The 72089-nt window shown below is 32.7% G+C and overlaps 2 protein-coding genes and 1 long non-coding RNA gene across 6 annotated transcripts in view; 2 read left to right on the top strand and 1 right to left on the bottom strand.

Moving 5' to 3' along the window:
• Positions 1-8473: 8473 nt before the first annotated feature.
• LOC127876967 (uncharacterized) lies at positions 8474-26231 on the top strand. 3 transcript variants are annotated; one of them, XR_008048175.1, is made up of 26 exons: positions 8474-8585; positions 8833-8892; positions 13365-13462; positions 13900-13995; positions 16689-16790; positions 16960-17053; positions 17346-17542; positions 18030-18162; positions 18303-18476; positions 18972-19220; positions 19370-19478; positions 19635-19858; positions 19963-20080; positions 20204-20389; positions 20744-20780; positions 20998-21270; positions 21636-21686; positions 21902-22059; positions 22243-22420; positions 22742-22861; positions 23159-23313; positions 23598-23717; positions 24310-24425; positions 24641-24737; positions 25175-25268; positions 25404-26231. XR_008048175.1 is itself a non-coding variant. In XM_052422522.1 (26 exons), exons 3-25 carry the CDS (start codon positions 12477-12479, stop codon positions 25260-25262), a joined length of 3096 nt encoding a protein of 1031 aa, XP_052278482.1. In that variant the 5' UTR covers positions 8570-8585; positions 8833-8892; positions 12352-12476; the 3' UTR covers positions 25263-25268; positions 25404-26231. The 3 variants fall into 3 exon arrangements, 2 of the variants coding, with proteins under 2 accessions (XP_052278481.1, XP_052278482.1); XM_052422522.1 differs by lacking the exon at positions 24641-24737 and adding an exon at positions 12352-12496 and having other exon boundaries at positions 8570-8585; XM_052422521.1 differs by lacking the exon at positions 24641-24737 and having other exon boundaries at positions 8476-8585.
• Positions 26232-38699: 12468 nt separating this feature from the next.
• Positions 38700-41428, top strand: LOC127877835 (uncharacterized). Of its 2 annotated transcripts, XR_008048629.1 has the most exons (4): positions 38721-38814; positions 39093-39287; positions 39564-39657; positions 40029-41428. It is a non-coding gene; the product is annotated as an uncharacterized LOC127877835 (long non-coding RNA). The 2 variants fall into 2 exon arrangements; XR_008048628.1 differs by having other exon boundaries at positions 38700-39287.
• Positions 41429-68980: 27552 nt separating this feature from the next.
• The window catches only part of LOC127878081 (neuronal acetylcholine receptor subunit alpha-10-like), a 14336-nt gene continuing 11227 nt past the window's right edge, over positions 68981-72089 (bottom strand). Inside the window, exons 4-8 of the mRNA XM_052424497.1 lie at positions 71688-71732; positions 71281-71390; positions 70868-71048; positions 70252-70606; positions 68981-69990 (exon numbers count right to left, since the gene is read on the bottom strand). Coding sequence (XP_052280457.1) covers positions 69371-69990; positions 70252-70606; positions 70868-71048; positions 71281-71390; positions 71688-71732 — 1311 coding nt within the window. The 3' untranslated portion in view covers positions 68981-69370. The remainder of the gene's footprint in view (positions 69991-70251; positions 70607-70867; positions 71049-71280; positions 71391-71687; positions 71733-72089) is intronic.

Below are 72089 nucleotides of genomic sequence, written 5' to 3'. Positions count from 1 at the left end.
TAAATTATCCAACAATTTCAATACATACCAAATTAGAGTTGTTTGATCAGCTTGTTTTATCAATTTTAAATTATGGGTCAGAAATATAGGGCTTAAATGAGTCAATGGCAATTGAAAGAGTTCATTTGTATTTTTGCAAAAACATACTTGGCGTGAAAATTCTAACACAGAATAATTTTGTACATTGAGGAACTTGGAAGAACATCCATAACTAAAAGAGCCATTAATGTAATACGGTATTGGTTGAAAATTATTCAGTTAGATCATAAGTATGTAAAGTGTATTTATAGGCACATATGTAAGAATTTAAAAAATAAACCAAATAACCATTCTTGGACAAAACCTGTGTGTTATCTATTGCAGACCTTGGGCTTTCAATATGCATGGCTAAATCAAGGTGTAGGTGATGAAAAGTGTTTTTATCCTTGGTAAAGTCTAGATTAAATTATACATTTATGCAACATTGTATGTTAGAACTAAATGATTCTTCAAGAGTAATAAGTTACAAATAGTTTTGTAAATTTGAATTGCAACCTTACTTAAAAAAATGTTAGTATAAATAAGTTTAGATCTGCTCTTTGTAGATTAAGGGTTTCACCCCATAGACAAGAAATCGAATCAGGCAGATGGTAAAAACCTGAAGCCATACCTTTTCAACATAGAAAATGTCAACATTGAAAATATTCTTTAGGATAAATATCATTTTTATTAGAATGTTCCTTATATGATGATATTAGGAAATTGTATATGAATAAATATAACTGGAAAAGACCAAACATGATTCAATTTATTGAATTATTGCAATCGAATAATACAAGTACCAACAGAAACTTAGCTATGTATGTACATACAGCATTTAGTCATAGAAACCTATATAAATATTATTATGATTAATTGTTTATTTAATTCATTACTCAAACTTGACTTATTGCTCTCTTGTAGATTCGTCTTTGTTGTTTTTGACGTTATAGTTATATCATTTATTGTTACATAGATTCTAAATGTTGTAATAGAAAAAAAATTCTTGTCCTAGACCTTTTCATGTTTTGATACTTTATGTTACAACTTATGAAATTTAATACTGATCATATGTCATGCATTTATATATGTTACTATGTTTTAAACATGTATACTCATGAACTGTATGTCTATTGTATATATTGAATAAACCATAAAATAAACCATATTTCAATCAAGTAAGACAATTGCGCTAGCGCGTTCCTCTTTGGATAATGCAAAAAAGGTCATAAATAATGTCATTAAATGGAAAACACAACGGTTTGCAAATAAAGCACAGCGTTTTATAAGATTTGAATGCGCACATATATGGAGCGGTATTCATGTCAAAATTGTAATGCGCATTATTACAAACGTGTTATGCTTGTTTATTATCTTTTATGAACAATGTTATTCAAACACGGTTGAAATGTGTGTAAATGTACTTTTCTTTCGGTAATTTACATTCCGCTTTTCAAGTGTTTTGTTATGATATTGTCTATTTTAGATCGGCAATTTGAAATATTGCAACCGCTAATCGCCTAATGCTTAACTGTAAACCGCAATACGCTAAACCGCAATACGCAAAACTGAATTCGATAACGAAACTAAACTTGATGTCAGCTCTACTTAATGACGTAATCAAACGATGAATTTACATTCAGAAAGCATTTTAATGTTTCACACAGTTTCTTAAAAAAGGGTTGCGGGTGTTAATGTTCGTATATAGATCAATGCTTAATAGAAATGAAATTATTCGAATACATAGATTCCCCAAACAGGGCCCGTATTCACCAACCGATTCTTAGACTTAAGAATAAAGAATAGACTTAGAACCAAGAAATATTTGTTCAGTGTTTGAATATATACAGGACTCCACTGGTGATTATGTCATTAACAAAATTTTTATGTGAAGAACAATATAGAAAGAGATGTTTACAGCAGAGTTTGACTCACAATTAAAGAAATTCTTGAATATTCTAATTTAAAGAATTTTCTTTTTTCTTAGACTTAAGTCTAAGAATTGTTTGGTGAATACGGGCCCAGGTGCCCTATCACAGTCGCTTTTATGGCTTTATCTACGAAACTGAAAGCGAAAAAAAAACAAACGCCTACATGAAACAATGACTCATCACGAACACGTTTTCGTAGGCAGAGAAATCAACCACCGTGAGTCACAAAGGATTCGACAAATGTCGATCCGAGCCCATATTCACGAATGTTTTAAGTCTAAAATATGAACTCAGATTTAAGAAAGGAATCAAGATATCGTTTTACCAAATATTCTTATATCAAAACAATCAAATTCAGTTTAAAAAGAACTACCCAAAGATCACTTTTCATTTATCTAATAATCTACCACGGCACGTGACTTGTTTTCTATATACAAACAAGGAAAAGTATCGTTGGTTATTCTGCAACAAAACAAGGACGGAGACAAATGTTTTGAAAATAGTTCTGGAAATTCCAAGAATTATTTCAGTAAAATGCACGGATGCTTACGCGAGATTTTGAAAAAGAAATAAATTTCCGCGTTCTGCAGTTCACTTCAACTTTAATAGTACTAAAAAGTCATGCTTCGTTCATTTAATGCATTTTTGTTATGGATATTTTCCTTTTATTTTGATTTGTTTATTTTTACAAATAAGTATGACGTCACTCTGATAGTCCGCGCACTGTTTATGAATAAAGTCGACGTCATTTGATTTTTATTGTTGTGGTGACGTCACGTTTTCAAGAAAAAGTGGAGCAAGTTAGGTCAATATAATTCTCATTTATAACAGTTAAATCGCGGATAACTTATTAATAAAATCGTGTTACAATCGAAATAATCGACGTGTAAGCGTTGGTTATTGCGGTAATAACCAACGGTTTGTCGTTCCGGTGCTTGTTATCAAACCACTCGGGCTACATCCTCGTGGTTTAATTACTTCGCAACAGAAAAAACTTCAAGCATCATAGCCACTTTCTAACCACCATTGTTGACATTTTAAACTAGAGACACTCGGTGGTCAAAATGTTGTGCACACCCACTTTAAACAGGTCATAAAATACATGCTTGTCATGCCAAAAAGATATTTATATGCATACAGCAAAAAATAAGACAACGGAAGGCAAATAAACTGTTTTCAGACTAGAAATGTGTCTATAGGGCACCGACACCGATGCCTCCCTGATTGGATCTTGACATAACTTCTGACGGACAGGCGGGCATGGGCAACTCTTAAAACCCTTTCACTAGTCTTCGAATGTAGGAGCTTAAAAACCAGATTCTCAAAGTGACGACTCGGATGGCGGAAATAACTTATCACTGTTTCCTATGGATTTTGCGTTTTCTATCGATTCTTTACCTATCATATTAATGCAAGCTTTATATTAACGCGTTACCTTATGTCTGCTAGTGTAAATGAAAGTAACCACAAATCAACAAAATGTGTTTCTCTTACAAAATGTTGAAAACAACAGGCAATGTTCAAAAATTGCCAGTAACATTTACTATTTTCAACAAAAAAATTTCAACTTGGTCATTTACAAAAATGAGAATAATCCCAATTATTATTTAATTTAAGTATGTTAAAATATTTATATAGCTAGAAATGTCTCCATAGGACACGGGTGCCCTGCTGATTTCTGCTCATCAGAAATTTAGAGGACAGGTGCACAGATGGACGAGGGTAACTATGGAATACCGTTAGAGCCATTGTGGTTACACATTAAAATCCAAAGGGCGACAATGCCATTGTCGCAATCGTACTATCGCATTGTCGCCATCGTACTATCGCATTGTCGCCATCGTTATATCGCACTATCGCATTGTCGCCCTCTGGAGTTTAATGTGTAACAACGATGGCCCTAACGGTATTCCGTAGGTAACTCTTAGTGCCTATTCAACTGGCAGAGCATAAAAATTATTGAAAGTCACCAGATCACATGCTTATTTAAAATAAAAAATTATTATGAGCAAAATTACTGAATTTTGTGGTTAATTGTTATAAAATGGAATTATATACATTTTTACTACATTTGGGAAAAAAGATGTTTTGCCATTGGGAATATGACCGAATAATGGCTACAAAATCAGCTGAAAAAAGCCTAGCAGGATGTCTGGCTAGCGCAGTGGTTGTCACACTGGCTTCTCCAGATGGATTCCTGCATACGAGTTTGGTTGGTGGTCAGAACAGGTGTGGTTTTCCCCAGGTACTCCAGTCTTTACCCACAGCACACGACCCCATCAAAATGAAAAAATGTATATAAATAGCTGGAACTGCAGCTATTATTCAAAATTTATCGCGCCTTTCATTAGTCTTATGCTTATTAACAGTGCTGGGACACACTCCGGATCCTCACATAATGCAGCCTCATGCGCGGAGTGACCTCATAAACTTTTTAATTGACATATAAACGGCGTGAAAAAGCACTACCACCAGTATACACATGCTACTAAGTCAATTAATTTGCTCGTGTATTTTTTATAATTACATGTTCGCTTTGAAAGCACGAGTTCATGAATGTATCCTTCGGTACGTCTACCTTAACATGATTAGCTTACGAGATTTACGGCAAACAACCATGCTTATCATAAAATCGAGTGGTCTATGAAATGAATCATTTAAAACCTTTAATTAATGTCATCATTTAACCGCTCGTCAACACGAGGCAAGTAACTCCATGCTACAACTGACAAACTTGAAGGGCGACAAATTACAATCAAACTATCAATAAAATGCTCAATCACATTACTACGAGTACACTTTTAGCACATGCTTATCTGTTTACTAAGTTTGTTGTAAAAGATCTCCACTTTTTACTTATAAGTTTATATCTACCCTTTGTCATAATGCTCTCTCATATTGAAACGTTTTTGTTTTCTCTTTTTGCACTATCCCCACCTATATGTGTATTATCATATACTTTGTGTGCGCTGTCTTGCGATTTATTGCTTGCAAATATGTTGTCCTCATGGGTCTTTTGACCTTTTGGAATTTTATGAAATAATGTTGAACAATGTAGGTCGATACCATTTCAGTTACAGCTAGCCATGACAAGTATTAGTTTATATTCGTATTCGAATTGCAGTCAAGCGTATTGCGGTTTATCGTTCAGCATTAAGCATTAGCGGTTTACAACATTGCCCAAAAAACTAAACGGACAGTATACTATTAAGAAACAAGTTTTAATATTAAGTTAAGTTTCGTATTCGCATTGCAGTCAAGCGTTAGACGTATTGCGGTTTGTTGTTTAGCATTAAGCATTAGGCACTTTACAACATTGCGCATTACAATTTTGACATGAATACCGCTCCATAGTTGCCCGGCTTACGAAATGAGCATTACAGGGACTGTTGTATAACGTATCCTCTGTTGTATTTCGAAAATGAGTGGTTCTATTATATACTCGATTGCTTTATATTATAAGGCATGCATGTATACTTTAAGTGTGGTTGCTCCTAAAAAAATGTATCAATCCTTTTCTTGCAGTTGAGAAAGTTCATTTATAAGCAAGTAGGGTCCTTTAATGTTCACAACCAATCGATCGCAAGAATGACGCAATCAAATTAAATAGTTATAGGACACGCTTTCAACAAAGCAAATATTGACGTAGACACACATCGTATTCTTTAACGACGTTTAACCTCCGCTTTCAGATTGGAAATAATAAGAACGAAGGGTTCCGTGAAAATATAAACATCTTTAAGCCGAGGAACTGTTGAAACAGTGAATTTCTTTACAAAGCCTGGCTTTTATTTGAAAAGTGTTTTGCGAAGGACACCAAATTTGTCATATTCGATGCGCGTGTCACGTTTGACCCTCATATTTTCATTTTTCTTTCTGCATATGTACATTGGATTAGAATCGTTTTTGAAGCGCGTGTGGTTTGAGATTAATTCTGGTATAAATGTGAGGTTTAGTGTGCTCTCAAACAAATTAACAACCAATACTTTGATTGACCGTTACAAGGTGTTGATTCCAGTTTAAATACCTTAATGTGTATAGTTGGTGAACAATTATATACATTATGGAAAAAAGTCTCTTTAATAGCTTCAAATGTAAAACACATAGCAGATTATTAGTTTCTGGTCGTTCTTATCATCAGTCAAATAGTTAAGTAAGTGCTATTCTGTAAACCAAAAAGGCTGCTTCTATTCAGCAGACAGTTCTGAAAGGTTCGCTATCAGTTCTCTTACAACTTATATTGAGAGTTTATACCTGTTTTGTCTGCAACCAAATACTATATTATTATTATAGATTATTTTAACCAAAAAGTAATGATACCTTGTTGCATACTAGTCACCAGATAACATACTTAAATTAACTATTTTAAATGTATAAACATATGTAAGCAAACATCCATATTTTCCTTTTTTATACATAGTGTTTCGTCTGAACATCAATCAACTAATCTCTTTCCGACCAGCTACATGTAGATACAACTTAACATATAATCATTTAAAGAATATGATTTGAATTGAAGTTAATGAAAAGGGTTTTATTTTGCATAATGGTTTGCAGATCTACTGGTATCGTACTAACAAGATTTTATGTATATTTCAATTCTGATCAAATGACTAAAATACTTTTGACATTTGTCGGCATAAAATCCTTCTCCTTTACTTGACTGATGACGAGAAAAGCCATTACAATTATGTTTAACTTGGTCATATATATCTACCAAATACGGTGATACAGTTTTAATTGTAGTAAAATGTGTGTATACTAGTTTTCCTTATTTGTCAAGTTAAAGATGATTATATTAAAAAACGTTAATAATTAAATTCCTTTATAATTTTTAATGAGTTGTATAAACGATTGCGCAATAACATATAGAAAGTCTATGTTTCGATAAACATCAGAGACGTTAATTTCGATATTATTGGTATTTTAACGTATTAATGTAACATAAATACTCAAAATCAACGAATATTTCGCAAAATATGTCGTAAAATAAAGTAAATCAGTGTTCTTAATTGCAATAGCCGACATTTCAACGCTAGGTGTGGTATGGTAACATAGATTTAACGAGATACGAAATGCTCGTGTTTTTATTGCTATATGAAAGATTGATATTTTAGATTTTAACTTAATTGTTCGAAATATTGTACGAATTATTCGTTGATTTTTAGTGTGTATGAGCTATTAAATGATGCTTATCTGACATCCGAGTTCCTCTTCATGATAATGGAAATTTATAATTTGTTTTTGTCTTTAACAGCTTTAAAATAAGCGTATGCTCAAAATAATTTGAATAATTTAAGTGGAAAATAAAGTAAAACTTAAACTGGAATTAAAAAACAAAATGAGCCTCGCTCTTGGAAAAAAGGAAGAAATATGCGTGTAAAATGACGTCCTAAATCAGCCTGTGCAATACGAACAGGCTTATCAGCACAGAAGTACTTGTTGAGTAATACATGTAAGTACATTGAAAAAAGTGTATGGATGCCATTAATTTTGTTTGAATAAAATTCAACATTACCTCTTTGCTGTGCCCTTATATATGTCATTCAAGACACGTAACCATGGTTTCGTTTCATAGAATAATTGAATAAATACAATTAATAAAGTTTTTGTTTAATATTTACAACTTCTTTATAACATTTACATCCATCTTTTAAAGTGGTTGATTTTTCATGTGGGGTTTCAAAACAAAACAATGTGCATCAATGAAGAATTATTTTCGGTTTGTGATCCAAAAACTATTGGGCGGCCCGGATTTGAAATTGGCAATTCATGTTCAAATTAGTTGTGGATTGTAAGAAGGATAACACATAAAACAAAACTCACTTTCAAATTGATCTCGTGAGTTTGTTTCACATTTTTAAATCATGCAAACCATCATTAAGCTGTCTTTTGACTTCATGTGTCTAGTCCGTGTGGTTCATTGCAACACCTGCGAAACTTTTTACAGTGATAATCCCGTCGTCCCTGTGTTCACCTCAGGTCCCGAAGGTCCTTCAGCTCTAAAGGTTCTTCTGGTGATTTATAACACTGAAACGACAATTTCCCAAAGTGTCGCATATATACGTCTTATAATTCGTATTGTACCATTTTCCGCTAAATGACGTTTTAAAACATATAAACTGCTTTGCTATACCCTGACCTACATTATAAACATCATATTTATTAAATACATAAAAGAACACAAGATAAGAGTTTGCCCTATATTTAAAAAAGCGTATATTTGTATTTTGTTGACGTAGTACACTTATCTATTTAAGTGCCTTACTATTCATTTATCAAAAGTAAATAGCCAGCATAAACACAACGTTGACGTTTGAAATCACACATGTGTTTGCTTAATGGTAGTTAGAGGGGAAATGTTAAGCACACACTCTGTTTGCTCATGATAAGATGACATTGTTGTGAAAAAAACACCCAAAAACGGAGCGTACCTAAACCGACAATCGCTCCTTGAATATCCCAGATAAACAAACTAGGTTATCACCGAACAGGAAGTTTTAAAATAGGTATGATATAAATACTTATCGTTTGGATTCATTTTCTCCAATACCCGTTGGCAGCAATGAAAGGGGAATTAGTGTTTGCATTTTTTCTTCTAAGTACCTGGATACCAGGGACATATGGTCTTACAGGGTATGTCTGGTGCATTCGTAGCATGCATGTTTGACAAATCTATAACTTTAAAATCAATATAATGGAAATTAACGAGAGAAAAAAATGAAAAAATTATAATGAATTAAAAAATATTTGCAATCATTAAGTGCATTATTGTTCTCTTTTAGAGAACATTATCGAACCATTAACAATGAAAACTAAAGGTTAAATGGCGCAATAAATTGAGGTGGAATGAATATATTTAACAATACCTATTTTCTTCCAGACATGTTTGTACCGTCATCCAATACTACCAGTACTGGACAACTACAAGAACAGGTCTATGGTAAGTCAGGAAGCCTATTTGTTTGTTTACAATAAAAAATGTTAATGGGGTATGATAAACAGTTATGTATTATGCAAATGCTATAAATATATGAAAGCCAAGCATACTATACATAATATACACATTCTGAACTGGTTGATGACACAGCCCACAAACTTTTAAAACAATATTCAACAACGACACAAGACGTGTCTGATCGGGTCGGAAATTGTTAGTTATGTCGGTTATTGTCGGGTTGGGTCGGGTATTTTTATAAAAAGTAAGCATACGATCACTTTGATTATTATAACTAAACCGGACAATATGCCAAACTGAACGAGTGAAGATGAACAACTTATATCTATAAATCAAAAGCGCTGAAGGCACTGCAGTTGTTCGCTTTTTGAACGTATTTAATATTACTTACAGTAACAAGACATTCGACTTTTGAAAACCAATGTAATTTACATTTAATTGTGTTCAGTGGTGAGATTATGAAAATAGGAGGATCATGCCATTGTTTACAATCGCTCATAATTTTATATATACAGGATTCACACAAACTCCACTTATGATTACAAAGATTAAAAAATGAAATCAACTTATATCTAAGTTTGCGCTAAGGAAAAGTATGTGAGTCTAACAAAGAATGAGCCACGCCATAATTCTAATAATAAATGTATTGGTATCAACGAGCATTGTATTAAAGTCTTGATAAAACCAGATTGAAAATTATTAAATATTTATGCCTGAAATTAACTGCTTCATTGAATGTATTTCCATTTCATTTTTTTTCATTTTCATGTACTGACATTAACGCGTAACTCCTCATTAAATATTTTTATGAAAGTACAATCTACTGCAATGTTTAATTCGTAAATTAACGTATGTTTTCTATAGTTTCAATTGGTAATACTTCTCATCGTGTGCATTAATTCCGATTCAAATTTTTCATCCTAAAATACTTAATGTACTGATTTGCACGTCTATATTTAGTTACAGCACCTGGTCCGTTGCAACACGCACGCTTTACATGCATGGAACTTGATAGACGACAGCAACTATTTCGAACTCTCATAAAAACACGTTTTTAGATGCGTCCGATGGGACTTTAATCAGCTAATATAAACAAATGGCTATAGAAAAGCGAAATATACATGTACTAAAATTAAATTGTTACTCCGTTGATTCTTTAAAGGTTGTTGTGTTCACAACTTGCTCGCCATAAGGATTCAATTGCTCTCCATTTGCGTTTAGCTTTTCATAAGTTACTATTGTTTATAGTAAAAATATATGATGATGATACCCGGAATTGTCTTAAATGTACTGTATTAATAACCGTTTTATATTACATAAATGGTTAAACAGTAATTATGTGTTAAACAATCTTCGGTAATCGCTTACTTCATTGACCTACGTCAATTCAAAATAATAGTCGCCAGTTAACTCCGTCCTCATAAGCATTCTTGGAACCGATTGGACGGCAAACATTACAGTTTGGCGACTAGAAAGTAAACAGCGAATTTCTCGTGACGCATCCTTGTCAGCGTAAATGACTGTAATGTGGCTTGTCAAATTTACCTCGGCTGCCCGGGTATTTGCCAACGAAACTATTTTGATCCAAAGAGACCAGTACTGGTAGACAATTTAACAGCAATTCATGTCTGGTTGCCCTTTAAAATGCAACGTTACTCTGCAAAGGGAGTTGATGAAAATTAAAGAAGATCTTCTTCCCGCTCCTCTCGCGCTGCGCTTCTTGTATGGCCTCTCTAGACGTCACCAGCTGTCGACCCGAACCACAGAACGGCTTCACCAGCACGTTGAGCGTACTGGGTACCGCCGTTCTTCGACACTTCCATTATCTTCATAGGGCCACCCCCTTAAAATCCTGGCCTGTATCTCTGCCCAAGGCTCGCCACGCCCGTCTTTTACGCTGCCTCCTCCGATGTACCCGTCCCTCTTCCGGCGATATAGTAAAACCACTATCTACCTACGGACAATATCATTCCGCTAAGCGATCCTTCCAAGTTCTGGGAGTCAGCTGAAGTCAGCAGGAGAGGACGTCCGGGTCGAGGGATGACAGTACTCGCTTGATCAACAGAGCCGCCTGAGGAAGTTCCTATATCCGACCCTCCCCAGGCGATGCAGGGAAACCACTATCCTCCAACGGACAATTACCATTACGCTTGGCGATTCTTCGGAGTCTCCAAGAAATTCTTCTGCGAGTGACTCTTCCCCCGATCGCGACGTGCACTCTCCAGCTGCTGACCGAGATATGTTAAACTTATGAATACTATATAATTTATAAAGTTACCTTGATTTTTTGGACAATCGTCATTTTCTTTAACATTTTCAACTTATATCGCGAGGGGCCATTGGCGATTTTTTTTCGATCGGAAACGCTAAAATATAATATCGTGAATTTGAAATAAAGTTAGAAAAATACGCTTAAAATAATTAAATTAAATTAAAAGATTTAAATTGTTGTTGTTGATGTTTGTCGCTTGTTTGTCGCATATTCACCGCTGAAATTTGTGTTTTTAATTGCACGTGTATTCAAACCACACGTATATGTTTGTAAATACAATTATAATACGGAAGATCAAATTATTTGTGTTCTCAGTTGCTTATTTTGAGTTTATTTTTTCACCATCGAAATAAATGGTATTCAAATATTTTTATACGCATGCAGTTTTCTTTCGACATGCAGTTTTTTTTAGACACATTTAATTCATACTTTTTTAGCCGCGTAATGCGAAAATATGTCTTATGGCGCGTTGGCTAGCGTAGCTCAAACCCTGTCTGCGCAGATGCGCATGGTTTCGTGGTCCAGTATGTATCTGCTGACACAATTCGAGATGCGCAGGCTGGACCAAAAGTATCATTAAAACATATCACACACACAGTCACACACAATAATATTGAAAATGATCAACACAAACAGTTTTGTTGTTTTAGCAAAAGTTGATAAATTATTTCCGATTGTCACAAATTTTCCCAATGATCTGCTTTTTAATTATCATTATAAAATAATAATGCAATGGAATTCGTATGAATATTAAAATTAAACGTTTTTCTTGTTTTTGCTTGATTTTTCCGTTTTTCTTCCGTTCATCTGATAAAGAATTGGCCGTAATTAAGGTTGGTTACGAAAAGCCTCATCTGCGCAAGTGTATATGTGAATTTCCAAGTTCATTTAGAAGTCCTTCTGCAGATTTCTCAGCCATATCAGATCCCCCCTGCCCCCGCTGTACTACCAGAAATCAGTCAAGCGCTATCAACGTTGTTACGCAAGAGACGCATGATCATGTATTGCAATCCCGACAGCAGTCGTTTTTTTCCCTGATCTATTAATAGCCTCTGATTTGGAATGATCTGTGCTGTGCAAAAATAATCCTTGAATGACGTAACACTATTCTTTCAAAATTATTTCATTTAACACGATATTCATATTATGTTTCAATTTGTAAATGATTGTAGTTCAAGAACTGAAACAACGCCGCGATTGCAGGCAGTGATCAGGCAGTGTCATCAGCAAAAGTGGCTTGCAAAACTTGATCTTAACATTAGATCAAATAAAAAGAAGCAAATACAAATGTTCATGAATGACCGCCGTTGCTCATGTGTGAGACTTATTTTCAATTTGACTAAAATGTTCCTTTTAAGAGAATTTGAATTCTCAACCATAATTTGACACTTTATAAAAATGTTGAATTATATTTGTTTTTCTTTTACAAAGTTGATTAGGATAAAAGGTATTCAACATTTTCTGTTAGACTGACAAAGAAAAAATGGTAAAAAATAAATTAGTTCATCATGAAAACGGTGTATCAAAGTAAAAATGAAAGTAACATTTGATTTGATTAAGAAAATGTTACCCTTTATTTTACGTTACATGTTTTTATGAAATGAATCTATAAATTACATTAGAAACGTTGAGTTCATATTTAGTATGGGAATGTTCTTATAAATTTTCTGAATTAAAAACATTTAAATCGTCATTTTATCATTTCGCTTGTTTTGACTTCTATGTAAATATTGGTTTCTTGTGTAAAATACTTCTAAATTTAATAAATTGTGTTTAACTTACTTATAAAATTTATTTTTAAAAATGCGTTTGCATACAATATATGCTTGACAAATCATCTTAAACAAAAATAAAAATTGCCGTCATAATGCCAGGTACAATGTCATAACTATTCTAGCGAACGTAGCTGAGAACTCAAATCACAGTTATTCACAGACAAGTATAATAATTTTGATATGCTCAATATCTATATGAATCGATATTATGTTGCATTAAATATTTTACATAAATAGTCTTATTTTAATACCTGATCCGACCATATTTTTTACCGAAGAGGAACCGAACTCGAGTTGATATGAATGCAAACTAAATGCGGGTATTTTCGGGTACCCGTAGCATCTGTTATAAAAAGAAGTTTTACTTATGGGAAATTTTAATGTTTGTTGTGTTGAATGTTATTATACAGGGGATGGAGTAGAAGGTCGGTAACCAGGCTGGGAAGCACTTATGTGCAGGTCTGCTGTTTTGGATGGCAGGATAATGGACGTGGAGAATGTGTCATACGTATGTAAATTGATAACATGTATGAATTGTATTAGCTTGGAATGGTGTTGATGGGTTTATTAACAAAAAAATCATGGCGCGTTATATCTAAGTTTAATATGTGTGTAGTGGCATACCACAATATACTTTCAACCAGTATATGTACGTTTAATGTGTTTCATCGACATTGCTCTCCGCATTTAAAATGGATCAAAAAATGTGTCAGCATTCGTAAGGAATTAACATGCTCTCACGTGTTAAACATACGTTAGTCTAAAGTCGTTTTAACTGATAATGCATAGACAAATTTATTTGTGTTAAATGTGTTTTAGACTTTAAGTCTGTTATCTATTTTATATCATACATCGTTTTGACTATGATGCTTTGGGGTAAAAACAAAGTCCAATATCTTAGAATGTATACATGTTTTTCAGTGTTCTTTTCTGTACATATTTCAGCAAAATGCCGCACGCCTTGCTATAATGGCGGCACGTGCATAGCTCCGGACACGTGCAAGTGTCCGCCGTCACACGATGGGACCAATTGTGCAACATGTACGTACTTATTGTGTAATTGATAATCAAATATAACAGGTTAGCCAATTTATGCTGTCGTGAAGACGCTGCGGGACCTGTAAATACAATATTACACACATGCACACGTCAATTGCATATGATTTGCTAAATTATACTTACTACACATCAGATTGATACTTTTTATGATATTATTGGTTTTGATCATAAACAAAAACATCATAGAGTCGGCGAGTTAAGCTTCCAAATAACTTAGGATTTGAACATTGGATTACTTTATCTGACTTTCTATGTTCATATTCAACTTTGACTTTAAAGCAATCATTGCCCCTTAAATTATCGGGCGTGTTGTATCGACTGCAATCGTTTTATGGCACGAGTGTCAATACGTTATCAGGATGCAACTACTTTAAACATGTTTTTCAATGACAAAGCAAATTTTTTCTTGACTTGAGTCCATGTTAAACTGTTCATAGATAAGATAAGAGATTTATTCTTTAAAAAAAAAATGTGATTTTCAGTATATTTTTACGTATCTTAAAGTGGTTAAGCTCTGTTAATTTGACAATAAACAACTATATGCGGGTCTGAAACTTCCCTATTTACCAACATGTCATTTTTTCCCAGATAAACAAAGATGCACATGAGAATATTTCGATATATTATTCAACTTTATAACGTATTATTGCTCAAGTTTGTCATAGTTGTTGAAATGAGAAATTTAATATATATTTTTTTCTCGAAACGTATATTTATAAGCGAGAATAATTTTATAGCTCTAAAAGTAAAACATTTCTACAAAACCATATGTACGCCTTTTATGGAAAGAAGAAAACGTGGATACAGTAGGTCCGTATATATACAGTCTTTTCGTCTTCCGTTTTATATTCGTCAAAACGAAACTAGGTGATCAATACATACTAGATTGTATTTATATTTTCAAATATTCGTGACACAAGCAAAATACAGAAAATCATTTTGATTTCTTTGAAGAGTTTTTCGTTGTAAGAGTATACACATATAAGAAACTGTATTCCCTATTTCGTTTTTATTTTAATATCACGAGGACCAATGCTTGAAAATAAAAAAGAAGTGTGTATTCCCGTTAAATGTTTTAATAAATTGAATAAACGAAAAATGAGGGACGCCACTGTCTTCGGAGAAAACGTATTAATTGCTTTTCGCGCTTATTATTCTCCCTTAGGTACGACAATGCCACGTAAGATTTTCACCATTCGTTGGAGTAAACTTGTTGGTTACCTAAATAAGTGTGTTGAAAAATATCTGCGCATGGATAGGCGGTTCACAGTGATTTAGTTTGCAAGAATTGTATGACATTTACAATTTAATATCACGCTTGCATTTACAGCTAATGAGTAATCATAGTCGCATACAAACATTCTTTCAAACGAAGTAGATTGTTCGTTTTAATTTAGTTCCATCTATACAAACTAAACCAATGTATAACAGTATTTGCGGAAAAAGCTACAGACAGACTGTTGAAGTGTTGCAATCTTAGTATACTATAAATGCAAACAACATACTTATTGATAATTAAAACCGAAGCAATGTCTAGAGTAACTAAAATCGCCCAATCTTTCCAACTTTAAAAAACTGACAATACTATAAAAAGCGAGAGTATATTGGAACAACAGTCGCCCGAGTTTCCTCAAAATCGTTTGGTTAATCGTGACGTTCATCATGCATTATCTATCATAATGCAGAGTACTGTCTTTAAGTAATTGGAACATGACAACATATTCGAAAAAGAATGATTAAAGGGACTGTAAACCACGAATGACGAAAAAAGAAAAGTTGTAAAATACCGTATTCTTTTACAATTATTTGTTTATATTGATTAAAATATCACGACTGGTTTATAAAATTACTTGAAAAAAGTTCATATTTTAAGTATATTTGGTAATAAAATTTCGCGATATGAAATCGAAAGTACGTCGCGAAAATAGGTGACATAACGATAAACACACTATAAATAACGCAAGTCGATTGATCATTTTCTGTATAAGATATATACAATTAACTACGCATGCACAATTTGCATTCGTGGGTTAACCACGTAACGATGATGATCAATCTACGGGCGTTATGTATAGTTAACTTATAAGTTACCTGGTAGACATATCCAGTAAAATTTATTACCAAATATACTGAAAATATTAAAACTTTACAACTTATTGTATAATGTTATATACCAGTTTAATCAATGTAAACTAATAATTGTAAAAAATACGGTATTTTACAACTTTTCTTTTCTGACCGTCCCTTTAAATACTATTGTTACGTATTATACAAAGTGTATTGATAAATTTAAAGTAAATGTTATTCTTGTTTCATTTATACTTTTACTTGAGGCATACCATCTAAATACTAATTTAATGGCAATTGTTTTATCAAACATTTCTTGTTTGCTTTAATGTAATTTTAAATGATGATATTGTAAGGTTAAACGTTTGTTCAATGTAGACTTAATTGTTTTGTGAATAACTGTGGACAATAGTGCTTGGCAATGATCGTTGCATCTTAAGGCGTTAAACTCACTTGTATTTATTAAGTGTCGTGTTAAATACATTGGTCGTGTGTCCAACTGTTTACAATTGCTTAATTGTCACACATAAACACCACACGCTATATAAGGTGTACCTCCTGCCGTTGCAGCTTACTGTTTACACATTATTTTTATTTGAATGTTTAAGTGCTGTGTTCACACAAGAAGCCATGTTTTCCTGGTGTCTGTGGTTACCCTGAAAACAACTGTCAGTGTTATAAAGGCTGGGAAGGACCGACGTGTCTTACATGTAAGCTAGAATACAAAATTAGGTATTGAAATCGGAATGAAACATGTCATTGTATTCAAGTATTTGCAAAACATGTCTTAAGTGATGAAGACAGATTATTTTGGAAATGTTTGTAAAGTTAGGCACTTATTTATCTTGCAATGTGATGCTTTTTATTGTGCGCTGTTAGTTTCCACCGGTCAGAATTTGCCAACAATGCTGTCCTGCGGTGTTACACTGGCTAACATACGGCGTACAGACCTGAAAGAACTGTTCTATTTTAGGTATAAGTCAAAGAGCTTGTTGATATTTCCGTGTTCACAATTCACTATATAAAATATACCTTTTAGTTAATATGTATGAAAAACATTAAACATGTTATAAATATTGTAATCGATTGTTTGATAGCGAAATCGATTTTGAAATGGAAAGTGTAGTTAAAAAGGAGTAGTTTTAATAATACATATTTTAATTACACTTATACGCAGTCATGGTAATTTAAACGAATTTAGATATATATTAAGATTTTCAATATAGAAAGTGCAACATGTGATGCATCTCAAACAATTTATTCAGTATACCATGTTCAAATGAGACCGCAAGTGACATCGTATGGTGCAACCAGCAGAATTTCAACTTCGCACGATTTTCCATCGATTCATTGTACATTCCTCTACATGCATATTTCCCGTCAGAAAAATATATCCACTCCAGTAATTTCGGGATAGTCCACAGCGAAGCACACGTTCTACACACTAAGGTCAACAAAAACGGTATGCATTTGAATTTTCGCCAGAAGTTGGCACCCATTGTAATCATTATTGTTTGTGTTAAGTGATTTCGTGTATCTATGCTTTACTATTCACTATTAATACTGTTTTTATTTGATTTGAATAAGAGATTTCCAGTTGATCTTGTCAACGCTTCAGGCACCTTGTCGCTCTAAATTAATATAAACTATATATATAAATCATTTAAACTGTAAAACGCAAACAATCATAGTCACATATGGGTTTATAACACAACATAATGTGCAATCGCAGTTATATAATCTATTTGTTGATAAAATCAGATTTAATATGCTAAACATTAATCAATAAGATATTATAACGTTTATCAGGAAATGTTGTTTTCACAGGTTATCGAACAATTAATACCGTTCAGTTTATATATTTTAGTTATTTTAAATATTAGTTCATTGTTGTTTGGATGTATATATTTTAAAAGTATTACCATACGAATTATTTAATCCGTTACTAGGTGGACCGAACCGTATTGTTGCACTTGATAACAAATATAACTGCACCGAAATATCTGAAAGAAGACCGTCAAACAACGCCAACTGTGTGATGACAGAAAATGACTACATATACAGTTTGGAGCATGGCGATGAGTAAAAAAAAATATAAAGTTCATTTAAAAATATCTCAAAATTAAAAAAATAAATAAAATTTTGATATGCGTTTTATTAACTTTTATTTTTTTAACTTGATTTGACGTGCTTGGTAAGTGGATTTGTCTCAATATGTTTAGATTTACAGTAAGATTTAGTACAAGAAGCGGCGGCTACAGACAGCTCTATGACATAGACTACAACAGAATTTCTTCGTTGGAAACCTATAACGGTCATGTTGACGCAAAGTCAGTAGAGTTCAAATTTGACTTCATAGCTCCATTACACTGCTCGGAACAAGAGTCGCATATAAGGTGCAAACAAGGGGAAGAACCATTAATATTAGAGAGCGATATAACAAAGGTAGTAGACTTAAAATCGACTTACATATTATTTTTAATTACCATTCAGTATTTCGATAATTAACATTGGTCATTTTCTATTTAAAACGCAAATATGAGCGGTCAAATTTGCGGTGATTTTCAATTCAGGATGCGATAGTTCCACGCTGGTCTGGGATGGTTTGACGATTTATCTGGGCTTGCGTACTTCAATCTCGAAATTTTTAGATTGAGTCCAAACATCCACAACGAATTAATCGAATTGGAACCATTGTTCCCAATATTTACATACAAGGAAAATAACACAGGCTCCCCAACATTTCCGACTTACACTCCTGCTTCTGCTGGCATGTTTTCGATTTTATTGCAAGCGTCTGACAAAGCAAATAATTCCAAGATTGCAAGGCGCCTTGTTCTTTACGACAACGAATCAAGCATCAGTGTAACAAAGCCTGGTCTGGCTTTTAGAATGCCTGATCTTGAGCAAGTAATGGCGATGAAGGAAGGAGATGGTGGTATCTACGTAACAAGCGCTATCAAGGAGACAGGCTATATGTGGCAGACCTCACAAAATGACACCAAAACTAACCTTGTATTTAAGTGGGCCTCCCACTTTGTCAACAAAGTTCACGCAGATGGAAAACTATTAAATTCAATTTTACCATATCCGACTCAGTTCAAAGCGCTTGAAGACGACGGAATTCTCCGTAGCAAAAAGTAAGTTCTAGTAGAGTGCTTTTGTTTTTAAAATTTGCGTTTTTCAAAGTTGTACTAGGTACATCATACTAGGTAGACTGTGATTGCTCATTTAAGATCGATCATTTCGTACCCATGGTATTGTAAAGGAATATAAATAAACATTGCAGATACGTCTCCATTGACGATAATCATGGACTGCGGACTCTAGCGGCGATTCCGAACAAGAACGGCATTATCAAGTTCGACGTTAAGCGCGTATATACAGATGATAAAAGGGTGTGTGATGAAGACTATATCTATGAACAATTTTAATATCACACTTTATATTAAAAAATGTTATTGAAAAGAAGTTTAACAAAAGAAGAACATTTAGATATCAGGAACTATATTAAACCTTGACCTTTACTTTTGAATATTGATTTGATTTAATAGGAACCGACATCGGGTTGGACAGAAATACCGTTGACAGAAAATTATAACTTTTCCGAAATCATTGCTGATGGAAGCCACGTAAGACTTTGGGTTCGAGCCACGGATATCATGAATAACACTTTAGCCGATTATACCGAGGTGCACATTGACAACTCGCCTCCTAGGGTATCAAATAGCGAGATACAACATAATGCACTCAATGGATCATTTCCTTATACCACTAGGTGAGCCAGTATGTTATTTATTATTTAAATGACGACTTATAATTTATTCATTACGTAACAGTGCCGCAACAAGACATAACTAAAATACTCTTAAATAATTTCAGGTTGACATTTGACGCATCAGATGACGGTAGCGGTGTCCACAAAATTGCAGTCGACTTGTTTGTTGCAGATTACCCGAACTTTAAACGGACGGAAATTTTCCAGGCAAATCGGAAAAATGTAATAAATACTATTTAACTATACATGCTATTAAACGCATATCAGACGTGGTGTGTAACAAATGAATGACAAATCGATAATTGATTATTAATAACATGTTTTTTAAATAAATATTATACGCAGGAATCTGGCGCATGCGCAAGTGACCCTGAATGCCGATGCATCTTGGATACATGTTTTCGACTGAAACAGTCAGTCGATATAGATAACTGCTGGTATTTAGTGCCAAAAGAATATCTTAATAGTACAGGAGGAATACAGGTCACTGTATACAACCAAGCTCTTCTTACACAGGCATTTAATTTTTCGGTAGGTGCCATATTTAAGTGCAACGAGGCTTTTATATAAACTGTTATTATGAAAGCATTATCAAATAAACTTTTTTCGGAGCTCAACTAATACCAAGTACAAACTACTTTTTACTGTTATAATAACTATTATATGATCACATAAAAATTAGAATATAGAGAAACGATATAATATTATTTGCTTGCTTATACATAACCCAGGCTGGCTTTTAGTCACTTGTATATGTCCCGCATGCAAATTAGAGACGAAACAGTGTATAATGAGTTGCGAATAACACATTTTGTTCCCAGACTCTTAAATTGTTTAAGTACTTATTTAACGATGTTATATGTTTATTTTCGAATTGTATTTTAGATAAAAAGATTGAGTATCTTGCAAGGATTAGAAGAATGTAAGTAGCTGTTGAATAATCATTTCTGATGTGAGTCAGAAATACAACATATAACTTAATCTAATTAAGAACATGTATAAAATATTACTATGAATGGTTTATCAAGGTTATTAAAGTTCTTGGCTATGATAATTGAATTAAATCCATATCAGAATTCTGGAATTTTTGCGCCAGACCATAATTACAAACACACACACATGTGAAGCGTTCCTTTTAGATTCTGGGCCAACCAACATCAGAGTCGAAGAAAATCTCGCTAGCGGAGTAAGACTTGTGTGGGATCTCCCGGACAAACCGTCTTGCTATGGACGTGTTGACATTGTACTGGTCATAAACATTGGCAATGGACAAATCAGAAAAATTCTGGTCAACAGTGAGGAAAACTCGGTGGATGTTCTTGGTCTTGACCCGGATAAGGAATACAGCGTTTCGTTGAACCTTGGATTTCATGGAACTGAACTTGCAGAGCTCCCGTATTCATTTAGAACAGGTGGTACATTTGTATAAATAACGAGGTATTCGTCATATATAACCATAAATCTGGAAATATAATTTAAACTTTAGGAACTCTTATCGTATAAGATCAAGTATTATAATATAATTGTAATTATTCTTATTATTCTTACAAGTATTACAACTATCATTGCAATATGAAACCATGCAACTATTCTTTACTCATTAGCATAACCGAATGTACATAAAAGTATTTATTGTATCAATTTTGTAATGGGTTGACGACTATATATGTTTAATCAATATTGTATATTAAATAACATTTAACATTTTTTTTAAACTCATTATTTTATTTCATCGAAATCACTTTGTATGAAAGTTGACATTTATTTTTTACCTTAGCTGCTCAAGAGAATCATCTTGACGGTGGAATAATCGCAGGCGTTGTTATCGGTAAGACTGTTACTAACTATAGTACTAAACTGTTTTGACATTAAATAAGACTATTTAACAACGAAGTATCATGTATGACCACCGATTATGACACAGTAACATAACTTCCGAACTCTTACAAAGTACGTGATAAAAGCAATGCAATTAGACCATACGTTTTCAAAAAGAAAACACCAATGTATTAAAACTATTAAAATATATTAATTTACTTTTAGCTGTATTGGTTCTTATTGGAGCCATGTTAGCTGTGTTTGTGTTGTTACTCCGGAGAGGTTATATGCAACCGGTCAGAAGACGATTGGACGCTATGACAGTTCGATACAGGAAGTCTCGGTTTACTAGACCTCGATCGCATGCGAACCTTAAGGAACGGGTAAATTGTTTAAAAAAGTTCTGTGTGAATCTAGAGTTAGTCACATACATTATAATGAATAACATGAATCTTTGGTCAACTTCGCTCACTGTAGTAATGCCATTTTATATATGCTCTATATGATATGTGTCTTGTACTATCTTCACGACACAAGAAGTGAAAACGAGCACAATGTCCTTACAGTCATATAGCAACTCCATGTACATATACGGAGATATGGACTTCAAAGACGTTGATTCTTGGCAACTCAGCAGGAATGATGTTGTACTTGAGAGCCTATTAGCATCCGGATCTTTCGCTGATATATACCTGGCCAGCGTTCAGAACCGAAGAAACCAAATGATCGCAAAAACGCTTAAACGTAAACGAAACGCAACTTTTATAATAGTATTGATTGATAAATCTAAATAATTATGGGGAGTCTGCAAAACCAAATAACTTTAAGATTTAGTTTTTGAAGACATTTATCTGAATAATTACTTAAATTCCTTAGATACTTATTGCTTGTGTCAATCGCATACATATATAAAACGAAATGTGTTTTTAGGTATACATCAAAGGTAAAAACAAACAGTCATTACTATAAGTGAGCATAACAAATAGCACGTCAATAACGTTTATTTTTGCAATTTATATCAGAGATTCTTTGAAACCATATCATAAATATGTTTGTATATTTAAGAGGGTTACACAAGCCAAGATGCGTTCTTAATGAAAGCTAAAATCAACTTCTACTCCATGGAAGTTGGCGAGCACGAGAATGTCATCTCCTTTGTTGGCGCTGTGACTGAAAATACTGACAGTACGTCAAAAAGACAAATACAAACAGGCTATAATGGCAATAAGAACACTAACGAAAACAGATTTATCATTGAAAAGCAAATATATTTATAAATATTAAGTGAATAACGATGGCAACATATGAACATTTGTACTTAGGAAACGGACCCGAGAGGGGCTCAATTAAGATCAAGGCTTTCGACACAATCGAGCTTAAATAAATACGTTTCATGTAAAACCGAGTAAATTATCTAAATCTTATTCGTACTCCATGGCATAATAACGCGTTGATACACGTATATTTAATTTGATTCTGCAGTGGGTCCATTCATCCTGTTCGAGTATTGCAGCAAGGGTCAGTTGAATGATCACTTGTCTACCCTGCGTAGCAACGTGACTGTACAAGTTCACGAACAGTTGCTACATTTTTGTTTGCAAGTGGCTCGTGGAATGGATTTTCTAGCTGCAAAAAAGGTTTTATATCGAAGATGTGCAACAACAAAATGTTGTTCATGTATAGTAAAAAATAATTATTATTTTGAAATATCGGGTTTTATAGTTTAAGTCATTAAGCGTAGCTATATCTTTTTAACTATGGTTATGGCGGTTACATATGCCCGATACTTGTTAAATCATATCCAGTTGGAAAAACGCTGTTAACGAATGGAACCACCAAAATTTCACTTGAACGTATTACAATGTGGAGCGATTTTTTTTCGTTTAAAGCATAATCATAATGTTTTATGTGGTTTACTTAGATTGTCCACCGGCGTCTAGCAGCTCGTAACGTTCTTCTGGACTCGAACATTACGGCCAAGATTTCTGGCTTTGGACCGATTGCTGGAGATGGGGTAGAGGACGGCATTGATAGGAGACGTGTAAGTCTTAAATAGTGTATGACGGCTTTAGGTCACATGAAACTAAATAATTTTGTATCCCCTGATATTTCCAGTATTATATGTGTGTCTGAACACTGTTGGTGTATTTCATTGGGGGCGTCGTTAAAAGATGAACGTTCTGGGCGCGTTTATTGAAGAACGGAGCTTTTGTCGAAATCACACTGTCGAGGGTGCTTGCGTTTGGGCGCGTATTACTTTCTTAGTAGTCAAGAGACCATATATTCTTGACTGCAATTATCTAAAGATAACATATTTATCATGAAAACGATAACATGCTTGCAAAACTTGATATATAAGAAAAACAAAATGCTTTGAAATTGGGCAGTTTCATAATCGGACCCTATGTGAATCGGAATTAGTGAAATCCAGCTTTTAGCGATAACAAAGTTTAACACACATTGCAACAGTGAATAATTATTTATTAAGATAAATGTGTGTTCCGATCTCTTTTTTGTGATTGACGAATGTGAAATGTATTACCTAAATGGTTCATGAGTATTTATAAATATGTATACATTCATTAATAATTTAATGAAGCATCATGCTTAAGTTTGCAACAAACCACTTCTAGGAGAGAATTCCAATCAAGTGGATGGCACCGGAATGTTTGAAATCAACAAAAGATGCAACAGATGAAAAGCGATATCTGGTCGTATGGCGTGGTCCTCTGAGAGATATTTTCACTGGGTACATTTTTTTCTCATTTACCCTCCCCCATGTTACGAACAAAAGAGGGTATACTAGAATCATCATAAACGTATGTCAGTCTCTCTGTCTGTAGGTCAGTCTATCCGCACAATCTCCATCATTTTTAAATACTGTATTCAAGTTTACAGGCATGTTTCTTTATGGAATGACATATATGTATGATTGGTATCGTCTTACGTTAATGCACACACCAGACTGGCGATCTCTTTGTCGTCGTTCCTCGATTCTCCCGTACGGCTAGACCGGTCTAGTGACATATGACGATGAAGTTAAAGATCCTCTCAAAAATACGTACGTTTTCAACTTAGATTTTTAACATCATGGTTATTAATATACACTTTAAGCTGATTATATTGATTTCTTACTTAGTTGGGTATACTGGAATCACTATGGACTTTTGTCTATCGGTCTGTTTGTCCGTATGTCCGTCGGTATATTCGAAGACACACATTTTTCGGAATGCGTTCTCATTCAATTTGCAAATTGTTCGAATGTGCAAGAATTTTTCCTCATGATGCAAAGTTGTGGTAGTTCAATTTGTATTATCTTAAGTGGACGTTATTCCCATTTTTCACTGAACATCCGAACTAATCTGAATCGCTGTAGGTCAATACGTTTACACGTTTATGGCATACAATAACGTTGCAGCTTATAAAAACTGAATATTTCTTTTTTGAGGTTTTTCGAGCGGCCCGAAAGGTAACTTTAAAAAAATACATTTGTATCAGGCGCAGCACCATTCGAAGACATTCGAGGGAAGGAGATACCTGGTCGATTAAAGAGCGGTTACCGTCTGCAAAAGCCAGAGCAGTGTGATGAAAAGTAACGTTGTGTTTTTACACTGTATCATATACACTGTATTTATAAAGACAATTATAAGAAGACATCGTTTGTAGGTGGTTGAGTTTATGTACAGAAAAGTAATATACATTTTAACATCAATTGTGTTTGTTCAAGATGGTATGGTATGATGACTCGCTGCTGGAAGGTGAAATCCGAAGACCGACCCACGTTCAAGGACATACTGGCGGAGCTCGACGAGGTCTTTGTGGCGGCACCGGTCGATGACTACTATTATTACAAACGATAGACACGACTATTTCTAAAGTTCGTAAGATAAAAAGAATTGATTTTGGATGGTAGAATTAAGTTGTTAAATTATTTGCCAAATACAATAATAAAATTCACGCCTTTTTATATGAAACGATTTGTGACAATTGACGAAGAAACTTTGATTGTGTCTCAGATTATTACATTGTTTTATTTTCTTTCTTTAATCTATGTCTTTTTATTTAGCATTGTGTCAAAATGCGATTTAGTCCTTTTGATACGCCACATGTGTCATTAATACACGTTATAACTAAAAAATAAAAAAAGTTTCATAATTGATATATTTTAGGCATTGTTCTCCTTAATATTTTTCTTATAAGAATAAACGATGTCTAATTTTCTTTCGAGTGTACGAACAAGATTTTTTAAAATGAAATTGAAGTTTAATTAATGTTATATGGCGTTTTAAGTCTGCTCGATTAAATTGTTCAGGTTTGGCGGTAATCAGTCATTGAAATATCAGTCGCACTAAAAATACGAATATTTTATTATGAACATATACACTATCAAGCTTCTTGCATAAGCAAATAAGAATTTAAGACCTAATTAGTAATTTTTTTTGATTAAATTAAACATTTATTTGTGAGTACCATATATTTTGATATAAAGGATTTGCTTGATTGTTATTCACAAGTGACATGTACATTACATGCACATTAAAAAGTTTGATTTACAGTTGTATTCATTATTGTATATTTCCAAGTAAAAACCATGCTATTTTCCCAAAAATACAATTTCTCATTATGAAACATGCATGAAGAGGTACTTAAGGTATACAGTGTGTAAGTAGTACTTATATAATTTTATTTCATTATAAATAAGCACATTGAGTTACAAAAGTTCACAGTTGTTCAAAACACAAAACATTCAAAATGAATCGTATTATATATATTTTGTGTATGCTAAATAACTCATGATTAAATGTGTTAATATTATTTTGCTCATATTATAAATGGAACAATATAACACAGTGATATCAATCGTTTATTTAATTTGTGCTGCATATTTTTTAATTTATGTGTGTCCACTTGTTTACAGCGTGCAATTATTGTCTTAAGTTTGATAAATACAAGTGTAACTTAAACCTTACCGTATTTCATTTCTATTTATGATGTAAATTAAGTACATTTATTTAATTTGAAATTGTTTCATCAAAGCATATACTTTTCAATAAATCTACATATGAACAAATGAACACATAAATCAATACATTTAACACATAACAACACGTTAGTCCAAAAATGGTCTTATGTGAAATCTTCTAGTCTAGTATTTATCTGCGTTTATGCTTTTTTGTATAAGTTTTAAAATAATTGGGTTCATTGTTTTTTCAAACATGTATACAGAGCTCATTTAGTATAGTATATATTAATTTGAGTGCTATTAATTACACCAAGATATTAACACGGAAACCATACTAATTACATTATCAAGTATCTTGATCAAGATGAAATGCCATGGGCGAATATCCTATCATATTCCATTTTCATACAATCTGAAACTGTATGTCATTTTTTCGAAAAGAAATAAGAAAAGATCAATCTTCTAATACCCCCCCCTCCCACATAACCATGTTTAGTTTAGTTTAAATCTTTTTATTTTAGCTCGATTGCATCGAAAGCCTTAGGCTCTCCTGGGCCTAGAACCAGTACTTGGTGTCTTTGGGGGAGATCTAAAGAACGCTCCCACGATGAGGATCGAACCCGTGACCTCCCGGTCGCTAGGCGGACACCATATCCATTACACCACGGCGACCTTTTAACCATGTTTCATATTAACGTGAAATATAAGTGCAGTCTGGATTAGTTTTTGATACGATCATGCCTAATATTGTTTAACGAAATATCAACTTCTAAATAGCGACCTTTCCTTGCTGTGCGTCAATAGCTTTCGTGTTAGATGGCCGAATAGAAATAATCGACTTGCTTTTGACGGGGAACAACCGTATAAGAAATTTTAAAATGAAGACTACTTTTCTCGAACAATCGATTTTGGCGTCTTAGCAGGTTTTGTTTCAGCACATTCCGCACAGAGATGTGCTCGTTTAGAATCTTATTAAGAATATCATGTCCTTGCAAAAAAAATAAACCATGCGTTATAAACAACAAATAACAACAAATAACAAATACAAATCTGTATCAAAGTCGTCATGTGAATATCGCGCACAAGCAAGGTGTTCTTATTCGTCGGCCTGTCCATTTGTGTACATCTTGATTTAAGCGTGATATCAGATAAAGATTGTTATACAGATCCATACATACAAAATTCAACGCGTTTTGATTCCTTTGATAAGTGTTTATTAATGAATGGGAAATGAAGCACAACGGTGTACGAAAGATGTTCTATGTTTGTAACGAACAGCATTATGCAATACACATGTGTCATTAACAAACATTAACAAACATGCAATTTTGTAATATGTCAATATAAAATTGTCATAAAGAACTATTTAAGTGTAATTGCATAATAATGACCTGGTGGACATTTCCTTCCAATTATTTCACTACTAGCATAAAGTTCTGTACATTAGCTGTTTCATCTGTGATTAAGTACCCTAAAATATGTGCATAATTGACACTTTGCTTCATTATTGTTTTCGATCAAAATACATATAATACAAAATATCATTGCATATAGCTCATCAGTACCTCTATTGAAAAAACAACAAAACATGAATAAGGTTGTTATCACATTTGACAATTCGTGTATCACTCGTATTAAGCATAGGCGCTCGATGGCAATGTTTTATTTATTTTTTATATATATTTTTTTTAGTTACCCGTTTTTATTATAATGCATACACATACTTAATCAATATGAAATCTTCCGACAAAACGTCTTTAAAAAAAAAGATAATTCGACTATGTACATAGATATTGACAAGGTAGGGCAGTCGCCATTTTCTTAAGCAACGGAAAGGACGTCATTACTTATAATTAAATCGCTGTCATCCCGCTCGCTTATTGAAATGAGCGCGTAGGCTGGGAACCTCGCTCTTTCTCTATCTACTTTCAGTTCCAACAGAAACCTCCACAGACGATGTGATAAATCCCTGTAACTATTGTTTCACTCACTTAATGTGGTAATCAACAAAATATGTTGTTAATTGCGTTACAATTATCATTCCTTGCCAATTGTTTAACTCAATTTCGTCTGCCATGGTGATTTCCAGAGAAAAAAATCAGCGCGTCAAAAATTTAATCTGGCGCCCATAGTGTGTACTGTTGTTGTAGAGAAAGAGCGAGGTTCCCGGTTAAACATTCAGAGCTTTTAATATATATCGTGTTTAAATTTTAAATTAATTATGTGAACATAATTAAAACGTGCAAATATAATGATTTATGGTGCAACATATTTATTTAATGAACCAATATTCTTATAAAATGCATATTATACATGACATCAAAATGCTTATTAAAACATAATAGAGATTAAATATATGATTATTCAATTACTAGTTAAACGTATATGACTATACAATAACACCTTTCCTTGAAGACGACTGACCAATCACAATTAAATAGTATCGGTTAGTTGCTCGAAAAGTTACTTATTCAGCGATATCACGTTTTGTATTAAAAATTTTTTTACTTTAAATATTTGATACTAGAGCCGATGTGTGTTCAAACCCGACTCTCTGTTAAACAAAGTCATTTCTTCATTTATTTTATCTTATTAAAATCATTGTAATGTTATGTGATTGCAGTGTGAACAGCCGTTTCGAGTAAAGTATAATCTAGCAAAGCTGAGTATAATTGTTTTGCAATATGCATTAACGCGTAAGTTGACGTTTAATCGCTAACGCGACAATAAATTCATAACGTAATTGCATTTATCCATTAGGTAGTAATGATATGCTTGAATGCGAAATTAAAAGTACTGCCGAACTTGATGAAAATCGTGTTGCTTTCGGGAATACAAATGAATTGATTTAGTAAAACATGAATCAGCATGTGATCTCTAGTTGGATTTACGCCTTTTTTATTGGTCAATACTCTAAATCAACCAAACTAACTGTGTAGTCATGGTTGATAATAAACACAACAACAACAAAATGACCATCCACAATAGACTATCATTGACAACCACAACAAGAGCATCATCAAACACGTCCAAATAAATCACATGATTAACTAGTTGTTACATACATTGTATTATTATCCAGAATTTTTAATAAAACAAATTATGTTTCTTATTCTTAGACCGGTCAATATTTGGTCGAATACATTCCATAAACATTTGCTTGCATATCCATGTAATGACGTATGTCATAGGTGAGCTCAGACAATGAAGTCTATCGAAGTTTGAGCAAACATATGGCTTATGAGATCTGGTCAAGTCCCTTGTGGCATACGAGTGAAAAGTACATTAATGCAATCAAACTTTCTTAAAATAACCAGTGATGTTCATTTACTGTTGTTCTTCAAACGTCTTGATACCCATAGCTATTCTGATATTATATTTCGTCATTTAATTTAAATGTTCGAACAAAGCACACATCCTATGCCAGATAAATAGAAATGTGGAGTTTATTTTATTGATACATGTATTGGGGAAATGTACCTGCAAGAAATATAAAACAACATGAGTGATAGACGAACCACAGCATCGATTTCTATGACAGACAATTCAATAAAATATGAGTCAATGGTTGATTCCCTTTGAAGTTCTTTCTGATAATATGTTTTGACAGATGGAAACATCGAAAATACGGCCCTCTGTCACTGTTGGTTTTGCGTAAACAAATCTTTGCTTTTGCCAATACAGTATTTTTTATCACAACATAGATGTTTACAATTACGTGAACCATATTCGTTGGTTGTGTAAATACTTATAAAAATGAAAATATAAAATCGGCTTTTATCACACAGTGTAAGAATACGTTTTGTGAGAACAAGATCGAATATGTATCTTCCTGAATATTTTTAAGAAGTTGTTTATCCACTTTGCTTTTAAATTGAAACAATACAGTAGAAGTCACCAATTTGGATCTGGTTTACTGCAGATGAATGAATTGCATGTAAACAATTCTAGTAACGATTTTGTTGTTATTTCAGTAAAAATTTTATATTTCGTGTATTCGTCATAAAGAATCAAATGAATCAATTTGTTGCAGATCAAAAAAAATATGTTATAAAAATAGTACATTAAAAACATTCATTCCATTCCTCTCTATATATTTTGATTAATCAGGTCATATTGGGTTGCTTGATTGCTATATAATACTATACAAATGGGTAGAGTATTGCATTATGACATGTTATACTAAATGATATCTTACATCAATTAAGAGAGAATGCTGTTTGTATAAACATTATAGTGATATTACGACTTCACATAAATACATGTAAACATAAATGTTCAAGACGCCGTTCCTTTTTATATCATCTTCCAGTGGTTGTTTTTCCATTTTATTTCTCTCACGAGTACATAGAATTATGCAACTGAATTTACTGTTCAGCGCTCGTAAGATTGGTCACGTATTATGTACTTAATATGAGTACACATGTCATATATTATTTGCATGCTCTTAGAAATAATCGAGGTATTGACACATTTTTTAAATGCAATTGATAAGATATTGATACGTCATATTCACTTAGGTGAAAACGTTTTGTGGTACTTATTTCATTGTTTTACAAAATACCTCTCTATAAATATTCTTGTTAAAAATACAACTCGTTTATGTTATATAAAATCTTAACGATTGTAATTTTTTATATCATAACATGACTAACCTGTAAATCACCATTGCTTCACTTGTACTGTAATGAGAAAAATGTATCTTCTAAAACAAAAATAAAAAAATTGCGTGACAGAAAGTGAATACGATTTTCAACGAGACAGAACGTGGTTTTTATCGAATGAAAACATTTTTTTAATGATACTTAACAATTATAACAAAGCAACTAGATAATACATTGTAATATAAGTAGGAACTGATCAGTTTTAACAAGATATTTCAACCAAAGCATACAGTTTTGTCTTTAAGATACTATTTATTAATATGTAGATTACAACACATGTTCATGTATGAGTTCATGATTGCGAGAGTAGTTGAAGAAATGTAATAGCTAAAACGATGACATATCACTATATTCATGATCTAACAATAATGCAAATAAGTTTCCGGCTCATAACAAAAAACAGATTCGATTGTTTTACATTACCGTTGCTTATGCACTTCATTACTCATCTCATAGACAAGTTCCTGTTATGATACATACGGCCTTCTATCGGCAGTAAGAAGGAATTACTGTTTCATAATGCTAAGACATACCCATATATTAAATTAAAGATTTACTCGTGTTTTATTTAAGTGTTTGGTGTACATTTACAAATATACAAATGCTCACAAAAACAAATACCCATTTGACTCTATGAATACAGTAAATAATGGAAAATTGCTTCCATTAACAATTAACACAAACAATTTGTATCGTAGGAATGTTTAAGATCTATATGGGAGCCTGTAATCAAAATAAATAAAATGAAATAATAGAGTTCATAATATAAAAACGTATATCAATGTTTTAGTAACAGGCAAAGAACACTGCTTAAAATAATACGAATATTATTTTGTTTTCGCTTTTTTATATTGAAACAAAATAATCAGCCAATGAACGAAGTTATTTCTAAAACAAGAAACTGGTAATCAGATTTCTAATGTATTATTTGATGGCCGTGTGTGTGTTTTTCCTAGCGGTTTTAACAGTTTTCTAACATATATTCTAATATATACATGTACCCATTTAATTGGAACAGAGCATACAATTTGAGTTTGCCAAATACCAGCAACCATTACAAGGCAGATAATGGTGTATTACTATTTGGCTGTTGTAAGTTTCTTATTATCTAAATAAGCATAATAACTTCTTAGGTTTTTATAATGTGTTTTTATTCATGACTTGTAAAGCAGTCTTTGAACGCGCAGGTGCATTACGAGGACAAAAATAAATATATCATCATAAATAAATATACATCAATGAAAAATATACATATTTATTTATAAAGATTAAAGGTTTCTAAAATTAAGATATTGCATCTTTTGATACAGATTTTCTTTTGTGTCAATCGAAAAGGTTCTTGAAAATGAAATTAAATAAGACTTAAAATAAATATCATTAAATAAAAAATATCCTTAATATAGTAAACATGTGTCTATCCGGCAGTTTATAATTTAATAGTTTTTAATAAAAAAAATGTCCCCAGTAGTTTTTACACAGTGCACGCAAATCATCAACATTAGTATTATATATAAAACAGTAAAAATCAACTTATACGTTTGCGCAAACATAGGATATATTTTTACATCAGAAGAAAATGTTTAAAGTCATATACTGTTAGGTACTTACTGATAATTTAGAATCATTTTTAATCGTACTGGTCATAACACACAAGCATGCAACGTTATAAATATAAGGAAAGCATTGTCCGATAACGTTTTTTGTTAGCTAAGAACTAAAACCGATTATAATCATAAACAAAAATTCTTAAAGCTGCAACTCACGTGTAGCGAGGAAGATCAATATTACAAAACACACTTTGAATTCGCATGTAACTTTATAAATGGCGAATAAAACGTATTTGTTGACTAACTGCACAAAACACACTTTTAAAAACACACACGTACTTTTATAAATGGTGGGTAAAACCTATTTATTGACTAACCGAAAGGCTTGTTTATTTTTTTCGTAAACCATCAATTGCTGAGATAATCATTTTGCGTTTAGGACAAAACTGAAACGTTTATTTTAAGATAATAAGTAATAGTTTGGATTATTTATAGGTTGATTACAAGTTGTTGTCAATAAAGAGGTTTTTCATTCATAACTTAAAACACTATCGGCAAAATTATGAACAAAGACATGAAAAGATTAAAAAGGTGACACAATATCACAAAAAGATTCAACTATACCCACACACTTTTTTAAATGTTGGGTATTGGTGTTTGTTTATTTTCATTCCTATTAAGGCTTGTTTACAACTATAACGCAGACCATGAATTGCTGGTGTTACCATTTTACGTATTTAAAGATAATTATACTGTTGTTTTTGAATACAAACGAAATGTTTTTAATTTTCAGATTTTCACAAATGATCTAAATAAAATATATTCAAAACTGAAATTATTATCATTTTTAATAATATTCGTTAGACCATATATACTATATGACGTATGTTTATATGATATTTTTATTAGTTGTAGCGTTTGTAATTGTGTTACAGAAAGTGTATACCTTTCAGTTTCGTGTGTTGTAGTTGATACAGTGTTGGAAAGCAATGTTCAATTCGTTCGTGTGTGTTAAGTCGTTCCGGTCAAGTTGTTTTCAGGTGTTCAAGCTACACCGACAGAACGATTTTTAAAATCATTGAGTGTAGATGTTTTGAAATGTTTTAAATATGTTGATCAACACCGGAAAACCGATATGATGTGAAAAGTTGGACGTGCTTGGAAAAGTTTCCGATAAATTTTGCTGAATTTCGGTAGGGTAGGTAAATCAAGTTCTATAATTGTTTAAAGGCATTTTTGAATTAAAATATCTTTTGGTATATGCAAAGAAGGTTTTATCATGCATGTTAGAAACATCCTGGTAATTATTATACAGGATTTATTGAAATATGGCTATTTGAAGTCGGCGATGCAGGGATTTGTCCCCTATTTAGCACTTTATTTACAATTTTATTGAAAGGTATGCAAGTGAAAAAGTTTTTGCACCGAAAATGATATCAACCAATTAATGTCCCCGAGTTTCATATCCGCCAGGGTTTCTTAAAAAAAATCGTATTGCTGGAGAAATTCGACTTTACATTCAACATGTTGATGAAAAAATGATATGACCCGGTGCAGTGCCAAATATGTCAAGATATGACAGGAGTGCAGTTCATTTATAAAACTTAAAAGCTCACTATTACAGCTGATTTATGCCCACTCTGATGCATTTTAGCAAAATTTATCGGAAATGTTTCCAAGCACGTCTAACTTTACACATCATATCGGGTTTCCGGGGGTGTTGATTAAGTTAATGAAAGTGGCAATTTTATGCTCTTGACGTTCTTGTTACTTTCGCAACTTTAAGTGTGACACCATAGACGTTTAAGTTTATTAAAAAAATATGAGATCACGTCAGTATAGAAAGAATATTTGAGTTACCGTTCAACGGAAATTGCAGAAGTTTTCATATATATTAAAATATCATCGACATTGCGTTTCATAACATTTAATGTTATAACAAGTAATAAATACACCACAGTGTGAGTACTAGCGTAGAAAAAAAATGGTTACCTATAAACACAAGTAAACTTAACTTAAGTTGTGTTTTAATTATCAAATAATGTTGACTTGAACGCAAACCCATATATAACATTTTGATAGTTAAAGAAATAATTAGTTTCAAGAGCCACAATGATGTATCAAATATATATTTACAGAAAAACAACATATATATATTGTGTTTCGAAAAATAATCTTGGAACTATGTGCACAATTGAGAGTAAATATGAAAATAGCGTGTCTGTGAATTATGGTTGTTGTATTCTATAATGTTTATTCTTAATAACAATATCAACGTTATTCTACAATATGTATTGACAAATGCATAAAGTGTGTTTATATTGAATGAATAAAGACCGAAGTGAGTTGTTTGTAAAACGCTAACAAAGTCCATCTCTTCCCTCGTGATTCACGAATGCGGTTTATAAACGTTATGGTAATGAGATGGTCTTTCCAGACAGTAATGGCAAAAGTTAACGAGTAATCTGTCTTGAAAGAAACATCCCCGCTGCAAGTGAAGTATATTACCATGAGATGCAACATTCACATGTCTTTGTGATATGTGTATGTAGGCCAAAGTGCCGCTTGAAATCAAATAATACAATAAAAAGGAATATCATCTGGTCTCCCCTTTGAAAACGACACCATTAATAGTATGCACTTCCATTCAATCGTAAATATTTGTTCTTCATGCTGTTTTTGGAATGAGGTTCAGAGTGAAAGCCATGCATTTGCTTCACATGAGCTTATAAATAATACCAAAGCATGTGTCAGTGATCGACAGTGATTGTTAATCAATGGCATAGACCGTTCAATTGCTCGATACTTTTATACGGTTTGTATGTACCTATATCGCATGTAACGATGGTTATATAAATATAATTAAAAAAATTCAGGAGGCACGCTCATATATTTTCAACATTATTTTCTATATTATAACAGGAACATGTTTTGTTTTTCAATTTGATACTAATTAAACCCAGGTTAATGCATTAACATTCAGAAAATATATATTAATACTTATATCCAATTTGAGTTATAATTATACGAATTCAAACGTATTTTTTGTATGCAAAGGAAACGAAAAGTAAACGGTATTTTCCAAACAAAGCACATCCGTCTAGTGAAATGTATGTAGTAGTAAGCTATTTATATTTGTTATTATAATTCGTGTGTCACGCACACACTTTTATTTCGTTTAATCAAGCAAACGACTGTTAAGTGTATACGGAACAGTATCATACCATTCAGGATACATATTTAGTTTTTTATGAGCTTCATTTTCCACAGAAACAATTTCTGTGATCACCATAATCATGTCGGACACGAAACGTTACCCTTATAATGGGTAGAACATTCTCTCATCGTACTCGGACAATGCAGGAGGAATAAGTTACATATATAAACTGGATAATCGTGACATTTTGTTTTTCCAAAAAATATTTTTAGGTGATTTCCGATACGTGTGTATGCTTTTATTATTACTTTATACCCGGAGGGATTTTTTAATAAAAATATCATAATAATATGTGTCATAAAGCTGAAATTTCAAACCAGTTTTATTTTTTTTAAATGGCACTATTGTATACAAAATGTCATAGGTATCATTATTGTGGTTTAAAATGCTCCTACAAATATTCTTAGATCAACCATTTAACTGGGGCTCGTTAATGTACATGTACCATGTTATTGATGTAAAAAGAATACATTGACTATAATTTGTTAAACATAAACACATAGTATATAAAAACACACACTATCAAACAGTTTCTCCAGTCCACTTGTGAACTTATTCGATATTCTCAGAAATCATGACATATCCAGCGTTGTGAAGAAAACAATATAATGATATACAATATATATTGTATGCTTCTATTGGGAAGATGAAATGTTATAAAATTTTGGATGTTAAATTTTGTAGTCTATGTTTATGTTTTCTTCAAATCATTGTGTTTTAATATAATATAAGTAAATAAGTAAGAAAAGAGTATCATACTTTGAATAAAACATAATGTTTGAAACATGAATTCTGAAAAAAGAAACACACTTAAAAGCAAAAATTTGTTTTAAATGTTAGCAAACTGATGAAACATTGAAACTCAGTGGCTTAGCTCAATGATGTTCTTAATTCTGCATATAATGTAACAAGTGAGAGTCGATGCAACTCAATAAACTTCGCCGAATACGTAGACCGCAGATAAGAGCTTAACGCCTATTGGAAATAACATCATTAAACATATTATAATCTGAAGTTGATTTGTGTACACAGGGGCTTATTTTGAAATTGCGCACACTTAATTGACATTTTTTGTTATCTATATGTTTCAGTGCATTGCTTTTTTTAAATTTCATATTCATTTTTGTATTCGATTGAAGCAAGTCTGCTACAGACTTTATTCTATAATCCACAGTTTTTCTTAAATGTTTCCTAGAACAGCCGTTCATTATCCGTCAACGCGTTTTCCAAGCCACTCCTCTGAATATATTACGATGACATATCGAAATAAAAAGAGAATACATGTATACAACTCTTAATTGTTTTACTTCACTGAAAAAGTACGGACACACGTCTTGGAAGATACTTAAAGTGACCGCCAACCACGAATGACGAAAAAAGAAAAGTTCTAACATACCGTATTTTTTAAAATTATTAGTTTATATTGATTAAAAATCATGATATTTCGTGATATTTTAATCAATATAAACTAATAATTGTAAAAAAAATACGGTATTATAGAACTTTTCATTTTTCGTCATTTGAGGTAGACGGTCCATTTAAATGAAAAGAATAATCATAAAGCAAAATAAATCATTTGCTTGTGTGGGAATAACGTGAAATACTATATCAATTTTTAATGAATTTAGAAAATGCAAGACTTACAAATGAAACACTTTACTGGAAAAATGTTAAAGAACAATACATGCAAAGACGATAAGTAAGATATAAGAAGTAGAGAGTTTTTAAACTATTTCAAATCAATTTATGATCCTAACTCTAGATTCTATCAAGCTGATGACAATGTTTTGTTTTATCAGGACCTGTACTTAAATGGAGAATTAAATTTTATGTTAAGTAAGTTAAATGTAGCATTTACTGATCAAGAAATAATAAGTGCTTGTAAGCAAATACATAATGGTAAATCATGTGGCCCTGATTATCTGCTAAATGAGTTTTGTTTAAATTTGGAATTAGTAGTAATAGTTTCTTCAAAGGTGTTTGTAATATGTTTTATAAATTCTTTGAATGTGGACATTTTCCTGCAATTGGGTAAGAGGGTTTTATTGTTCCGTTACATCAAAAAGGGTGATAAACAGGATGTGAATAATTACAGAGGGATAACATTATTAAGTTCATTTGGGAAATTATTCACTAAGGTCATTAACAATAGGCTTAACAATAGAGCTGAACACTATCAAGTCTACATAGAGGCACAAGCAGGATTCATGCAAAATATGTGAACTGTTGATAACATTTGTTTTGTGTTACACGGTGTCATTAATTATTTTTAAGCGAACAAAAAAGATTGTATGCTGTATTTGATTATTAAACCAAAGCGTTCGATTATTTGGTGAGGGATATCATCTGGTATAAACTGTTAAAGCTAGGCATTTAAGGAAAAATGCTTGATATCATAAAATATATGCATACAAATGTGAAATCAAGAATAAAATAAGGTAATACAATCAGTAATGAATAGTTTTCCTGTTTTTTTAGGAGTGAGACAGGGAGAACCATTATCACCGTCAGATAGCTCTACTGCGTTTATTGAAAAGTCTGAACTTCATGTGGCAGAAGCTGATAAACAAAACAAATTTAAGGTTGACTTTTTAAAATGTTTAAGTACAAATTTAATTAATTATTATTATTATAAAAAAGTGTTATGTAGATAAATAACCAATAATTTGATATTCTACAGGTTGGGAAGTTATTTTTCAAGACCCCGAGGAAGTGTGAGGTGTATGGAATCAGCTGTGAAGGATCTGGTATTTGAATTAATTTAATATCATTGCTATCCACAAACTGAATCAGTCTAAATGTTATCAACTACCAATTGATTATTTACTTTTTATTGTTGTGTGTGTGTGTGCGTTTGTGGTCTGGAGGTTATCATTCTCGTCTAATATCAATCTTTTATGATAAGACAATAACCATGCATTATCTAAATGTTTCAAACCACCTATTAATTAATTGGAAAAAAACAAACTATTTGGGTATCTCAAGTAAGTTATTACAGTTTATTTATTGGTCTTCTGTTTCACAGGAAAGCAGGTGATTTACCTCGCAGACGAAGGCCAGTCACATGGTAAAGATGCAAATGCTGTGGTCAGCAAGGTTCACCACTACCTCAACATATACGGTCTTGGCGAACAGCATGCTCACTTTCAGTGTGATAACTGTTGCGGCCAAATTAAAAACAACATAGTCATCTGGTACCTTCTGTGAAGAGTTCTTGTAGGTAATAACAAGCCCATAGTTATTGTGTTTCTGATAGCTTTTTAAATGTTGAGAAATTAATTTAGCTAAACCTGTTGTTAAAAATATTTGTTTGCAGTAATGCAATTGCAAAATGGTAAAGCATGTTGATATGTAGTAAATATGTAAAAAAAATTACTCTGGTATCAATCCCAAATGGAAAATTCTCTTAAAATAATATATTGAAATGAGTCAAATTTTTTAAGTCAGTCAATTACTACAAAATACATATTCTAAATTGTAGCCTGACCTTTTTTAGGTTTACACAGAATCATCACACTAAGCTTTATGTTGATAAGACATACAAAGTTAACACCAGATTGGCACTTTGGCATCTGGAAGTCAAAGTGGAGGTAAATTCCTTATCACAGTATGGTGAATGTGACCTGCATGATCCTTCTTGATAAACCTTGTTTGCATTTCCATAGGTCTATCCAGTTGTATAGTTCTGCTATGTAATAAAATAGAAAAATAATAAAACATAAATCAATTAAAAATAGTGTGTAGGTACATTATGTCGTGTAACAGGAAAATAAATATTCATTTTAATAGTTTCAGCTGTTTTATTGGTATGAAATTCTTGATATGGCAAACAAAATCCCATGAAAAACCATCCTTCAAACTTTGTAGTTTTTTATTACAACAACAACAAAAAATAATAATTTGATAATAGGAAAACTATATTTTGCAATTGTTTCTTAATTAAATGGTAATCTTGATACAGAAACTTCAATGCAGAAATGTTGTCTGATGTCGCTGCGTCTGTGGGGTTATCGTCAAGGCAAGCCACAACATCCCCCAGCTTGTGGGGGACTCTTCCAATCCTGTTGTTATCTAAGACAGGAAGGATTACCTTACGACATTGTTTCACCACATAAAGAATGTCACCAAATTTCATCAATTTCCATGTGTCAGCGGAGCATCCCGGTGTTGTGGAATGCAGGGAATTTAGTGACTCACCAGTAGTCAGAATCACTCTCAGGAAGGTCTCGAAAGTGAATGTTAATGTGAGCTGTGACAACCTGCCATAAGAAATGTTTGCGAAAGGGCTTGATCTGGACCATCAGTGGTATTTATTTGAAAACATTCGTGAATTCTGTCGCATAGATGAATAAAAAACTTGACATGTCCGAAACGCGCTACTGGTGAGCAACAAAAAACAGACTGTGCCCCCCAAAAAAGAAGATGCATTAAGATGCGCATCTGATCTTCTCTCATAGTGCCACAACAATTACGTACATCATGTATCAGTGTTTATTTTGGCCAAGGTATTGGGTGATATATTTTCCCCCAAACAATGCAAAAAATCCTCTATTCCTAGGAAAGCTAAAACATGTATACGATTGCTAAATGTGTCAGTTGATACAGGTTTTGAAATGTTCAATGCAAACGTTTGTTGTTCTAATTGCACAAGCTTGTTTTCAAGTTTTTTATATCTCATATTTACAAAACAAAAATCATTTTTTCCATGTAACCATGCAATTGTTTTCTCCTTATGGACACAGACTGCCTTTCCGAAAAACTGGAAAAAAAATCAGTGTGAATATTGTATTTATTTATGTTTTACAATGAAAATCCTATATTTTTGCTTGTTTGCTACATTGTTTCCATAGTAACAAAAACAAACAATTTTTATGTTTAAGTTATTGTTTATTTTGTCTATTTTTCTCTATCAGAAATAATGATAAATAATGATTATTTCATTTACTGAAACATTTAGTATCCAAGTGTACTTTCAACCAACACTTTTCAATGCTGTGTTTTTCCATTCTGTTGTGTTTGAGGTTACATTATACTTAAATACACATGTAACTGAATAAAAAAGGAAATTGTTCATGGAACACACAAATTATTGATTGTTATTGTTTAACTAGTTACAAAACAGTGAAATTAATGTTGTGTTTGCCTTTAAACAAACACTTGATTGAAAATACAATTCATAGATTTATAAAAGGCGTGATTGTGTGCTCTGGTGATTATTAACATGTAGATCGGTTACCATAGCAACACAAATGGTACATTTTAAATGTCCATAATGCTGTTGTCAGTTTATTGCACTATAATTATGTGTTTGACTAAAGGAAAGATTATTGTTTTAATAAAACAATGTGCTTGTTGTTTGAATGTTTTCGTTGTTTTTTTTGTATTAAATGATAACTTTTAGTGACGGTAAAATGTAGGGTTGGTCACTTTGGAATGTCATAAAATAAGTTTTGAATGTGATAAATAAAAAATCTATATCATTTTTGTGAACTACAATGTTCAGAGAATCCAAAATTGCCAAAAAGTAAAAATGTGATTTTTTTAACACAAGACTGATTTTCCCAGCTTTGGTCACATATGATGATATTAGGACATTGAATATGAATAAATATTACTGGAGAAGACCAAACATGATTACATTTATTGAATTAATGCAATCTGATAATACAAGTACCAACGGAAACTTAGCTATGTATGTACATAAAGCATTTATTCAAAGAAAGCTGTATAAATATTATTATGATTAATTGTATATATCATTCATTACTCAAACTTGTCTTCATGCTCTCTTGCAGATTCGTCTTGCTTGTTTTTGATGTTATAGTTATAGCATTAATTATTTTATAGATTCTAAATGCTGTAATCGAAACAATATATTGTCCTAGACCTTTTCATGTATTGATACTTTATTTAACAACTTATGAAATTCAAAACTGATCATATGTCATGCCTTTATATATGTTACTCTGTTTTGATCATGTATACTCATGGACTGTAAGTCTATTGTATATATTGAATTAACCGTATAATATACCATATCTCAATCAAGTACGACAATTGCGCTAACGCTATCCTCTTTGGACAAGACAAAAAAGGTTATAACTAATGCTATTAAATGGAAAACACAACGGTTTGCAAATGAAGCTCAGCGTTTCATATGATTTTAATGCGCACATAGTCAGTCTAGTTCGCAACTTTTTGTAATTTCTGATTTTAGTTAAAACACAATCAATCAAACAGCTGCTACATGTTACTGTTACTATAGGTTTTCGCTTTATTATTTGGAATGAAAGTACCTGTAAGCTTTTTTGTGGAATTTTATCATTTATTTATATGTAATATTGTAAACAATGTCATCCGAGACATTATAAATTTTCTCCTTAAACGATAATGAAATAAACGATAGCACTTTATTTATATTTGAATTGTAACAACGATACAAAATCACGTATAATAAAAGGGTTAAACGAGAAGGCACTTTTTTTATTAATAAAGACAGATATAACTTTATATTATTTTGCTACAGGCTTTTTAAACCATAGCAACCGCGACATTTGGAAACGAATTTTATTAAACGAAGACTTCGTTGTATTTCTGTTTTTGTTTTGTACTTCCGTTTATATTGTATTCACATGTTTAAGACTATAAAATATATTATGTTGAAAATATAAAAGGAAATTATCGGTTACAAGATATTTTAACAAATAATACAATATTTTCTTTAAGCTATTATATGTCAATATTTAACTTACAAGCATAAGTTCATGTTGGTCTTGTTAGCGAGATATTTTAATCAAAAGTAACAGCTATCACCATATAATATCTCTGTATTCTATGCATGAACATAAATAATTACGCTTCCGGCTAATAAACAAGAATAATACCATCAATGTTTAATATGTGACACAAAATTTTAAGCTGTTGTTTTTTGCTATTTATACCCGAAGATATGTACTTAACATTTGTTTCTTAGATGGGTATTTTATTTAGATAATTAATAGGGAATTGTTTTACGAGATATTTTTCACATGACATACAGTTTTTATGTTACAACTTCTTAATATATAGCATACGTTATACGTTCATAGTGGGCTTGTTTGCGAGATGAGATTGATAAAGATAGCAGTTATCGCCACAGAACAGCACACTATTTCATTCATACTTATTATATAATTATGTCATGACAAGATTCCATTTCGACATTAAATAAAACGTTGCTTTCGTATCCACTTCATTCTTTTCTCATAGAGAAGTTCCCAGTGGTCAGATCAAAATTCCAAATAGCTCTACGTCGCACATATGCTCATTGCTACCACGTGTGTAAGTTTCGCTGTTCTAGTGCTAATAGTGTAGGAGGAGATAGTGGCCAGGACAGACGGACAGACAACGGAGATAAATACAATATCCCCCCGCTTTTAAAAGCGTGGGGATGATAAGTCAAACCTGTATCCCCTCAGTATGACATTAGAATACTTAACAATACATACGATGGCAACGTTGTTTCGTGTATTGTCTACATCACGCTTCAAATGTTCATGGCGATTTGTACATGGAGATACGTGTCACACATAAACGATTATTGGTAATAATATTGTCGATAATATACTATTCATTTGGGCGTGTTAAAGAGTGTTGTGTTTGTTATCGGCACTCTCCAAGAAAGGTCCAGAAGTGCGTATATGTTGCAATAACCTTTATTGATTTCGATGAAAGATACTTAATTGATCTCAGTGTGATAGGGTTTTCCGCATGCAGAAAAATTATATTTATATATTAATTTGAATAATATTACAAACAATACGAAGTAAATAAATTTATACAAGAGCTGTCTTTCATTTGTTCCGTGTAATATGGAGACAAACATGCGTAAATAGTATGATCGCCATATGTTAACAGCAGTTGCAGAAGCACTGCACCATCTACAATATAGAATTTCTGTATGAGGATAATAACATTTAAAGTCACGCTTTAAACCTTCACCGACCGTTGGCATATATAAGGAATTGGAAGAAAAATGTAATACATGTATGATAAATTGTTAATAGCTTAATGTACTTTTAAAACTATATTTGACGATCAATGGCATGTTTGATAATTGTACAGATTCCATTACCCAACAAGTTCTTGTCGATTCCTAAAAGTATCGGACATTCATGCAATAAGTCTTTTTGCAGGTATTTTTTTATATTTATTTTCTAGCTGTCAGAGGTCTTCACAATTGCCATTTTTTATAAAGGTAATTCTTTACAATCGAATATTATCGGTTTCAATATTATAAATATTATTCTATGAGATAAATATATATGGTATTATAAAGATTGACTAGTTCTATGTAAAGTATGTCTAATATTATCGACAAAACACACCCGTTTGTTATGTTAAATCGGTAATCGCTCGTTTAAAACACACGTGTTTATAAGGCGTTTATACGATCCGTAGTTTAAACATACATCGTTCATAGCTATATTTATAAATAGTGTATGAGCGTAATGTTCCACGAAAGCAATTCTCTGAACACGATTCTAATGTAGGACATAAACGTGACTCCTATAATGAGAATAACATGCTCCCATCAGGCTCCACTTATACTTTCGAGGTATACATGGAGAATGTTTAGGCACATGTCATTTTATATTAAGCTTATAGGAAAATAATGGTTTAAAAGCAGGGCATTGCAAATAAAAAAACTTAAGAAACAAGCTTTCTGAAATGTGAGAATTTATTGCAATCTAATAAGATACCTATCAATTATTGTAAGTTAAGGTTTTTCTAAAGCAGTATTTCTTACTGATAATCATATGTTTTTAATTACTATTTGGTCATGTTTATATTATAAATGTATAATCATCTGCAAATATAAGTATGTGTTTATGTATATAAGTAGTCTTCTAAACCTGGATTATTTGACTTAATTTCAAGCAAGTTCACTTTGCATATTATTAATTATGTCAGATCAGACGATATACTGTGTGGTATAATAAACTTGTCGTCAAGTATTTATCAACGAATAAGTGTGGTGTTGTTCATTGGAGCCATGAATGCTATGACTTGACCGTTCCAAGAGATTTAGTCCCCAGTTATAATAATTGATTTTTGGCGTGTGTATTTGTTTTCATTTGCTTACTTACCATCATATATATATATATATGTATATATATATATATATATATATATATATATATATATATATATATATATATATATATATATATATATATAATAAAGTCGCTTTTAGCCGTTTATATAAAATAAAACGCTTTTATTTTATGCTTTCCGGTGGTTTATAGAGAAATATCAGTGAAATAAAACTGGTATTTCACTGTTTCGAACAATGAAAAATAACAGTGAAAAATATCGATATTTTTCACTGTTTTACTGTGAAATGACGTCATTTTTTCGACGAAATAACGTCATAAATCCAGCGAAATTATCCAGTTAAACTCTTTTGCAATGTAAATAAACGGTGAAAAAAGGTATAAAATAAAAAGAAAATATGTTGGATTCGATGGATAATCGATTTTTATTCACTCGTAATCATAGAAAATATATATTTTCACTCGTGGCTGCGCCACTCGTGAAAATATTATTTTATATGATCACTCGTGAAATAAAATCGATATTCCATCGAATCCAACAAATATCCTCTATTTATTAAATTTGCCGTAGCTTTCGACCTCTCGGTCTTCTTCAGCGGCGTTTATTTGTGAATAAGCATATCATCTTTAGCGGAAGTGACGTTATATTATCGCACGTTACATTGCGCGCCAATTTTAGTCTTTTGTGTTTAGTCCATATGGTTTGAACGTCCTCAGTTTGCGCTTCCAAAGTTGTTCGATGGTCTTCCGGTTCTCGTCGGATCCATTTAATGTTTCGAGTCCCATGACCCGGAAGTCTGCGACGCTGTGGCCGTTTGTGTAGAAGTGCTCGGCTACCGGGTCGTTGTGTCGAGTCCGTATGCGGGACAGGTTAAGAAGATGTCGCTGGTACAAGGTATCTCCCGTTTCTCCTACGTATACGAAGGTCTTACACCGTTCGCAGTGTACAGCGTAGACTACATTGGTGGATTTGCAGGTGACCTCGTTCCGCACAGTGTAGCTTTTTCCGGTGGTGTCGCTGAACTTTTCAGCCTCCATCATGTATGGACAGATTGCGCACCTCTGTGCCCCACAAGGTCCGCTCCTGTTGTGAACTCGGAAAAACATCCGGTTGTGCTTTTTATGAACCAATATGTCTTGAAGGTTGCAGTCTCTTCTGAATGCTGCTAACGGGGGTTCAGGAAAAACGTTTTTCATATGATCTGAAATGTTGAGTGTTGGCAGGTGTTTCCGGAGGATATGGCCGACATTTGGTAGCGCTCTGGAGAAAGTGATAACGAGCGGTACCCTGGAATTACTTTTTGAAGGCACTTTTGTATGCAGCAGATTTTCTCGCTTCTTGTTATCAACTTTCTTCAGTTCTGTCTCGACGAATCGGCCATTGTATCCTCGCTTCTGTAGTTGCTCTTTTATCTCATCTCTGTGTTTTTTGTAGTCCGTCTCTTCCGAACATATTCTTTTTAGCCTCACACCTAAGCCGTACGGAATGGCCTTCTTCGTAGACTCTGTATGCGACGAGTCCATGTGCAGGTAGAGGTGCCGATCTGTTGGTTTGGTTTATAGGTCTGAAACCAGCCTTCCTTTTCGAATAGACGTCATGGTGTCTAGAAATTCGAGCTGCTCTGTGATGTAAAGGAGCTCTAGCTGTATTCGTGGATGGATTTCATTTGCAACCGCATGGAATGTCTTTAGTGCCTCCAAACCATGTGTCCACAAGCCCCAAACATCATCAACAAACCGGAAGTAGGCTATTGGATGTTTGTTTGATTTTGAAAATAACTCTGTCTCCCAGGCTCCCATGTAGTTCGATGCGTAATTCATTCCTAAGTGCGATCCTATAGCAGTTCCTTCATTTTGCATGTAGTGGTCTCCATTTAATGAAATGGTGTTGTTATTTAGAACAGTGTCCATCATTGTGATCATGTCGTTGGTTGGTACTTCCGGTTGCACTCGCCGATTGAGAGCTTCAAATACTGCAGCACGGGCTTCTTCTCTTGGTACGCTGGGGTAAAGAGCCTTCACATCCAAACAAAATATGATGGTAAATTTAATTCGAGTTGTGTAATTCAAGAAAACAGAAAATGTATATATATATATATATATATATATATATATATATATATATATATATATATATATATATATTGTACCAATACATACTTAGAGTAGTTTGAGGAATAAAATAATATATATATTAATCCTAATTATATCATAATGCATGATGCTGTTTAATAAATATACGTGATATATGTACACATATTATATACTTTAGCATTTTTAGTATCTATAGCAAACCGCTGGCGAAATTTTTTTTTTATTGTTGTGTGTTAATTTTCAATCTGTCTCCCTGTTGTAGAGTTACGCTTATTTACCGTTGTTTTATTCGTGATTGATGTCAAGTAGGTCACGCAAGTTGTGTATCGTGTTATTTCTTTATATTTGACCCAGCATTTGTAAAAATATTGCAAGACATGTACATTTCCAGAAAGGAAATTCATTTCTGCGTTGAATAAGACCGGGATCGTGAAAATCGATGCAAAATTGATGAAGTAAAAGCTGTTCAAAGCGATGCCCCCTGTTTTCGGGTGATTTCGAGTTGAATATATATTGTAATACATATTTGAAAGTGACATTTGTTTTTCAGAAAAGTTGATTTTTCGTTATAATACAATTATTTATTATTCAAAATGATGTTTTCACTAATTAATATCATAGCCACACGCTTACCAACTGTTTCTCTAATTGGAGATGCAGCTTTCTAAACTCAAGAAACAATTTGTTGCCCAGTATAACGCACACTTATAGCATAGTATTGTGGGAATATCTCATTTAGTATATATTCATTTAAAATGCATGCCTATTTACAGATTTGAGTGTTTGAAGTCATTTGAGATTACAAATATGTATTATACTTATATTAATCTTTTTTCTTCAAATGCAACTATATTATCTATAGTAATTATAGACAGTAGAAGGAAATCGGTTCTTTTAGTTCTTTTTTACTTGTCTATACCTCAAAGACTTTCACAAAATCGAATAAGTGTCTATCTTTGCAAGGTCATAGAGCTATTTAACATTTTATATATAAATTTAATGTTAGAAAACATTAAACAATCCTATTGTGAATTAATACGTACGTGCATTTAAAGCTAAAAATACCCTAAAATCCACAGACTTTAATTCGAGTTGTGTAATTCAAGAAAACAGAAAATGTATTTAATATATGGATGTATGTTTAGCAATCAATCGTTTATGTTTATATGTAAGTAGGTAAACAAACACATGTTACTTGTAAAATTATACAATCATCAAACATTTTACAACATAATAATAATTAATTTTACAATATAATTAAAAATGTATCTTGTTGCACTATCTTTCAGCAGTGACTATCTGCGAAGCAAGAAGATAAACACAAACTAAGAAACACAAACTCAAAATGTTACGCTTAAGAACATTATATGTGTTGTTATCAAGTGGAGCAGCTAATACAATGCGTTTTTGTGTTGCTGATTTTTTTTGCATTTGTATCGCATTTTGCTATAGTTGTATTCATCCACGGCTCTTGTGCCCTTTGAAAATAATATAACAAAGCATTAAATTATTTAAAAAGATATAATTGTGCATGTTTTGCGAGCACAATTGATTGCACGTGCTGCGCAACGTGTAATTTGAATAATATGCGCACAGCTTTAGTTCAGTTTGCAACTTCGTATAGATTAAAGTGTTATGTTTCAAACGATACCAATCATGTAGCCGATACATGTAACACTAAGTTCTTGTGTCATTTATTTTCTGTAAACTGTCAACTTGTCATTATCCGTGTATCTTAAAACACACATTTAAGAAGGGATACCACTTTGTCAATTAAAATGTTGAATGATTTTTTTATCAAATTGATAGAGGTATATTCCATTACTACTAAAAAACATTCCACATAACAATAAAGAATTTATTTACGAGGACGCACGGGTATTTGATAAAAAGAACTTGTATGCATTATTTCTATAAATAATTATTAATTACATAAACTGTTACAATTGTTTATGTATGAGGCATGTAAACCATGTGCAAGAAGTATGCCCGACGTTGCCAAAACGTATAGATACTTTTGTGCTGGATTCGAATGTTCGTGGGTGAATAAATAAACGAATGTGATTTCGTTAAAAGATAGGTAACAGATGTTTGATTAAAACATTTTAATCTGTAGAAGATGTACATTTGAAGATTTTTTTAAAGGATTTCTTAATCTCTTCTAATTTCGTTCAATCATATTTTCGATGATTTAAAAACTTGAAAAGTCATTGTGAGAAAATATTGCATAAGCCATGTTTAAGAGATTAAGACGTGAAACAACAACGCTTACTGGAACACTTCGGATAGTTAATATGACATGTCATTCAAATACTTGTTTTACACAACTTAATTCATGTGTGCACAATGATTTGCATCATCTGATCAGTCCGTTGAATAACCTTAAGTATCTGCGGCGTTTAGTGTGTCACGAACGTTTTTTTATTACATGATAACAAGGAACGGGAACGCCAAACGATACATATCAATCCATTCCTAGTTTTATTATATGTAAAAATATAAGTCTTATGATGAGGAATAGCTCGCTACTGGAAAATATAAAGGAATTATTACAAATTATTATCAATAGGAGTACAGATATTTTTCAAACCATTATATCTATTTCGCTTGATGTACAGGTTTGGCCTGACTTGGTTGCTTATAAAGTTGGATAAAATAAATCGCATCGACACGCCTTCAATTTTCAATCAACCTTTCTGGACAATGCCGTAAGTGTTTTTAGCTTAAAATGTAATACTGTAAATCAAAATTAACGAAGGGTTCAAACTTATTATTACGATAGAATTCCATTATAAGACTTGATGACGAGACGTTATATAGAATTTCCACACTAATGTATATCAATTATAACTTTGATAGTCCGTTTGAAAGTCAAGACTAGACAATTTGTCATATATCCAGAACGTAGGGTAAAGCCATTTTTATCCCATGTATTTATTGGCAAATGCTTTTAACAAACTTCCGCATATATGTCTACATGTGCAATAAAAAGTACTCTGAAGAAAATCTCATCGATCTGTTTTTGACAGTCAAGGTTTCTTGAAGAGAAGACAATTTTCGAATAGATCTTTTATTCGAATTCAATATTTTGTTTAAAGCAACTTTGGTGAATATTGTTTTATATTATATTAACTGTGCAATGTCTATAGTTTATATGTTTTTTTTATCTTAGTCCTACATACATTACAATCACTTGAAAAATCAGGAGTTTAAATTTCTTGTACTTTAATTACAATTTATCGACATACTCACAAAAATACTAATTCAGCAGAACTTTAACATAATATTGTTTAGTCAGATTTCCATTTTGCACTGCAAATATATCGATTTTGTTGCCATTACAGCAAGTCGATCACACAATTAGCACTCACCCAAATACACATTCCTGTAAGAGATTGCTTATATAGTGATTTGCTCAACATATTAAGTTTCCATACACATTGGTATTTGAGGATCATTCGCTTGTTCTTTTTGAAGATTTTGCAATCAACTGCAATGTTATACACAGAAGCTTAACTATGTAAAGTTTGTAACTTCCACAATGTATCAGGTCCATTGGATACTATTTAATTATTTTCCAGTAATCGAAAATTAACTTAAAACCATTATATCATTAACTTAACTGAACTTTATTGGCAAATATGCCCATCTGCTGGTAGGCAAAGCAAATGCCAAGAGTAATTAATTTGCAATAGTATGGGCAACTAACGGATGGATTTAAATGAAAACTCGTTGTTACGGTTCGGGTTGTGATGGTCCCTGCTACTAAAACATTTACTCGCGCGTTACTCAGTTCTACCTGATTATACTTAAGATGAAAGTTATTGCATGCCGTAATGTTAAGCTAACCTTTTGTTGAAATGCGTTTTTGATAACAATCAATAAGACATAGCATAAACACGATGTAAAATTATGTTTAGAATTGTATTGAAAAATATATTAATGTTTAACGACAATTTATTTCGCTTACATACTCATTTTTCAAATCAATCCATTTCCAGTGTTCAGAAGTATGCAATATAGATATTTCCACTTGGTTGTTAGGTGTCTTCACTCACCGAAAATAAAACACATAACGATTTATTTTACTCGTTTATATCATTTTGCCATTGCTTTGAATACATTTCGTAACTATTTTTCTCCAACGCTGACAATCGAAAACTTAGGCAAAATTTACTCTTTCTTAAAAACATGTATATAAACGAGAATATGTTTTTTTTATAGAAAGAGGTTGTTTTTGTGCTCTAATGCGTATGTAAATATCTCGTGTTATTTTTGGACAAAATAAAACATTTTAGTCTTATAGTAATAACGTAAACGTTGTTTCTTTAGATTTATATTACATCAAACAATAAACGCTTTCATCGTTCACTCATACTGGTTCTTCTTCGTTCTTTTTTGTCATTTTTTATTTTATGTAGCAACGTGTGGGAATGTTATGTACCTTATTTTCATACCTCAACTTAATTAAGCTCTGTCCTATCGAGAATGAACACGAAATCGTTGGTTCGAGTCAAACCGTTAGTTCGAGTTTGATTATTGAAGAAGGTCAGCGCTATTTTTTTATATATTCGATGATAATACCAATATAATTATGTTTCAGTAACGTCGGAAATAATGTTATTGTATAAAATTAATATTATTTTGATTTCTCAAATACACATTCAAGAACGTTTAATATAGCAACACATTTACGGTTTGCGATATCGAGCACAATGATTGATTAGTCGAAAAATACAGGGCATTAAACGGTTGTGTCCGTCTGCGTGGTCGTGCAAATATTGTGACATATTAATAAACAAATCAAATAAGCATGTTGCTCAACTTGAAGGAGCCCATCCATCAAAGCATATTCGGTTAATAACCGAGTGTTTGATTTCCTAGTGAATAACAACTCGCTTTAATACATAGTTATTACCATGTTGCTCTTATCGTGCGACCAAAGGTCTAAACTACACAATGAACTACTCACTTGATTTGTTAACATATATAATTTGGAGTTATGCATGATTGTGTGAAGTTAATCTATATACAAGATTGAGCTAATTTGGCCGGTTTACAGTTATCGAAGCATGTGCCTTTAATTCGGATAAAATGTTCTACGGATATAGCCAATTAACCATTTTAAGATTAAATCGCAAGTTTACAGATTAAGATACGGGAAACGTTCTTTAAGTCGTGATATTAACGTGTTCATTTATCAGATGTACTTAGCGAATTATCTTTGAAGTTTTCTTAAATATTACATTTTCTATGCTTTGTGTCCATATTTCAGTGGATGAAACTTCCAAACGATGCACAACTAAAAGTATTTTGGGTTGAACACATTAATAACATCAATAAACAAAGCGTCTCAAATCATAAAAATTCAGAAAGTTATTCAGTTTTTTTTTCTGTTTACAATTTTGTGTTACCAAACTTTGCAAACTTTACATTTATTAATATTTATAGTAATCCTAAAATTGTAAACGACCGTTCAATGGCTTGTATAGAAAATAAAAGCAACTAGAGGTTTTCAAACAATGGGTTAATTAGTCCGTGTAAAGCACACAACAGCTAACACGTTTACATATTCAGTCGCCGTCTTAATTCGTGGTGTGCATTTTTAGCGTTCATCCAGTAGAGCCTTGTTATGTACGTTTCTACATGTACGTACATATTTTATATTGTATTAGTAAGGGTACTTCTCAAAGAAGATATTTACCGGACAAGGTCTAAAAACGTGCTTTTGAAGAGCAACAAATGATACCACTCCGATATAGGCACGTGACTTTTGAAAATTCGGAACGCATACGTCTGTAGCATCTTTAAACGGACAATGGCAATGTCTTGAAGCCAAACGCCCCTTCAAAGAGTTGTCCCAAAATAAGAGCTAATACGGAAAGAGGCCAATAAAGAAATGAGTCGGGAGCAATTTATTAACATTGAAAATGACCACATGTAGCCGTTTGAAGGCCTACAGCACCCTAAACACCCTGACGAACATCAGTTAGACCAAGGCCTGAGAGTGCCGTAGTCCTTAATAGGTGGACTGAATACTACAGTGGCCTCTGAAACTACCCGCGTCAACCATAATGTCGCTTTCAGAACAACCCCAAACCAGAAAAGGACGACACAAGTCCTTCAATAACTGGCAAAGGTTGAGAAGGCAATTTATAACCGTAAGACATGCAAATCTCCAGGAGTGGGCGGAAGGGAGACAACGAATGCAGCAATGACGGGGAAAGGTCAAAAGAGGATGAGCAGACGTGATCCAAGGGGTGGACCCAATCATTGGTCATTCCCATATCGAACATGGGCAACCTCAAGTTGTCAGAGAATAACCGCACTATCTGCCTGATCAGTCATCCCAGTTAAGTCAAGCAACGTATTGTCCTCAATCGATGAAACAGTAAGGACGGGGAACTTCTATCAGAAGAGGAGGCTAGATTCAGAGCTCTGCAAGGCACAAAGGAACAAATCCTCAAATGTCATCGTTGAGAAACACATGCAACATCCACTTGAGCTCTTCCAGAACTTTATAAATGATTTTTTTTTTCGACCAAGTGTGGCATAATGGCGTATGACGTGTTATGAGATAGTTTAACATTGACGAAGGGCTGTTGCAAGGATCCAAAAACCCTATGGAAACACAAGCAGCGCAGTACTTCTAAATAGACAGCAGGGGGGACTTCTTCCGGACATAAGTTTGCGTCCGTCAGGGATGAATGCTAAATTCCGTCCTGTTTAGCATTTTGACTGAGTGAGTTATCACGCTGGGCTTTTGACTGGGCCTGTAGAAATATAATAGAATTACGACCTACCATGCGCATTCAACTTCATTTTGCAAATAAACGCCGTTAAATCGTTTCAATAGATAATTGTCAAATTCGTTTGTTTTCCATTATGAAGGACATATAAGATATAAGAATACTGTTGAATTTTATCGTCGGTTACGTACATGTAGTATTAGAAATAATACCGAAAGAACGCTAAATAAGTTTTGTTAAAGCGTACATCTCAGATATATAAAAGATTGTGGCACCGCAAGTAAACTGCAAGTAAGCTTATTCGCTTTTTAATTTTTTATTATATACATCATTTTTTCTGCCATAGGGTACATGGTAACTCATTTGCTTTTGAAATAAATGCGAATCAATCTCGACCCTATTTAGTTGAAATGTAATCTCGATCTAACGATTATGTCAATATATTTTGGTCTCATGGGACATTTATGGCAATTGTCCGCAAATGAGAATGAAAACAATGAAATTCCCCAATCAAAGTTGTTTTCATCAAAATGATATTAACATTTCAAAGTTAATGGTTCTGACTACTTGCAGTACGATTCACCTATGCTATGCGCGGCAGGAAACAGTATCAAATGTTTAAGCATAACATATTGCAATGACAGGCAACTGCAAAAACTTGCCAATATTTCATATCCAAGTGATGCAAGCTGAAATCAATTTACTCGAACATTGAATATTTCAGCATGCAAAACATGAGCAATTAATTAGAATATCTTACTTATCAATTACCATTAGACTACTATTAAAATCATCAGGCTATAAAATGTGAATATTCACTAGCGTTTTTTTTAATAAGAACAGTTTCAATTATTAAAACCTGAATCATTAAAAGGTTAATAAATACATAAATACATTATTAGACATCTCTAAACGAAAGAAATGCGAACATGTGACGAAGGAGTGTTCGAGGTATTGCATTGTATTGTATTATTTAAGCTTTTTTACAAAAACGATCTATAAATGTCTGCTCCAACTTAAGACGACCATTCACATTAAACGATATGTGTCCATGTGGTATTCGTTTGCTTTATTTTGGAACGTATAGAATCATAAAAAAATGTAATATAATGGTCACGCTGAAAGCTCCTCCCCTTGTTCAGCTCAAAGAAACCTCCATTTGACCATATTCGTGGAAGTCCAGACACCCTACAAATAAGAAGAGTACACAAATATTGCGATAGAGGTATATCAATTTGTCCGTAATTTGCCAGCCCATTTGAATTGCTGTTAGCGTTATCAGTATTACACAGATAAAAACATTATCTTAAACATGTAAGCATTTAAATGTATATACTAAGGCTCTTTCATTCGTGGAATAACACTATTTCTTCAACCATTGGTTAATAATCAAAACTCTAAATATAACAATATCCTTAGGTACATAAATATATGTTTCCACTTGCTATTGAAAAAATGTATACTGCAAAAAATTAACTTTTATCTGACAACCACAGCAATTAGTGGGTCGTGCTTAATGCATGCCGACGTCAATGAACTTTAACAAGTTTCATATTTGAAGAACGTTGTTTATGTTGTTGTTATTGTTTTCACCACTTATGTTCTGTATATGCTATACATTCGTACATACTTTTTTTAATGAACTATTCATCATCCAGTTATGAACTTGCAACGATATGACATTGCTATAATGCAACACTGTGGCCGTTTACAAAAGCCATCATAGAAACTTGACGACTTCCGGCTTGATTATTAACGCAGATTCTACCATTCGTTACTATTGGTATGGGTTGCATTGAAAAAAACTATATCAATTTTGTAATTATTTTATGAATTTTAAATAAACTCATGACTTACATATGTATCAATGTAGTACGTTCTTTGTTTACCAGCTCACTATTATACATAAAGCAGTTTCGATAATAATAAAAAAATACTGATTTTACCATTTAGTCCGTACTGAAATATATATGTATGTAAACATAGTGTTTTACAAATGCGAATGTGTTAAATAAGTCCGTTTCATTATATGTTTTTATTGGCAAATGCTTTTACAAGAACTTCCGGCACAGGCCTAAACGTGCAATAAAAAGTCCTTGAGACAATAATATTCGTTCACTCAACGCAGTCTCGGTTTCACAGATTTACGAGAATTATGTACATTCCTAAAAACATGGCTAGAAACAAGTACTTTGATTCAAACGTATTCGAATTTAAGAATAATAAATTGCAAATTAAGTTAATATTTTAAATGTAGAACCTCCTTGTTATTGCAAATAAGAACGTCTTAGTTATAACAATTATGTTCGCCTGCTGTTTCGACTATAAGTACAATGTTGTGTTTATGTCTAGAAACTTTTATCAAAAGCACGGAGTTTCCGTTTTTAAATACTGCACATCAAAACGATTCCCTCTTAATTAATGCTGGTTACACACGTGTAAGCGGATTGGCATTAGCCATCATAAAGAACAATTATTATGAAAACTTTGAGCGAATATGTCTTATAAAACTATTTTAGATCATTAAAAATAAATATCATCGGCACTTTAATTTGTTTAATTTTTACTTAATAACGAAAATATTCTGTGGAATGATCTTGTTTTTTATGTTGTTATATAAAACGCTGTCTCATCATGTTTCGCAATCAAGCAAATGAACGCTAACTTTATATTTTAAAAATCAATTTTCATCCAAATAATAGTACGATATGTAGAATATATATGAATGGGTAATACGTCATTGCTTGATGACAATCAAATGTCAGTTGGTAGCTGGTTTATTATATTACATACATCACTGATTAGTTCAAAGAATGAGAAACGGATTGCTTTTCTAACTTCTTTTTACTATGTTTGTCTCTAAGGTCACACTGTGGATTATCGATACGAATAATAACAGTGTTTTATTTGTAATAGGCTGAGAAACAAATGAATCATCAATAATTGCGCCAAGGATGGTTAACTGATTCGTTAGTTCTTGAGTTAGATCCGTCTTACACAGCTTAATAAATTTCTTGAAACAGTGCTAACTGCTGAGCTACGAAAACAGTTGCGGAATTTCAGCCCACATTGATGGTATGCATTGATGAAAGTATTTTCACTCGTGAAAGGTCTCTCATATTCTTAAAGCAAATAATGGAAATGCCATAAAGCATCTGAGGAAATCGAATATATGACCAGCTCATGGTTGCAGCCTCTGTGTAAGACGTTCTTGATGGTTATGTTATATATATATATAGATATGTGCGTGTGTGTGTGTGTGTGTGCGCGTGCGTGTGTACGTGCGCGCGCGCGCGTGTGTGTGTGTGTGTGTGTGTGCGTGCGTGCGTGCGTGCGTGCGTGCGTGTGTGTGTGTGTGTGTGTGAGTGTGTGTGTGTGTGTGTGTGTGTGTGTGTGTGTGTGTGTGTGTGTGTGTGTGTGTGTGTGTGTGTGTGTGTGTGTGTGTGTGTGTGTGTGTGTGTGTGTGAGGGTGTGTGTGTGTGTGTGTGTGTGTGTGTGTGTGTGTGTGTGTGTGTGTGTGTGTGTGTGTGTGTGTGTGTGTGTGTGTGTGTGTGTGTGTGTGTGTTAGTGTGTGTGTGTGTGTGTGTGTGTGTGTGTGTGTGTGTGTGTAATGATTTTACAAATTGGATTGATAGACGTTTCCAAATCTTAAAGACAAGTGTATAAAGTGAACCTTGATATAATTATACTTTAGAAGACAAATAAAAGCACATTAAAAGCAAGAACTCATGTGCCTATTTATAAACATTAAGTGTATGGGAATTTCATATTTAATAAACAACGCATATGACCATTTCCCTCAGATTGGCAATCATAGCATTTTCGTTTTAACACTGGCAATATTTCGCCGTTTTTGATGTTTTGGTGGTTAGGCCAAAGTTCAAAACAACCGAATGCTTTGTTTCCTGCATTAAAACGCACGATATTTATGATATTCTGTAATGCTTATACATTTGTTGTTTTTGCAAAGTGGTTGATTGTTCACGTTAACTATTTATCCAAACATTTAAGTGTGCACACACAATATTTTAAGTGCGTGCATAACGTTACAATTTAAGTGTATTTTTATTTTTAATATTTCATGCAGTTATAGCGAATAGGCAGACAGAAGTGTATGCTTAGAATATGCGTATCGTTTATTCTATTAATTCTTTGTGTATGTGTGTTTGTGTCGTCTCATCATTTTCTTGCCTAATATGTCCACATATCAAACGAGTAGGTTACATAAAGCACTGAACGAAATCATTTATCTTAAAGATTACATAGATAATAACATCAAACGCCAAAAAGTATGTTATTTAATATAAATGTATAATTCAATCCACACGGCAAGGTTGTTGTTTGATTGAAACACTATGAGTTAACCATTAGAGCTTATTATTTATATAAAAAGAAACTAATTTACTTTCGGATCAAGAGCAGTTACGACTTATACAGTGATAGTAGTGAACCCCATCGAGTTATATTGATTGATAATACAAACAATGCACGGTTAATATTCATAAGTGTTTGAATTTATTACAATTTAAACAAGAACAATTTAGAAATAAAAAATAAAGTTCAACCAAATATGTATTATATAAAAATAAACGCGCTTGATATATGATAAATTAAAGAAATAAACGGTGACACGAGTTCGCTAAAGACAAAAAAGTCAATACAAATAAATAACAAAGAACCTATTGATTATTGTTGAACTTTAGAAATGGCAGGAAATATGCTCATCGTCATGTTGTTTCCCGTTTGTGTAATATAACCTTTTGCACAAGTTTTAATACAGTTTTAACGATTGCCTTAGCTATATCAGAGAACATAAAACGATGCGATGCATATTTTTTTCCTGCTATCGGAAACATTCAATACGCTATTTACAAACGGAATCAATGCTAATCACTTTCCGACCTATTTCAGTCAATCGGCGGTGCCAATCTAGCGTTACTGTCAATATTCTTTGCTGGAATAGATCGATCTTATTAGACATTAATGGCATATTTCGGCGAATAAGAATGAATATCATGAGCTTCTGCCTTGTAAAATTTAATTACAATGACATCAATCTTTTAAATTTGACTGGCTTTGCTATGGGTATTCCAATTCCAATTGAGTGACGAGACGTAGAATAATAATTGTTGTTTTTCAATCATAACATTTATGCAGTAGAGAACAGTCACTTCTTTCGTCCAGTTGACACATAATTCTTTTATTCGATTACAAAACAGTATACGTTTGATTTTTTTTCGCTCAGTAGAGGAGCTGCTTCTGGTAACCTTTGCTTATTTAAAACCAAATCTTGAAATCTTTGCCTTATAATTTTCTGAATAGTGTGTGTTTGTTCATGATATGTCTAATACGACTATTTTTCGATTTTTTACAATAAAAGAAATGTATCATAGTATATATGTTAAACAAATAGCAACTCCAATGTTTAAACAACATGATTATCTAAATGGTTCATGAATTACTATAACAAATGCAAAATTGTATGTATTAAGCATGTAAAAAATAAAATGCATATGAGGAATATGAGCAATATACACATATGAATTGTGATTACTTACAGAATATCAAATGTTGAGCGATATTCTACAATAATTAATGGTTCATGTATGCAACATTTATTTGTATTTTAAACAAAACAAATGTCTACCGTACAAAATTAAAATGAAATAGCGTAATTTAGCATATTGTGACTGTTTCAAAACCGAAGTAACGGACATTGTGTTTTGTCTGAATCATTGAATGATAGACTGTTTAACCGTCTTCAACTTATTAAAGGCCCGTAAAAGGTGACGATCTGTAATTATTGACGATTTTTAAATACTGTTTGCATATTGTTTTTATAAAGGTTATCAAAACAAATATATATATGTGCTAACGGACATAACCATTTAAATGAGAATATAACTTGTTTTGAGCTCAAAATACAGTGTCCTCCAAGTCAATTGTGTTTACAAAAATCAGTTTATTTACATCGCTGTTGACTCAATCATGCCGAGCGATTCCGAGCCGGTTTTTCGATAACACATTTTGATTGGTCGGCACAAGACAGTTTGTATCACATAAGCAGGTCAAGTGTGAAGAGACCAGATATTCAAACCTAAATATCTTACCGAACTCATGTTCTCTTTCTATGATTAAGAAGAATATTGTAAACCGGACATGTACATTTTAAGCCATAGTGCTTTGCTATATATATTATCAAAACATTTCAGCATATCAACGTAAAATACATGCAGACGCTTATTTCCATTGGGCAATGTTGTAAAACTGACATAATAGTATATATGACATACTTTTCTTAATCCGCATTGTGCATCCGAAATTTTAGCATTATTTTTGCACAATGATTCGATGCGTTTGTTAAAAACAGTCGTAAATAACCTAGGAAAACAACACACAAGGAGGATTATCCCTCTATAATTGGCATCGCACTGAAGTGCGGCGACTAGTATGTAATACGTTTTTTTTTTCGCTTATGGGAGGAGAAGTTATTTTACGGATCAATGTATATATTTTTGTTGTCAGAATATCTTGCATAGTGGTGATTTTTTTGTGTAAATTAGTGTAAATAAGTATTGCATTTGTGTCTATTACATTTACTACAACATGTATTGCCAATAATGCAAAGCTAATTCTTTTAATTAATAACTGATCACAGGGACTGGCAATAATAAAAGATCACAGGGAACGTGAACCGGTGAAACTTTCTGGTTTTGTATAAAAACATAACTTCTTTGTTCCACTATCTTTAGAGCAACCACCTAGTTACTAATAACGGCGCTATTGAGCGCGAAGCGCAACACGTATTATTAATTGTAATAATGAGTCTTGATAAAGGAAGCAGCCGCTTATCAATGAGGAGCACCATCACAGAACCCCAGACTCATTACTATCAAGTCCTCCTACAGGTTCTTTTAAGAACCAAATATAGAAGGCCGCAGGCTTGACCCGTATCTTGCTTGTGGTATGGACCCTTTGGTATGGACCTTTAACCCCGCTTACTATCCAGCGTTTAAACTTCCGGGTTTACATTTAAACCGACTATTAATATCTTAGTTAGAAGGTGATTTTTCAAGCGGTTCCGTAAGGCCACAACAAATTGATTAAATGTTCGATGGATTCGCCGCACCTAAAAATCTTAAAACTAAATTAAAATATTTTTATTTTGCGCCCGCAGCAAAACAATTTAATGCGCACCTGTTTATTAAATGATTTAGTTTTATTTAGCCTACGTATTTAACGACATAGAGTGTTATAATGCTTTGCGTTATTACATTGGTATATGGTAAAAACAAATGACAGCGTTCGTCTATCTTGTCATGTCGGCAAAAGACACAAATGGAAATGTTAATTTTCCACCGGGGCAAGTAGTCATTGCATCACAGATGATTTGAGTTATTTTATAATTTCAACCGTATTTACATTAGGATTTGAAATGTCGCCGGTATGCGTTCGATTGGTAAAAATCTGCAATAAACTTGTTGGTATTGATTAAGTTAAAATATAAAAAAATAACATGCAAAGGAGTGTCGCCGTTGAACTGGACAAAAAAATGTCGAGTATAATATAAATTGTACGAGCCACCTATCTTGTAGTTCAAACTGGTAATGGCTAAGTGTAAGGTGTATATTATGCCCCTTAAACATGAATTTAGCATAAGTAAGAAAGTGAAGAAACTTTCTGGACCTAAACGACTTTACTGGCATTTGATTGACTTTTTCATTTAAAAAAAACCCTCAATTTTAACTACCCATTTCTTTTTTTTCTTTCATTAGGAAGTTATGTTTTTTTTACTTTACAAAACTTAAACTTCTCATTTCTAATTTTAACAGTGCTAAAATAACAAAAGTAATGCATCGAGTATTGTATAATACCATAACCTATGATATTTGGAAATAATAGAAATTCGAGATATCTCGTATCAGTGTTTTTTGCCCAAAATAACAGACTCTTATAGGCTGTCTCCAAATTGAAAATTGTACAAAAAGCTGTTTCCCAAAAAGTAACTTTTTTCCCTTTTTAAAGTGTCGCCAAAATTTCCAAAAAATAAGTCTTTAAAAAAACAAACTCAATTGGTTTATTGAGTTTATCATACAGCAGTTTAATACCCTAGCACTTTATAATATATATTTTAGAAAGCAGTTAAACATGCACTTATTAACAGTTTGTATACTGTTACCTATAATCATAATACTAATGATTTAATATTGCCAATTTCATGGTTTATTGCACGTTATCCCCAATCAAAAAGGCACAGGCTGTAAAATATGACGCAAAGAAAAATCACTGCTTATGCTTACTATTTATTGTATTATTTATTGTGTCATGTTATTAAACCATCATTGACAGAAAACTGAGCTTCTTATATAACTTTGATAATGAAAACTACACGTACCGTGTTAAATTAAGTAATCACTACCAGATGTGAAAGAGCAGAACAGCTATTAGAGACTTTTTATCCCCCGCCATAGGCGAAGGGATATTGTTTTGGCGTTGTCCATACGTCCGGCCGTCTTTCCGTCCTTCCGTCCGTCCGGCACTTTTGTGTCCGGAGCAATTTGTTGGAAGTGCTTTGGCGGATTTCATTGAAACTTGGTATGCGTATATATATGGATAAGAGGATGATGCACGCTAAATAGCATTGTACACAATATGTTAATAACGGAGTTATGGCCCTTTGTATCTTGTAAAAATATCCGGAGCCATATCTTGGAAGTGCTCTGGTGGATTTCATTGAAACTTGGTATGAGTATAGTATATATATGGATAAGAAGATGATGCATGCCAAATGGAATTGTACACCATTGGGTAATAATGGAGTTGTATCTTGAAAAAATTCTTTTTTGTGTGTGTCCGGAGCCATATCTTGCAATTGCTTTGACGGATTTCATTGAAACTTGGTATGAGTATATATATGGATAATAGGATGATGCACGTTTGCGTTGTCCATTCGCCCAGAAAACTTTTGTGTCAAGAAGTATATTTGCGGGGGGATATCAATTTAACGAATTTGCTTGTTTTCTTTATTTTTACAAACATTTGACAAGGGCTTAAACTCAATTATTACTTCTAAATGATCTTGTACTGGTATTTTGCAGATATCATGCATCTTTTTGGCAAAATATATCAATTTACATAGACAATGTATGTATTTTTTATTTAACAAAAATATAATAAAAATAAATTTATTTTTATTTCGCTCGCTCGCTCCAGCAAAAATCCGTAGAACATATCATCAATTTGTTGTGGCCTAGTGTAGTGGTTACACACTCGCTTCACATGTGAGAGGCCCAAGGTTCGAGCCCCAGTAGAATCAAATTATTTTATTTGTGTTCTATGATAACTTTTCGTTTTGATGTAGACATTTTAGTTTAAATAAATATGCTGTTTTATTGTAACCAGTTCTTGTTTTTATAATGCCCATGAAATATATGTGTGAGAGGGTGGGGGAATTCGTAAACACATTAAAACTTTTACAGTGTTTTCATACCAATGAGTACTCAACCCCTATCGTAAATGAGCAACGTAAGAATAAGTTCAGAACCATCTCCCCTTGAAGTTGAGAAAAATATTAAATTACGCTTACAAGATGAAGCAGATTTTTTAAAACCTACACAGTTCTGTTCCATTAATGAAAACTGCACACGGATGCCAGTAAAAAAATAGGAAACCAATGTAAATAAAATGAACTATGAAATATTTGGGAGTTACAGCACAAAATCATAGATAATGGTTATTTGGGGGTTATAACCCAATATCATAAATAATGGTTATTTTGGGGTTATAACACAAAATCATAGATAATGGTTATAAAAGTATCTTTTTCTATTTTGTTTAAAATAATCAACAAATATATTAATATTTACAGTAGAAAAAAATCGTTTCCATGTAACTTCATTGAGTGCCTTTTACACTGAAATTCCCGACGCCCTTTGATGCTTTGCATCAATACTTATCTTGTTATTTACCTCATATACATCATAGTTAAGTAATGGTGACTTTGATACGCTATATTACTATATATTCGTGAGATACATTGCACGATGATTATCTGGACGTACACACTATATGATGTCTGTTAAGACGAGATGTAGTTGATACGCGTGTTGGTTTTATTTGATCGTTCCTCAGAATGTAACGGTTCTGCAGGTCTGTTTATAACCGTTGAGTATAAAAGTGTTATTGCAGTGAGTTATCTAGTATTGCTATTTAAGTTAATTTGTAATATGTTTAATACGTGAATTATCATTATGCAGGCAGTTTTGCTTATGATGACTGACACTTCATAAACTACAGGGAATGTTTCCTTCCGCGTTCGTGCACAAACTTGTATACCATTGACAACTTAATAAACAAAGCAAACAAGCTCATCTATCATTCCATGTTCTTTCAATCATTGGATGCTTGTTTATTTAGAGAATAATACTTTGTTTTATGACCAAGTTATTGCTTTGTGATAAATGTAAGTTCAATATCACAACCACACCATAGTCTATTCTTTCGACGAAACAATAATATTAATAATATAATATTTGCGTTAAGCTTATAAATATAGGTAATATTAATAATATAATATTTGCGTTAAGCTTAAGCATTTAGTATATTTAAATTTCAAAGAAAGTGTTTTTCGATTGTTAGCAATGTATCTAAGATATCAATTCAAAATACAATCGTAACATTTTAATTATAATCAAGTTTGTTTCCATCATAAGAAATTTCAGCCTGTTTTTCACTGTATACATTTCATTAAATTCTATGCTAATGAAATGGCAAATGTTTGTGTAGAATAGATGAGCGTCTGTCGTTAGGATATCTGTGTTAGCATAATTCAACTTACTCTAACTACCCGCTCAGTTCTTTGAATTTATCATCTCACATTTCAAGAATATAAAAAAGGTGTGCGTTAACTGTTTTTCTTATTTACTTTTTTATGTAATCTACACTCCTGTGGCAAGTGACCATGGTCTACATAATAAAGCGCAATACACAGATTAGAATAGTTTTAATTACAATGAGATCAATAGATCAAAAGTTATGGTTTTGATTAAATGGATTTCAATTTACCTCTAGGATGGGTGCCAGGACCCAATCACCATACTTTCCAAGGTTGTGTCTCAATAACGCAATGTTTTCACATTTACGTTATGACAATACCATATATTCTATGCACGCTATGCGCATTGAATAATTTTAATAATACACGCATACTCTGGCATATATTTGCATTATAAACAATTGCTGTTGCTGTAAAATCAGCTACATTTTCTTTAAAACTTATAACTCAAATTTTTGGACATGAATCTATTATTTCATGAAATGACTCTTCAAAATTTCCAGCTTATTTTAGTATTTCAGTTTTAGCTTATTACTTTTAATTTTGATAATTATGATATATAATCAATAAAAAAATCCACACAATTATTTATTTTAACCTGAATTCAAGTACCATTCCAAAGGGAATGTATTTCAAAAGCACCGCAACTCTCTGAAACACTCGTATGCATATGTCAGTGTTCCGCTTAAATGATATTGATGATAACTCAGCATGATGATAAAAGGTTAGATATTGCCGTAATCCATTTAAATTTAAAGTTCAAGGAAATAGAATAATCCTGAAAATAACACTATTTTACTGTCAATTGTACTACTGTTTATTTAACGCCCTTTACTTTGCGTTTTTCACAACTTACACCAATTTGATTAACTTTCTTATATATTTTTTGCTCTGGCGTTCGCAATTTTGAATTTCACTTTCCATGGTTGCGGCCATATTTGAAGTTTTCTAAAATTTCGCTCACTTTACCATAAAGATCGATTTATGCAATAAATCGTCTGATGACCCGGCATGGTAACGTATCTATGCAATACAGTGTACTTACTGCAAACTGATTTTTAAGATAAAAGTGTTTGTATGCTTGAAATCGAAGCGTGAAATACAGCTCAAATGTGTACTACCACAGTTTTTGTTTAAGTTTGTGTGTGAAGATTTAAATTTAATTTGTGTCTATCATAATCTTTAAAATTTTAATAAAATATTGTGAGAATATAATTTGTGTCAATTTTCTTTATCACTTGATATTTCTCAATGAAATTTAAACATTAAATAATATCATAGATATGTATTGGCTCAGGGCAAGGTGTCATTGCTGTATTGTGTTTGGGGAAGAACAATCCAGCAGATTAGCTTTATCGGTAGTATACCGACACTCGTTGGTTCGAGCCCAATACTGGTCTCACAGTTCCTCCAGGATTTACAATGTTGCAAAACCAAAGTATTGCGTCATTGAAACGTAAAAGTCCTCTACTGGACTTCAACTAATTGATGTGCTTAATGTAATGCCTAAAATGTGCTCAACAAATTTAAAATAGATAATCATTGCTTAGGTATTGTATTAAAGTTAATATTTCTCAACCAAATTACAAATTCAGTAATTTACGTATAACAGATGTAAAGGCTGTTACAGAAATTCCATTGCAATATCTAGTGGTCATTAAAGTCATACCTTGGTGACAGAAAAAAAAAACCTAGCGTTAATGTTTCTGTTGTTAAGATGTTTATTGAATATATAAGTTGTAAAATTATTCTACACATGCCAAAGATACATTAACAGAAACAGAAACTGTTGAGCGATGAGTTAAAACATCATAATATTGTTAAAATATTTTTTAAGGCCTCATGTTTGTAGTTTACAAAACTGTTTTGGTTATGAAAGTGACCATATTAATATCTTCTTGATGTGTTTACTAATTCGAATATGCTACCTTTTAAACATAAAGTTCCACAACAAAGCCGAGTCTTATTCAGAGATAAACACATAGCTTGTAAAATTGTAACCATCTAAATACTTGTATTGCAGTTTCAAGAACAGTGCGGAACAAGACCAGTATCGTTTCCATCTAAGTGACACCACTTTTACATGTTTCTGTACGGCGGATGCCTCATGATAATCATTCTGCAGAAAGGGGCGATGCGCACAAGAAGATTGAAATGAGCGCATATGGTGATGGAAGCAACACAATATATTCTGGTGTTAAATCCCAAATACGGAATACGACACACTAGAGTTCATTCAAGGGTAAACATTTATCCAAAGCAGCGAGTATTAGCTCTGCTCTGGGACGAACTCTAATCAGCCATATTTCCTTACTTATAATGTGTATATCTTTTCTCGTTTATGTACTTGAGCATTGAGTGTTAACCTAGCTGAGTAGTGTTTCGCAGTGGATATCTCGTGATGTATCCAATATACACACAACTTAGTTCAACAAGTTTCCTTAGGATTTTACTGAAACGAAAACCTTTTCTAATTACTAATCTATGTATTAAATAGTGCACGGAGACTCGATTTGCCAACTGTAGATATGACCATATGCCCTGTTGTGAACCAAATATAAAGAACAAATATGCATAGCGATAATGTAGTTGTGTTTATTGGCTTATGATATGTTAAGAAAATGATTTTGCTTCGTAATGAAGAAACCAATATTGAAATATTAAAATATGATTGAAGCAGTTAGAATGCTGAAAAATCGGAAGTATTATGTTTGTTTTTCTGAATACAACACGTAAAGAAATGTAATTAAAGTCAATATTACTGTTAAAATGTTATACAAACATTCATAATTTGTCACTATTTCTTTGAATTTCACAGTAAGACTTTTGCAGGAATTGTTTAGTGTGTTCTGTTATAAAAGCAGTCGAAACAAACAACAATCTATGTCCAGAGTTAAGGATTCTTTGACATTTGTATTTTGATAAATCGCTAACTTTCGTTGATGGACCATAGTTCTAAGTATAGTAATCATTTTAAAACCAATTACCTGTTGTTTCAAAAGATTTCGGTCCTTGCGACACAAGAATATTAAAATGTGTGCACTATTCAATTCGCTCACGGTTTGGCAGTCATGTTTTCATTGAATGCCTGCATTTGTATAGTTGATTTAGATCGTTTGATTTGTGATTGATTCGGGGGTAAGTGTGAGGTTCGGCTATACCGCAAACAGGTATACACTCAGGTATATTTTTAACTTATACAAATGGTTATACAAATGTTGTATGTGTGAAACTGTTTAATTGTTTATTCCGACTGAACTTTAATCATAATACCGAGCTTTTTGTGTCAGGGATTGGATATTGCGAATGTGAACCATACACAAAGAGGAAAGAAAAAGTGGAAAAATATAGCTTCAAGTATTATCAATACGCAAATTGAAAAACAAAGATATTTATTGAACCTACGCAATAACAGGAAATACGGCAATTATGTTTTCCGCTTGTGTAAAATATATCTAATTATGCAAGGTTAATCACAGTCGTAAATATGGCCTTGAATGTTCATACGAACATTCAACTGTTCATACTTTCTTTTTCCTGCTATTGGATACATTAATAACGCTATTTGCTCCCGGAATCGATGCTTATACTATTCCACCATATTAACGTCAATCTATGATGTCTATCTAGCGAGTCTGTCAATATCTTTTGCAGGAATAAATTGGTCTTCTAAGACATTAATTGCAAATGTCGGCCAAAACGAATGAATGTGACGAGCGTATCATTGAAATAATTAAAATTGGATGGTATTAACCTTTAATATTTTGTAAACTTTGCCGTATGTTTTCCGATTGCTGTTGGGTAACGAGCAAAAGGAAGCAAAATATAAATGGCTATATGGATTTACAGAAAACTTAATGCAGCAACAAACACCGGGAAATACTTGCTTCTAAATGAAACGCAAATCTTGCACATTTCTTAATTTAGAGAAAATTCGATAAACAGATGCTTTTGGTATTTGCACAATGAAATCCTCTTTGTGTGATTCTTTTGTGCGAAACGGTTCGTTCAAATTTAAGTGTACGAATGTTAAACATCACTGCAAGGCTAAATAATAAATAAAACTGATCGCATCATATATTTCATTCATATAAATCTGAAAGTTGAATACATATTATAACAAAACGTTACCAGGAGAAAATTCACTACAGTTCTGTTTTTATATATAGGACAAGCGATATTCAAACAAGCTGAAGATTATGTACATTACATTTTAGAAAAACAAATACGCATGCGAAGTATACGGGACTTAAAAACATGAATGTATGAATGATAATACAACTAAAACAAAGTTCTAGAAACGTTATATACTAATACATGAAATATCATAATTTTAAAACAAATTCTGTATTTTATAAGAAAATGTCAAACTGTATCATATCATAGAAAAAAAACCTACAACGTTATATGCTAAATTTGAGCTTTCGAGAATGTTGCAATACCGAAGTCATAAAAATGCAACAGGTGATTTGTCTTAAACGTCATGTGCAATTACGTAGCAAATAAGGCCGCAACAATTCCACACCATCTTTTACAAAGGATCGCCAATTGTTTCAACGTTTTTATAGAAAGGATATATCACCAAGATAAACAAACTTGCAAAGCCGGTACCGAATACGAACATCCAGAAGAAAAATCTGTCAGTAATCTCTGCAACTTCAACCCATTGTTTAATTGAAAATTCCTCTTCCTCACGTTCGTCTTCCTTTTCGATGAGTGCATCAAGTTTCTCCAGGATAACCGTCAAATCCTTGTTGGTGTCGTCATTTTCGCGACTACCGGGCTGATGAACGATCTGGGTATCACGTGAACAAACAGTTCTGCTCTGCGAATTCGAAGTTCCGTTTTCGTAGTCAATTAAACATCCTGAATCGGTGTTACTCATGAACTGATATTGCCGGTCTCCACGGTAACGATGCAAACGGTGGTCCGTTCTGCTCTTCGACTGGCTGTTTAAGTTGTCAGAATTTCGTTGTTTAGGGCGAATAAATAACACCTCCATGCACATTATTTTTCCCAGAAAAGTAAGCACATATGATAACACTCTAGGGACCGGAAGTTGGTTTCGACCCCTGTGGTTGATGTTTGAGGTCAAAACAGCTAGTATCACAGAGAGCGATGTCATTGACATAACCGTTGTCAAATAAATACCTGTGAAAGATTATTTCATTATATTGCATGTACACATGAACCACTCGAGAAGAAAATTAAAATGTAGCGCGTATATAGATGCTTTTAAGAATAAGTATACATCAATCGACAGTCATGTACTATTTTGAAATGTAAGTAATTAAACAAAAATAAATATCAGCATCGCTCAAAAACTCAAAAACGTTTTGGCTGAAATTGTAATACTACAGTTACTGTATTAAATGCGTTTATGATCATATTTAATAACATTTAAGGAGTTACCTATAAGGGGCATAAAGCTAGATGTCGCCGGCATATTCTCGGCAATCAAGAGCATAAACACCGAAAAGGCCAGTAGCACCGTTAGGCCAAGGGTCACTTTTTCACCACTGTCCGGCCTCATCCAGAATCCAGCTAGTGTTAACATTGACAACATGATGCATGGGATGATGATGTTGTACGTGTAGTAAAGGGTTCGGCGACGAATGTGGATGTAAAACGTGACATCAGGAAAGTGTTCCGGACAACATGGGTATGTTATCTGATTTCGGATAGACCACACTTTGATCAGCTCCCATTCACCGTTGCTTACAAAATTGGTCAGATCTATTGGGTTTTCCTTGGGAAAGAGCTCTACCTAAACGACAGAAAAATACATGTCGGACACATTACAATGTTCTGATTCCTATTTCAGTTAATGTAAATACACGTACATTTACCATTCACTTTGCATGCAAGGTAATGTGAAATTTAATTAAATGTCATTTGAAGGTGTAAATATTTTATTTTTTAAATATAATTTGGGGAACAAATCTTTTTTAGTAAAAACATTCAAAGCATACGGCCAGGTTTTGTCCAATTCTGCATCAAATGTAAAATACTTTTAAATATCCCATACCTGGAATCCGTCGTATGCCCATGATCCAAGTTTTAACTTGCAAATCTGATCATCAAACGGAAAGTATGTGATGTCAATGTTGCATGTACTCCTGTATTTCACGATAGGTGGCCAGAACACGCGTCCGTCGCTATGAACCATTGCTAAGGCTTGCATGTACCCACTGTTGTAGTCATCGGCACTGGAGAAAGTTATTGCTACGTTATATTACTTTTATATGAAAATATGTATTTAATTTCTTATGCAAAAAAATGAACACACGGAAAGGAAATATCGTAAACGTATATAAACTTACACATACACAATTTATTACGAAGTTATGGGAGAAAATAAAATGAATATCATTGCCTTAGTATCAATTAAAACCTAACAATATCACCATTAAATTCAGAGAAATACTTTTGTTTTCAAACCTATTGTATAGCACTATGTCCGGTCTCCATATACTGGCGCAAGGCATTCGGAACACTTTCAGTCCGTTATACTCCTCAGGATCCCATATAAGCTTTTCATCTCTCCAACCCTTAAATACCATATATTGATTAGATGAAATAGATATACGTGTCCTGTTAAAATTATCCATGGTGAATATATTGAATAAACAATGGCCGTCAAAACATCAATTGTTTTAGGAAAAAAATTATTTCGATACAACATCTGGAAATGTTGTATACAAATACCATTGTGTGGTATTATACTCAGTATTTTTTATTTGATTTCCCGAAATTCGGATCATGTTCGCATCGTTAACCAGAATAGTTTCTTGTCCCACATGTATATCATACAGCCTGTAGGCTGTTTTTTAACATACTGCTAATACCTGATCAAGCCAAATGCTGGTCGCAATCACTTGGTTTCTTTCATCCTAAAAAGAAATACAAATATAATATATCTAAAAACATTCGACTACAGTTGTGATAATCACATCCTAGTGTTTGAAATCATGTTAAAAATATTTAACACATTATTGGTGTGTTTTCAATATTATCTTTATAAATCTTTATAATATAAGTCATTTGATATATGCATATATATCTTATTCTCTAATGCCCCATAAAAATATGATATTTAAGCTAAATGTATAATAATTCATTAGTATGTTGATCCCATTTATGTACAAAAAAAACCATAACAAATAACTCTATTGTTGTTTGTTTAAGAGAATGGTTGCTTGGTGATTATTATGTAACCAAATAATAAACTGATTGTAATTAAAATGCTG

Source organism: Dreissena polymorpha, chromosome 4, assembly GCF_020536995.1.
Source record: "Dreissena polymorpha isolate Duluth1 chromosome 4, UMN_Dpol_1.0, whole genome shotgun sequence".
Classification (NCBI taxonomy): Eukaryota; Metazoa; Mollusca; class Bivalvia; order Myida; family Dreissenidae; genus Dreissena; species Dreissena polymorpha.
Note: the sequence above shows the minus strand (reverse complement) of the source record. Positions and strands in the feature narration are given on the sequence as shown.

Coding starts and splice junctions, on each gene's coding strand:
- LOC127876967 (XM_052422521.1), top strand. CDS start 8,515: ATGAAAGGGGAATTAGTGTTTGCATTTTTTCTTCTAAGTACCTGGATA. Junction 21,687..21,901: donor AATCGCAGGCGTTGTTATCG/GTAAGACTGTTA, acceptor ATTTACTTTTAG/CTGTATTGGTTCTTATTGGA. Junction 22,060..22,242: donor ATGCGAACCTTAAGGAACGG/GTAAATTGTTTA, acceptor ATGTCCTTACAG/TCATATAGCAACTCCATGTA.